General features: G+C 39.8%; 7 non-coding genes across 7 annotated transcripts; all 7 read left to right on the top strand.

Annotated features, from left to right (window-relative positions):
• Window positions 1-26225: 26225 nt before the first annotated feature.
• Window positions 26226-26297, top strand: TRNAC-GCA. Its single transcript has one exon. It is a non-coding gene; the product is annotated as a tRNA-Cys (tRNA).
• A 7931-nt stretch (window positions 26298-34228) lies between these two features.
• Window positions 34229-34300, top strand: TRNAC-GCA. Its single transcript has one exon. It is a non-coding gene; the product is annotated as a tRNA-Cys (tRNA).
• Window positions 34301-38368: 4068 nt separating this feature from the next.
• Window positions 38369-38440, top strand: TRNAC-GCA. The gene has a single exon. It is a non-coding gene; the product is annotated as a tRNA-Cys (tRNA).
• Window positions 38441-44560: 6120 nt separating this feature from the next.
• Window positions 44561-44632, top strand: TRNAC-GCA. Its single transcript has one exon. It is a non-coding gene; the product is annotated as a tRNA-Cys (tRNA).
• A 1435-nt stretch (window positions 44633-46067) lies between these two features.
• On the top strand, window positions 46068-46139 carry TRNAC-GCA. The gene has a single exon. It is a non-coding gene; the product is annotated as a tRNA-Cys (tRNA).
• A 14593-nt stretch (window positions 46140-60732) lies between these two features.
• TRNAF-GAA lies at window positions 60733-60805 on the top strand. Its single transcript has one exon. It is a non-coding gene; the product is annotated as a tRNA-Phe (tRNA).
• A 693-nt stretch (window positions 60806-61498) lies between these two features.
• On the top strand, window positions 61499-61570 carry TRNAC-GCA. Its single transcript has one exon. It is a non-coding gene; the product is annotated as a tRNA-Cys (tRNA).
• Window positions 61571-72089: the final 10519 nt, after the last annotated feature.

The following is a 72089-nucleotide window of genomic DNA, read 5'->3' as shown; positions in this document are numbered from 1 at the left end:
TGGCCCTCAGACTTTGTTTGCAAAATTAATAAAGAAAAACTTCTTTGGATTGATATTCAAGGCCTTCCATATCCTTTAACTTCCATTTCCAATTTTATGGTTCATTTTGCCCTGACATGTGTCATTCCATTCTGTTTCATAAGCAGGCATGAGAATTCCCACTCCTGTGCCTTTTTCCATACTCCTTCTCTTTCTCTTGCCCACCTAAAGCCTTCCTGTCTTTCCTAGACCAACTCGTGCCCTAATTCTTCCATGAAGTCTTTCCATTCCAGTGAAGCCTGTAATAAACTCTGCTTTGTTCAAACTCAAATAACTTTTAATAATGGTACCATTCATTTGGCACTTAGCTAAAGACTACAATACAAGGGAATAGACAGTGTCCTAATTCATTTCATAGATTATATGTTCATTGAGAGCAGCACTGTACCTTATTTTTCTTCTCTACCCTACAAAGTCCAATACAGGTTAAGTTTAGAGAACATAAAGTAACTACTCACTCAGTACAGATGTTAATTGATTACTGTACGTAGTGTGATGTATTACAGTCCCCAGATTTCATGGTTCTCCTTTGGTCCAATACCACTGTCAACCTGACCTTCTTCCTAACACCTCTTCACACATTCCTAGAAAAATCTAAGGGTAGGTATCATTGAGCACCTGCAACTTACCCAGAGGGAGTCCAGGAATTCTGGTGAATATGTGAGATAACATGTCAACCCAGAGAATTGGAGAGCCATGAAGAACTTGATTCAGACTAGGTAGATGTAGGGGTTCTGACCTGTGAGCTCCTGTGGGGGTTTTCTTTGCTTGGATAGAACATAGCAGTATGGATGGGCCTCTATTCTTTCAGCTGTCCCCTGGGCCTGAGATTTTCTTTTGGAACCAGATAGCCTAAATGTTCAGGCTCAGGCCTTTAAGATAAGGCTGTGGTTTGTTTTTGCCTTTTACCAAATATTCCCAGTTGGCCTCTCTCGAGGAATAGGGTTGGGTTGCACTTCCTGACCCCTTGTGGTTGGTTTGGGCCATGTGACAAGTTCTGGCCGATGAGTTGTTCATGGAAGTGACATATGTCACTTCTGACTGAGCATTTAATTACAGACTGAAACCATGCAAAGATTTCTTCCCCTTTACTATGGTTACTGGCAATATTTGAGAAGGTGGCTGCTCTATTAGCCTGTAACCTGGAAAGAGGAGCAATGAATAGAACCTCCAAACAATCCATGATGAGCGTGTAGTATGAGCATGAAACAAAATAAGCCACAAGATTTGGGGGGAGAGGGTGTGTTTATTACCACAGCTTAATCTAGCCTCTTCTGACTGATACAAAGGCTTGTTGAAAGTTGGCCAGGCATTGGAGCAGTGCCCTGGAGGCCAAGGTAGTGTCTTCTCAAGCTTGACCTGTCACAAAAGGCTTTATCATATCCAAGTGAAAAGAAGGTACCGTCTAAAGACTCCCAAAAAGAATATTACCCTATATCTTTTCTGGACTACCTCAGGGAAAGTTGCAGAGAAGGGTGGTTTTCAGGGCCTTGGCTCTGAGGAGATACCTCCCTTCCAGTTCTCTGTTGGGAGCTGGGAGACTCTGCAAGCCTCTAGGATCTGACTGTGGACTAGTGCCTCACAAACATTCTACACCAAACAAAGACAGGGGAAAGTGAATGTGTATGTCCTGTGAGTCTAGACACTGCCTGAAACAGCCTGCAGCAAGGCAGATGTTACGCAGAATTGTCATTCTTCAGTTTAACAATCCATGTAAATCTTATTTTCTCTTTTATAGAACTTCCATGTTTCTTTAAATCTTATTTTCTCTTTTTCAGAACTTCCAAGTTTCTTTGAATTTTAAAAGATTGCTTTGCTTAATTGACCACTGAATAATGCTGAAGATTTGATGCTCCTAGACCCATCTTTTGCTCCCATATCTCTCATCACTGCAGGTCTACCTCCCAGGAGGATCCATGCCTCAATTTGAGAAGCACAGATCTAGGACATCGCAGAGTGTTGATGCATTTCCACAATAACGACATCACCCTCAGACAAACTGGAGGTAGGACCCTGAAGTGGCTGTAGAGAGCCATGGCCAGGTAGGGTTGCAGCAAATGTGTGGAGGAGGTTTCACTGCCCTGGCATCCCTGAATGTCCTTCAGGTTTACTGGAGACTTCTGTATCCTCAGTAATTCTTATGTGTTGATATCAAATGAGAGTTTCAGTGAATGACAACACCTTAGAGCATGTGGTGGAATAAACTGTGTACCCAGGTTGGATATGTTCTTCCTCTCGGTCCACATTCTTAGTCAACAAGGTCTCTTCAAGATGTTGAAGTGTTGCCCGACTAAGGTTGGCCCGTAATCCCAACAACTGGAGTCCTTCGTCAGTGGAGTGCAAGTCAGATGGAGAGAGGAAAGAGAAGCCAGGGGGAGCAACTAGAAGCTGGAAGTCAACAGAATCTGGAAGAGAAAGGAGAAGACATTGTCATGTGCACTGCCATGTGATGGAAAAGCCAGGGAACCCCAGAGACTGCTGGTCAGAAGATACCGACCCTGGAAGGAAGCAAGCCTTCTAGCCTCTGAAACTAGGAGCCAATAAATCCTTGTTGTTAAGTCGACCAATTATATGGTATTTGTTTTAGCAGCCAGGAATCTAAAATAGAGCATGACCCCTTCCAGGGCCTCTGCGCCCTCCCTGGGGTCAGAGCTTTGAACACCAAGGCAGTCTGAGCTCCCTCAGCAGAGGGGAAGGCTCTGGGCCCAACAAGGTGGAAGGAGGTCTCCTCACACCAGTAAAGGTGAGGAGTGCAGCTAAAGGATGGAGGGGAGCCTTACTTTAAGGAAAGTCCAAATATAGAAAAATCCAAACATATGAAACAGGTATTAGATTTCAGTTTTAGATTTATTTTAAGAATTCACTTGTAAATAACTCGAGTTCCCCACAGCTTTTGAAAATAGCATTCTAGTTACAAAAGTTAGATTTCTCACCATCCACATTTAGGAACACTTATGGCATAGAACAAGGTCCACCCCAGTGATGACATTATTAATTAGAATAGAAACAAGCTATTCTGACTAATATTTATGAGTGATTTTGAAGTTTTATAAGGCTGACCCTTGAGTCATCAATTTTTGTGACCTTGTAATGAATAGAAAACTGCCTTGTGGCTTTCAAAGATAGGGAAGCCTGTCACATCAAAGGCTAGTTAGAGAGAATTAGGAATATTTTTTAGGGACACTGAGTCCTTTATAGCTTGTCTAGGGACAAAATCTACTCAGTAGAAATCAGTCAACAAGCATGTACTGAAAACCTACTGAGTCCTCAGCCCTGTGTGGTTATAAAGGGTATATAATCAAGGTGACCATGTTTTCTAAACTAACAAACAAAATACAGGATTTTTACTATAACAAAGGATTTTTATGTCCCTTATCAGTGCTAAGAGATAGTTTGGGAAACATAATTTGGACCACAAATATAAAAAAATCTTTTATAATTTATAGGTTTATCTGGACAAAAGAGAACATCTGAAATTTTAACTCTCGTAAGGAAATGGGGATGCAAGAACATTTATTCAACAAAAACTGTTCAGGGTTAAGCACAATGGTGAATGATGCACTTCTTGCCCTCAAACTGTTCGCTGCCCAGTGGGATATGGATGTGTAAACAAGTAACAATAAGGGGATAGATGTGAAAACAAAATGCAGTAGAGAAGGAGTACTAAGTCTTGCCCAGGGGTCAGGGAAGGCTTCTTAAGGAGGGTAACTTCAACTGATCAGTAGGCATTTTCTAGGCAGACAAGACAAGGCAAGGAACATTCCAGAAAGGAAACAGAATGTCTGAAGCACAGGGAATGATAAACCATACAGAGACAATGACAAGAGGTTCACTATGGTTAGAATGGTGGGTGATCAGTGGGGTGGGATAAGTGGTGAGAGAGAAGACTGAGGCCATATCAGAAATGGTCCTGTATGCCATGTTCATAATTTAGGTGTTATGAACCAAGAGCTGTCAAATCATTTTAGCTATAAAACCCCTTCTTCAAATGAAAGCTTAAGAAGTACAATAGATGAAACAGACCAATGAGAAACTGCTCCGCAGGGTCAATCATTTGACCTCTTCTACATCTCCACAAGAGATCTCAGAAGAGTTTCCCTAGAATATACTTTAAAGTCCATTGATTTAGGAGTTGAAGGTAACTGGAGGATTCTGAGCAGGGACTACAAAATGAAACAGACATTTTGAGGCCAAACAAACAATTGCTTTAAAAGGAGGGCTCCGAATATCAGGAGGTAAGCACAAAAATCCAGGTGAGAGGCAGTGAGGGGACAAGTATTGGAGCTCAGAACTTCTAAGAAGAGAGGCTCTGATAAACATGCCAGGCCTTTAGTTTGGACTGTTGCAGAGCCAGACAGCTTCACAAATACTGAGTCTAATTTGGAATCAAATCATCCCCAGATTGGTGTATCATGATCTGCTCCTATTCTAACTGCCTGCCAGAAGGAAATGTAAATTCTCTCTGGAAGTAGGTAATATCTTGCAGAGCCTCAAATAGTTTTTCAAATATAGTGTCAGTCATTCAGTCAAAAACAACCAAGCATGTAAAACGATAAAACTGACTTAAAATCAAGAGAAAAACAGGTAATAGATAAAAATGCACAAGAAGGTCAGATAGTGAAGTGACCAGACATGGTCTTTAAACTAATGGTAATGGATAAGCTAAAATGTGATTATTAAAGGACAGGATGGGTAATTACAATAGTGAATTGAATACAGTAAAAAATAATCAAGTGGTAATTCTCTAATTTAAATAATTCCATAGGTGGATTTAATAGCAGAATGGACACAACTGCAGCAAGAATTAGTAAATTAGAAGAAAGCTAGGAAGAAAATATCCAGACTGATGCACAGAGAGACAGAAGAATGGAAAATAGAGAAAATCTAAAAGATAATATGGGACATGGTAAAGTGGCCTATCTTATGTGTAATTGGAATCCCAAAAAGAGAGAAGGAAAGAGAGGCAGAAGCAACATTTGAAAAGATAATGACCAACAAATTTTCAATGAAACAAAATTTGAAACAAAACAACACACAGATTCAAGAAGACTTTCAAATGCAATCAGAATAAATAAAAAGAAAACTATATAAAGATGGGTGAGATATACTAAGTTCTTGGAATGGAGGACTAAATATAGTAACAATATCAGTTCTGCCCCCATTTTTATCTATAGATATAGAGTAATCCCAACCAAGATCACATAATTTTCTTGTGGATATTGAAACACTGTTGGGCAGATATGCCCAACACAAGACATGTTCAAATCCTAACTCTGGCCTGTGGGTGTGAAGTCATTTATAAATAGTATCTTTAGAGATCCTGTTAAGATGAGGCCTGATAGAATCAGGGTGAGCCTTCATCCAATATGACTGGAGTCCTCATAAGGAGAGGAAATTTGGACATGGAAATAGGAGCCAGAGGTGGAGGCAGAAGTAGACAGAGCACCATGTGACAGAGGCAGAGATTGAGCCAGCACCAGAACACTACAGACTGGAGAAAGCATGGCCTGCTGACACCTTGATTTTAGGCATCTAGCCACCGAAACTGTGAGACAATAAATTCCTGTTGTGTATGCCAAACAGTCTGTGGTATTTGTTACAGCAGCCCTGGCAAACTGAGACACAAATGATTCTAAGTTTTATAGACACTGAAATACATATGGACACAGCAATACATTTGTGAAAAAGGAGAAGAAAGTTGGAGGAATTACATTACCAGATACCCTATATTTAATAATTAAGATGGTGTGATATTGGTGTAAGAATAAACATATAGGTCAGTGGAACAGAATAGAAAGTCCACACCTATATAAGCATTTGATTTATGAAAAAGTTGGTGTTACAGAGGAGTGGGGGAAATAATTATTTTTTCTTAAATAAGGCTGGGTTAGTTGTATAACTATATGGGAAAAAATTGAGACTCTGCCTCCAAACATCAAAATCAATTCCTGGTAGATTGTAGCTCTGAATGTAAAAGGTAAAATAATAAGCTTCTGGAAAAAAAAACAGAAGATTATCTTTGTGACTCAGTGAAAAAAGAAAGGCTTATTAGAGAAACCAAAAAGCACTAACAATAAAGGAAGGCATTGAAAAACCAGACCATTATAATTAAGAATTCTGTTCATCAAAGGACATCATTAAGAGAACAAAAGGTCAAGGAGAAGATATTTGAAATGCATATAGTTAACAAAGGACTTATATACAAGTATAGAAGTAATGCCTACAAACCAATGAGATAAAAACAGACTGCCTAATAGAAAAGTGGGATTGGAACAGGCAATTCCCATAAAAGGATATCCAAATGGCCAATAAATTGATACATACAAACAATTTAGAAAACTGTATGTCATTATTTACCAAAACGGAACAATTGCATGATATGAATCAACAATACTATTCCTAGGTATATGCCTAATAGAAATGTGCAAATGTGTTCATCAAAGACATGCATGACTATCTTCATAGCTTCTCATTCCTAATACTCCATACTGGAAACAACCCAAATGTCCTTCAACAGTAGGTTAGGTAAATAAATCACAATATATTCATACAGTAGAATAATATAAAGCAATAAAAATGAAAAAAAAATAAATTTTACATTCTGGATCTCAAAAACATAATATTGGAAGAAAGAATACATAAAGTAAAAAAAAAATAGGCCCAAAATGGTTGTTAGAAAGTAGGAAAGTGGTTAGTTTTGGAGACAGGGATCATGACTGGAAGGAAGAAAAAGGGTGGTTTCTGGGGTGCTGGCAATTTTTTTTTGTATTATTATTTTTAAATTAATCTAAAAAATTATTTTCTCCTAACTTTTTATTTTGAAAAATTTCAAACCTATAGAAAAATCATAAAAGTGATGCAATGAAAATCCTTACAGCCTTTGCCTGGATTCACCAATTATTAATCTTGCTACATTTCTCTTTCTCTCTCTCTCTCTCTCTCCATATACATATATACATATATATATATGTGTGTGTGTGTGTGTATTTTCCTGAATTAGTTGAAGACATTCTGGCACCCCAAATACTCAACATGTATCTCTAAGAACAAAGGCATTCTCCTACATAACCACAGTTACACTCAGAAAGTTTATCAGTGTTACAATACAATCATCTCTATCATGCAGTCCATATTCTATATTTCTCAATTGTCACAATAATGTCACAATAATGTCATTGAGAGTTGTCTTTTATTTCTAATCCAGGCTCATGATGCTCACCTATTGTATGTTATTATCATATGTTTTTAGATTGCTTTAATCTAGGATACATCTCCAAGTTCTTATTATCTTTCATGAAATTGACATTTTGCATAAAGTCCAAGTCAGCTGTTTTGGGAATGTCTCTACATTTAACATACATAGCATGGCTGGATCTCACCTCACACACATAATACTGGGAGAAAGAATACATAAAATTAAAAGGCCCAAAATGGTGTTAGTGGTTACTTTGGGAAGAGGGATTTGTCTGATTGTTCCCTCATTATCATATTAAAATTAAATATTTTGGCGAAATTACCACATAGGTGATGTTGTGTCCTTCTCAGTGCATCATATCAGGACACAATCATGTCAGTTTGTCCCTCTATTTGGTAAAGTTGAATTTGATTATTCAATTAAGGTGTGTCAGACAGATTTTTCTATATCCTGTTCCCCCAAAATTTTTCATCTAAGAAATTTATCATCTATCAATGATTCTTATCTGAATCAGTTATTACAATGATGGTTATAAAATGGTGATTGTATATTTCTATCATACCTTCTACATTTATTAGCTGACTTTTTTTTTTTTTGGTAAAGAAGAACTTTCCTTTTTTTGTCCACCTTATAATTTTTTAGAAAATGTAATAATATGGTTACACAGATTCTTTAATTTAATGAACCACAGTACAATCACATCTTTATTCATTTCAATGCTCAAATTGTCCTAAATTTAGCTAGTGGTGAACCCCTTTAAGTTGGCTCCTGTATTCTGTTGACATGTCCAGTTTTTGTTTTTAAATTTTAATTTTTGAGCTTTTTAGAATTTACAGAAAAATTACTCAGAAAGTACAGAGTTCCCATATACACCACCTCCCAGACAGTTTTCCCTATTTTTAACATTTTGCATTTAGTGTGATATATTTGTTACAGTTGATGAACCAATACTAGTATTAACTAATACTAGTATTAACTAAAGTCCATAGTTTACTTTAGAGTCCATTCTTTGTGTTGTATGGTTCTATGTAGTAAAAAAAAAAATTTTATTGTGGCAACATGTATATATACTATATATATACACATAATAAAATTTCCAATTTTAGTCACTTTCAACATACACATTGTAGTGGTAATTACATTTACAATGTTGTGCTACCATCATCACCATCTATTACCAAAACTTTTCCATTGCTCCATTAAGCAATAACTCCCAATTCCCCCTGCCCCACCCCTGCTCCTGGTTTCCTATAATCTACTTTCTGTCTCTATGAATTTGCATAATCTGGTTATTTCATATACGAGAGATCATACAATATTTGTCCTTTTGTGTCTGGCTTATTTCATTCAACATGATATCTTCAAGGTTCATCTGTGCGGTAGAACTTCATTCCTTTTTATGACTGAATAATATTCCATTGCATGGATATACACTTTTTGTTTATCCATTCATCCATTGATGAGCAGTTGGCTTGTTTCCACCTTTTGGTCACTGTGAATAATGATACTATGAAAATCAGTGTACAAATATCGGTTTGAGTCCCTGCTTTCAATTCTTTTGGGTATATACCAGGAAATAGGATTACAGAGTCATTGAGTAGTTTTGTGTTCTACTTTTTGAGTAAATGCCAAAGTGTTTTCCACAGTGGTGGCACCATTTTCCATTCCTACAAAAAATGCACAAGGGTTCTCTGCATTCTCATTGACACTGGTTATTTTGTTTTTGTTTTTGTTTTTTAATAATAGCCATTCTATTGGGTGTGAAATGGATCTCATTGTGGTTTTGATTTGCATTTCCCTAACAGGAAATGATGTTGAGCATCTTTTCATTTACTTTTGTATATCTTATATGGAAAAATGTCTCTTCAAGTTCTTTGCTCATTTTTAAATTAGGTTCTTTGTCCTTTTGTTGTTAAGTTGTAGGAGTTCTTTAGATATTCTGGATATTCAACCCTTATCAGATATATGGTTTTTAAGTATTTTCTCCCATTCTGTAAGTTGTCTTTTCAGTTTCTTGATATGTGCTTTGATGCACAAAAGTTTTTAATTTTGATGAAGTCCAATTTGTCTATTCTTTCTTGTTTCTTATGCTTTTGGCCTAAAGTCTAATGCTCCATTGCCTAATATAAGCTCCTGAAAGCATTTGTCTATGTTTTCTTCTAAGAGCTTTATGATTTTAGCTCTTATATTTAGACTGTTGTTCCATTTTGGGTTAATTTTTGTTTATGGTGTAAGATAGGGGTCCCAGCAGTCTGGGGGCACTATCTGCAAGAACATATTCATGTTCACCTTGTAGGTTTCCTGACCAGTCCTGGAATCAGGCATTTCACCAAGTGTTGTTGGTTCCTTCTAAAGGGGATTGGTATTTAATAACCAAGATCTGGGCATTAAGAATGGTCATTGCACGAGGTTGTTGTTGTTTCTAGCATCTTTCAGAAAGACCACCATGTTAAGAAGTATGTGTGTGTGTGTGTGTGTGTGTGTGTGTGTTCACACTGCTACTTATAATTCCAATCCAACTCTACAGGGTTCTACCATGCCTTTCTCCATTACATAATTACATTTCCTCTCTCCTACAGCCAGAACCTGGCTCTCCAAAATATCAATGTTTACTCATTTCCTCAAAATTAGGTTCTGTAAATTATACCAAAACAATCATCACCACCAAACCTACTAAGTAATGTTCAATATTTCTTTTGTAGTTCCTTTGTTTCCTAGAATATATTCTGCTGAGAGTTTTCTTCTTTGTGGTTGTGTTATCAATGTGATATACTTTTAGGTTTTTGTTTTTGTTTTTATTTATTTTTGTTTATTTCCTCATACTTATTGCTTTATTTATTGAAAATATAAAACATGAAAATAATTTAAAAGTCAAGAGTACAGAAAAATTTAGGAAGAGACTTTCCCTATTTCACCACTTCCATCTTATTTCCATCTGCCCTTAAATAATGTTCTACTTTTTGATCTGGGTAAATGCAAGTGTATTTATCTTTTATTATTCCTCAAGCTGCACACTTATGATTTGTGCATTTTGTGTGTGTTATAATTTAATAATAAGTTTAAAATATATCCAGTGAGATGTTATAATAAGCATTCCATCAGGGAAACAGAACCACTATAAATATTATGGAATAAGCATATTATAAAAACAAGACATTGCATGATTACATGATAAACTAGGAGAAATAATAGTCCAGGAGGAGGAGTTAGCATATCAAAGAACAGCCACAAACCAACCTTCCTAAAGCATGTCAAAGGTGGACAAGCCAGAGAATGCAGAGGAATCTGGGAAGCTAAGCAGATGCAGCTGCTGGAGTAGGACCATGAAAAGTATTCCTTCTATTTAACTACTGCTTTTGGAGGTACTCTGCCAAATATCTAGTGGTAGCATCGGGACTGCTGTTGATGGATAGGGCTGACAGTAGAGAAGAAAAGCTGGACACAGAGTGAGGGAGAGCCAGATAAGCTGGGATCTGTTGGTATCTGTAACTGTCTGCCACAACATCTAACCACACAACTATCAGAGAGTAACAGCTGCTACTTCATCCCACCTCCCAAACATTGCTCAAATTCTTCTTTAGATCAACTCTAACCTGGACCTATACTAGGAAACAATTCAGGGAAAGTAGTTCCTGTTATATCAAGTTCTCACAGCGTGATCTTCCACATGAGAGATGATGAGGGTCTTAGGGCAGTGAGTGTAGACATGGAGAAAAGGGGAATGATTAGTGAGATATGTATGCATTAGAATTGATTAGGTTAGTTAATTTATGTGAGGAGTGAGAGAAAGGGACATCTAAGTTGATTCTCAGGCTCTGACATAGATTCGTACGTAGATAACTGGGTGAATGAGGGTGCCATTCCTGAAGCAGAGACTCCACTTCTAGGAGAAAGAGATAATGGGGGCAGGGAAATAGGGCATTTAATGTTGTGGGACTTCCAAGTGGGGATATCCAGCTGGAGCCATAGGTATCACAATAGATTTAAAAAGACTTCTGCTTATGGCCAGGGTAGAGTAACAGGGACTGAATTTATCTGCCTACTTGCAACAACAAAATAATGAGTAAAATAAATGAAATAATGGGATTCAAGACACTGGACATCAGGCAACAAAGAACATCAAACCCTGAGAAATGGGAAACAAACAAGTTGAACCTTATGAGTGCCTGAACTTACTGCCTTAAGAAAGTTTGTAGGATGTGGCACAGGCAGGGGCACTCGAGGCTGAGGCTGGTGGACTCCAGGAGCTGAGGAAATGGAACTGTGAGTCTTTCGAGACAGAAGCAGCTAGAGTTTATAGGAGAGGATCCTGGAGAGTAGAGAGCTGCACAGTCAGAGGGAACCCTGGAGACCTGAAAGGAATTACCCTCAAGCGTTCAGCTGAGTACTGACTGGCACATGCGTGTGGGGAAACACTATGAGGCTGAGGAAAGAACCGTTTGAAAGGGTTAGCGGTAACAATGCCTAGCACTCATACAGAGCTGTAAACAGTGCCTGTTCTCACCAGCCATATTTGAAGACCTCATGACTCACAGGGCACTAGAAAGAATACACAGAAAAGTCTTGCCTTATTTCTAAGTGACTTACCTGCATCCCAGAACAAACCTCAAGAATATTTCTAGGAATACAAAAATATTCAGCACCAAATGAATTAAAATTCACAATATCTGGCAGGCAAAAATGATAAGGCATGCAAAGAAGCAGAAAAATACCATGATTATTAGGAGAAAAAAAATCAATCAATAGAAACTGACCCAAAACTGACACAGGTGTAAGAATTAGCAGAGAAGGACATTGAAACAGTTATAACTGCATTCCATATGTTTGAAAAGTTAAGTAGAGACATGGAAGCTATAAAAAAGACCCAAAGTAAAAATCTTGAGATGAAAACTACAATGTGTGAAGTGAAAAATACACTGGATGTGATTACCAAAGTTTAGACACTGTAGAAGAAAAAAAGACTAGTAAACTAAGAGTATAGCAGAACTATCCAAAGTGAAACATCAGGAGGAAAGAATATTAAAAGAAAAAGAGAATAGAGCACCAGTGAATTATGGGACAGATTCAGGCAGAAAGGAATTCCTGAAAGAGAGGGGAAGTGTGGAGACAGAAAAAATATCTGCAGAAACAATGGCTGACTAATTTCCAAACCTGATAAAGCTATAAACCTATAAAACTATAAAAATAAGAAATGCAATTAAAGCCAAGCATAAGACACATGAAGAAAAATGACACCAAAGTATATCACAGTCAAATTGTTCAAAACCAGTGGTAAAATCTTAAAAGCATCCACAGGTTCAAAGATACGGATAACAAAGGTATTTCACTGGAAACAATGCAAGCAAAGAGACAGTAGAGCAACATCTTTAAAGTACTGGAAAAAAAAAAAAAACCAAACCTGGCAAGCTAAAATTCTATAGTTAGTGAAAATATCTTTCCAAAACAAAGGGAAAAAACAAACATTTAAAGCATAAAAAATTGAAAGAACTCATTACCAGCAGATATACATTGAGCAAAATGTTAAAAGAAGTCCTTTCAGATAGAAGAAAATACCTGATGGAAATATGGATCTACACAAAGGAATAAAGAGCACTGGAAATGGTAATTATGTGGGTAAGTATATAACACTTTTCTTAAGTTTTAAATATCTTTTAAAATAATTGACTGTTTAAACAAAAATAATAATGTAGTGTGGGGTTTATAATATATTAAAATAAAATATACAAAAACAATAGCACAAAGGGAAAGAGAGAAACAGAAGTATACTATTTTAAAACCCTTATACTATTCACAAAATGGATAATATCACCAAAGACAGTCTGAGATAAGTTAAAGGTGTATACTATAAACCATAAAACAATGCAAAAATAGAACAACAGAGTTTTAGCTAACAGAACAACAAAGGAGATAAAATGAAATTATAAAAAGTTCAATTAATTCAAAAGAAGGCAGGAAAAGAGGGAGGGAAAGGAGAACAAAGGAAAGATGGGGCAAATAGAAAACAAATATCAAAGTGACAGATTTAAATCTAATCATATCATAAATCACATTAAATGTAAATGCTCTAAATACCTCAATTAAAAGACAGAGCTTGTCATATTAGATTAAAAAAAAGCAAGACCCAACCATATGTTGTCTGAAAGAGATGCACTCTAAATAAGAAAACAAAATAGGTTTTAAGACAAACCAGGAAAACACAGATCAGTACAAATCTGGATTTGCTATACCAACACCAGCAAAATTGATGGGTTTCTGAACAACAAATATTACCAGGGATAAAGAAGGTCATTTCATATTGATAAAGGGGTCAATTCATCAGGAGGACATAACAATCCTTAATAACAGAGCTTCAAAATACATGGAGCAAAAACTGATAGATCCACAATTCTAATACAATTTCAGTCACAGATTTCAACACCCTCACTCAACAATTGATATGGCAAGCAGAGAGAAAGTTGGTAAGAATATGGAAGACTTGGAACAAAAGTATCAATGAATTTGACCTAATTAGCATTTATAACACTCCACCTCAAATAGTATAATACACATTCTTTTCAAGTGCAAATGGAACATTTACCAAAATAGACCATATTCTGGGACATAAAACAGTCTTAAGAAGTTTAAAAGACATCATATTATACAAAATAGGTTATCTGACCACAAAGGAATTACATTAGAAATCAGTAACAGAAATATCTCCAGAAAATCCCATATATTTGGAAGCTAAAAACACACTTCCAAATAGCTATGGGTCAAAAAACAAATCAAAAAGGAAATTAGTAATTATTTGGAAGTGAATAAAAATAAAAACAACATATCAAAATGTATGGTATGTTACTAAAGCAGAACTGAGGAGAATTTTATAGCTCTAAAATGCCTGTACTAGAAAAGAAGGAAGGTCTCAAATCAAAGACTGAAGCTTCCACCTTAAGAATCTAGTAAAAGAGCAACTTGAACTTAAGCAGAAGGAAGGGAACAGCCTTAAGAATCTAGAAAAAGAACAAACTGAACCCAAATAGAAGGAAGGAAATAATACAGATCATTACCATGATAACAAAATTACACAAAGACTTTATGAGAAATGAATATTTCAGACTAATATACCTCATGAACATGGATTCAAAAATTATAAATAAAAGTTTAACAAATTAAATCCAACAATATATGAAAAGGGTAATACAATATAATCAATTTGGGTTTATCCTAAGAAAGCAAAGTTGGTTTAACATTAGAAAATCAATCCATGTAATTCACCACAACAATAGGCTAAAAAGTAAAAAACATATGATCATCTCAACAGTTGGAGAAAAAACATTTGAAAAAATCAAATGTACATTCCTGAAACTCTCAGAAAATTAAGAATAGAAGGCAATTTTGCCAACTTGATAAAGGTCATGTATGAACAGCCATCATACTTAATGGAGAAAGACTCAATGTCTTTAACCAAGATTAGGAACTTGACAGGGATGTCTGCTCTCACCATTTTTATTCAACATTGTTGAACACTGGTGCTAGTCTATGCAAATAGTCAAGGAAAAGAAACAAAAGTCATCCAGACTGAAAGGAAAAATTAAAACTGTCTTATTCACTGTTGACATGATCATCTATGTAAAAAATCCTATGACATCTACAAAAAGTTACGAGAACTAATAAGCGAGTTTAGCAAGTTTTCAGGTTACAAAGTCAATATACAAACGTCAATTGTATATCTATATACAAACAACGAATAATCATAAATTGAAATTAAAAAGAAATAACACTTAATAGAACATCAAAAATGAAAGACTTAGCGAAAATCAGATAAAAGATATGAAAGACTTGTATACTGAAAACTACAAAACTTTGCTTTATAGAAATCAAAGAACATAAAAAAATGGAGTGGTGTGCATGGGAAGACTCAATATTGTTAATATATTTATTCTCCCCAAATTGATCTTTAGATTCAGTACAATGCCATTAAAAACCAAGCAGTCTTCTTTTTCTTTTTTGTATAAATTAACAAACTTATGATAATGGGACTGATACAGCAGGGAGGAGAAAATTAATGATGCAAGAGGAAGAGGGTTACTGAAGAGATGTCTGTGACCAGGTGAGAAGAGCTAGGATCCAGAGCATAAGTGGAGGGGTTGACCTTGGCCAAGGGCACAGATAGTTCATCCATAGTGACTAGGCAGAAGGTAGAATTTATGGGCCAGATCTGGGAAGTGGGTAGATGTGTGGGTGGAAGCTCATGGATGGCCTCTCTTATTGCCTCTATTTTCTCAGTGAAGTAGAAACTGAGTTGAGGATAGGGGAGGAACTGTTGGGAGGTTTGAGGAGAGAACAGAATGCATGAAGTATTCACCTAGGCAAGTGGGAAAGTCAATGGACTAGAGATCAGTAGGCCCATCAGCAGAAAGCATTAAGAGCCCACTGGAGACAGCTGGTCATGAATCTGAAGTGAGAACAGTCAGCATGGTTATGTGTTTTTCTCCAGTCATATTCAGCTGGAAAGTGTAGGTGTGAAGTAAGTAGAGATTTTGATTAACCAGGGTTGATTTATTGCAGGACACATAAAACAAAGAAGAAGGGCAAGGGCACTGGGATTGATTGAATGATGGATAATGGCATCTGAGTTGGATAAAGAGGAATTGGAAAACATGAGCGGTGAGGGACAGCAGCCAGGTGATGGAACTGTAAATTTTTTTATTTTGAAATATAATATGTATACAGAAAAGTGATAACTTTCAAAGTACAATTTAACAAGTAGTTATGGAGAAAATTTCAAAGAATGTTATGGGTTACAGTTCCTCAATTTCATTTATTTCCTTATTGTGAAATGTAACATATATACAGAAAGATGATAACTTTCAAAATACAATTCAACAAGTAGCTATAGAGCAAATTTCAAAGAATGTTATGGGTTATAGTTCCACCATATCAGTTATTTCCTTCTAACTATTCTAATACCAAAGAAACAAATGAATTATATAAAGATTCAGTGTTTGTAATCCTTTGGTAAGTCCTATCTTGTCTGTTGCTATCCCTCCCTCTTGTCTGATCACCTTCTCAATCTTCAGGAATATCTGTCAGTGGACACCCTAACTTGTTCATATTGAAAAGGGGTGTTGACATTATGGGGAAAGAGGATGCATCTGGCTGATCTTCTTGAAGAGGCTGTTGCTTCTGGGTTTTAACTTATCTGGCACAGGAATACTCTGGAGGATTTAAGTTTCTGAAAAATAAACTTTAGTGAGTGAAACTTTTATAGAGTCTCACATAGAGACCTAGGTATTCTTTACTATTCTGTGGGACTACTGCTGATTAGGGCTTGGCTTACGGTGGCCATTTGGAATATCTAATTGGGGCATGCATTAGAGTAATCTCCAGGATAGCCTTTTGATTCTATAGCCACTGAAACCTTATTTTGTTACCTTTCTTTCCCCCCTTTTGGTCAAGAAGGCATTCTCAACCCCTCAATGCCAGGGCCAGGGTCATTCCTGGAAGTCATGTCCCACATTGCCAGGTAGATTCACTCCCCCGGGAGTCATGTCCCACATAGTGGGGAGGATGATGAGTTTATTTGCAGAGTTGGGCTTAGAGAGAGAAAGCCCACATCTGAGCAATGAAAGAGGTTTTCTGGAGGTGACTCTTAGGCACAATTGTAGGTAGGCTTAGCTTCTCCTTTACAGCCATAAGTTTCACATGAGCAAACCTCAAGATGGAGGGCCAGACTTGTTAAGTAGGGGATTCCTAATTTCACATAGCATACATTCTGTCCAAGATAAATAATCAGTGTCTCACACTATCTTCACTTAGTTGTCCAATCATCATCACTCTCAATTTTAAACAATTATCATAACCCAAAACACCCCAAAGTTCTTATCGGTCCCTAATTGTTTATCCCTAGTATTAGTGTGGTACTGGTAAGGTATTCCTATTAAATATAGTCTAAAATATGCAATAGATAGTTTTTCCCATATACCACTCTGTTGTTAACTCTTTGTACCAGTGTCATACCTTAGAAGTTGATTATGCAAGCACTTATTTATATTTGTAGTGCTAATTTGTGGGATACATGCCTTTAAACAATCCCTATCAATCATGTTTGCCTTCAATGAAGCACTGATATGTATAATCCCATTAACAAACTATCTTCACCCCTGTCCATTTCCATACCTCTAAGTTCACCCTCAACATGTTATGTACATATTAGGCAATTATTCCCCTTCACAAGCTTCTATCTCTAGGTCCCTATATTCTACATTATAAGACACTGATTTTATACTGTGGAACTGTAATTTGTAACAGAATTTCTTAATTAGAGCCATGAAGAGTTTATATGTATGCTGAGATCTTGATCCCCTTGTTCCTTGGGGTGACTGGTTGGGGTAGCTTGAGTCTTGGTTATTCACTCCCAGCCTTGAGCATCCTCAAGTATGTCATTTTTCTAAGTATGCCATGCTATGAGAAAGGTAAGAAAGCTTAATTTCAGATGAGCACTAGAAAAGCTGCTGTATTATATGTCACCTATTTTCTATTTTTGGACATTTATACATTTTCTGATTTTTCATTATTACAAACAATTTTGCAATGAGCATCCTTATACATTCATCATTGAATATTCATCTGATTGTGTTCTTAGGAAAATTCCCTAGAAATGGAATTGTGAATTAAAGGATATACACATTTTAAGCCCCCCCTTTTTGGATGTTAGCCTTTAGAAATTTTGCCTCAATTTACTTTCCCAAAGGTATGCTACTGGTGGATTTTTCTTCCTTTAAAGTTCTTATGTAAAATTACATATATACAAGAATATATGAAATGTTTATGCTTTTGAAAGCATAAAAATTAAATGAACACCTTTGTACTCATGACCCAGCTTAGGAAATAGAACATTATTGATAACATTAAAGCCCCATTGTGCTCCTGTCTTATGCATCCCGCTGTCTACTTCCAAAGTTATCTACTCTGCTGAATTTTGGTTTTTCATCCCCTAATCTTCTTCATAGTTTTATCCCATAGCCATGCACCCATAAACATTTTGCTTGTTTTTGAACTTCATATTAAAGTATATGTTATCTTACTTCTGCAACCTGCTTTTTTCTCTCAACATTGTTTCTAAGATTCATCTCTGATGATGTGTCTAGTAGTAGTTCATTTCATTTTCCTGATATATAGTTTTTCACTTTATGAATTTACTATAATTCACTTATCCTTTTACCTGTTGATGTACTGTATCAATCTGGGCCCACTCTGGAAAGAGAAACCTTGCAGTAATTTGAACAGAGAATAAATAAAAAAAAATACTAACTATAACATAGGATTGGAGTAATAAGGTCTTCATTAGTAAAAAGTAATTAGAACTCTAAAGAATACAGGAATAGTACATATAAGGAGCAGCCACTACCTCTAGGGCTGAGATAGAGCACACAAGAACTCACAACCCCAACCTGGCTGAGATCCAGATCTTATTGGAGAGGTCACGGTTGTGGCTCACAGGATAGTAAGTTACTTTGGTGTCAGGCTGGTGGAATTTGCTGGAAATCTGCCCTCCAGAGCAGGGAAAGCTGTTCACAGAGGGGTGTCTCCCTGGAAGCGCTCCACTATAAAACTGTCCAAGGAGAACTGCTAGGAGAAGCTGCTGGCCACTGTGCATTGCAGGAGCTGAACCCTGGAGAAGCCACCCACGCTGCAGACATTATCGAAGTTGAGCACTGCAGGAGCCTGCTGAGTGAACAAACCAGCACCAGAAAGCAAAACCCCCTTTTCCTGCAATGTTTCTCCAGTGCCTTCTACTGATAAATCTTCAGTGCTAGCTGGCAAAGCAAAAATATTTAAAGGATCCATATCTAATTCCACAGAGCAGGCAAAAAAGGAGAATTTGGAGCTTAGAGGCATAAATCAATAACTGACAGACATGTACCTTTTTATTTCCAATTTTTTTGCCATTTTCAAAGGGAAAAAGTTTAAACATCTATGTATTTATCTCCTGGTGCATATGTACAAGAGTTTATCTAGGGAATATACCCAGGAAATTAATTAGGGTATTTGTATGACCAGCTTTACTAAATAATGCCGAATCATTTCTCAAAGCGGTTATACCAATGTATACTCTTGCCAGTAGTGTATAAGAGTTCTCATTGGTCTATAACCTTGCCAACACTTTGTGATGTCAGACAATCTAATTTTCAGCATTTTGATGAGTGTAAATGATATATCATTTTAAATTGCATTTACCTGATGACCACTGAGGCTAAGTATTTTGCATGTTTAGTGGTCTTCCACATTTCTTTAGAGAAATGCTTGTCAAGTCCTTTGCTTAATTTTCTACTTACTGTTTGGTCATTTACTTATTGTTTTGAAGAGTTTTGTATATTTTCATTTCTTATTTGCCTGCTGGCTCCCTGTTAAGTTCTGCCAATAGAGGTCAGTAGATGGAGACTAGAAGACAGAAAGAGAAGAGAAAGGACTTGCTTGTTCCTGTCAGTGTGATCACAGGAATGATCCTTCTCACTGGGAGCATTGGTTCTAGTTCCCAGATGTCTTTTGACACTGCTAGATAGCCCCAGAGTTATCAGGCAGCAGCTGGGCAGTGTTCCACTTCAGCAAGATGTATCCTCTGAGCTCCCGAGCTACCAGCACCAGTAGCATGCAAGTCTGAGTCCTAACTCTTCAGGGCCCCTCCTCCAAGTTTGTACTTTCTAATAACTGCAACCTCCTCCCTTTTTTGTCTCAACTCTGAGAGTAAGAGCTGTTCCTGTATCATTACTTCAGTGCTCTCTTCTTACCTTTTTAAATATTCAACACTTGTTTAACCAAATCCCTATATTAAATTCTCTGTTGAAATGCTTAGGGTAGTTATTGTTTTCTGACTGTACCTTGACTGATTCAGTGATTGATAAGCCTCTTCTCCCAATCTGTGACATGCTTTCATTTTCCTTCTGGGGTATTTTAGTAAACAGAAGTTCTTAATTTCAATGAAGTAGAATGGGAAGTAGAATGCATCAATCTTTTTCATTATAGCTTGTATGTTGTATGCCTTAATTAAGAAAGCCTTCTCCTACTCAAAGATTGTAAAGGTTTTCTCATATCTTCTTTTTAAAATTTTAAAAATTTGTCTTTCACATTTCAATCTTGAATCCTCCTGGAATTTATTTTGTGTATGGATATCCATTTGTCCTTGCACTAGTTATTGGAACATTGATCCTTTCCCCACCGACATACAATGCCACCTTGCTCATGTATCAAGTTTCTGTATATGGATAGGTCCATTTCTGAGGTCTCTATTCTATTTTATTGGTCTTGTCTATCCTTATGCCAATACTACGTTGCCTTATAGCTTTATACTATCTTGATATCTAATATAGCTAGTTCCCTTGTCTTGTTCTTTTCCTTCAAGAATATTGTAGCTAGTCCCAGCTCTTTGCTTTTCCACATAACTTTTAGCATAAGTGTGCCAAGTACCATGAAAATCACTATTGGGATTTTGCTTGGAATTGCATTAATTATATAGATCAATTTGGGGGGCATTATCATCTTTGCAAAATTGTGTATTCCTATCCAAAAAACTGCATATCTCTCCATTTATTTAGGTCTCCTTTAATGTCTTTCAATGAAGCTTTATATTTATTCCTAGGAACTCTGTACTTTTGTTACTAATGTAAGTGGTATCTTTTAAAATTTTTTCATTTTCTAACTTTTCATTACTGTTATATAGAAATATACTTGATTTTCAATGAACTCATTTTATATATTACATTTTATTAAACTTAACAATTCAAATAATGTGTAGAATATTTTGTGTTTTCCACATAGACAATCATATCATCCATAAGTACTGGGTGTTTTGTTTCTTCTATTCCATTTTAAAATCTTTTCATTTTTTCTTTTTTTTTTCTCTCTTACTATACAGGCTGTAGCCTTAGGTACAATTTTAAATAGGAACAATGAAAACAGACATCTTGTCTTGTTTCTAGTTTCCAAGGGAATGTTTCTAACATTTCACCATTAAGTGTGATGATTGCTGGAGGTTTTTTGTAGACACTCCCCAATGGATTTTTTTAGTTTTTTTTTTTTGGGGGGGGGGAGACAAGAGGAATTTTAATAAGGGGATTTATGTAACTCCTTTCTTCCCTTTTTTCCCTTTTTCAATAAAAGAGTGGAAACATTGCTAAGGGAGACAGAAACTCAATAAGGGAGAGTAGTACCATGTAGCTGTGAATTTGCTCAACTCCCCTGGCAAGAAGGAGTAGAACCGAAACTTTGGGGAATGTAAATGTTTAAGTTTGGAAAACAACTCACCATGAAAACAACAACAATGTTCATTTAGTGGTGGTATGTGCCAGTTTGAAGCTATTTGGGATCCCAGAAAAACCATGATCTTTTAATCCAATCTTGCTGGATGGAAACTTTTGATTGAATGCTTCCATGGAGATGTGACCCACACAACTATGGATGAGATCTTTTGATTAGATTATTTCCATGGAGGTGTTACCCTGCCCATTCAGGGTGGGTCTTGATTAGTTCACTGGAGTACTTAAGAGAGCTCAAGAGCTGACTCAGAAAGTTGGAGATGCTTGGAGATGCAGACAGAAAGACATTTGGAGATGCTAATTTTAGAGATGAAGCTCAGAGTTTGCCCCAGAGAAGCTAAAAGAGGAGCCACAGAGGCTTAGAGAGAAACACCCTGGGAGAACAAGCAAGGATGCACAGGAGCTAAGAGAGAGAAGCTTAGTAGAGACAAAAGCCCAGAGACATTTTGGAGAAGGCCATTTTGAAATCAGAACCCAGGAGCAAAGGTCCAGGAGATGCCAGCTAACAGAGGTGTTCTGGATGCCATCAGCCTTTCCTCATTGACGGTATCCTCTTGTTGATGCCTTAGTTTGGACACTTTTATGGATATTTGTAACCTAATAAATCCCCTTTATAAAAGCCAATCCATTTCTTGTATTTTGCATAATGGCAGCTTTAACAAACTGGAACATGGTACTTCAGATAATTTATCTTTACTTTATACTTAAGTATCTTTGTTAATTTTCCTATCTTTTATTCCATTCAACAAATATTTATTGCATACCAACTTCTAGTTTTAATGTTGTGTTAGGCACTATAAAGAGATACAAAGGGATTGTATTTTTACTTTTCAACAATGAACATTTTATTATCTGTGCTGGACTAAATATAAAAAACCAAATTAAATTAACTGAATGATGAGGGAAAATTACTCTTGTTCTTATTTTCCTTTGCAAATCTCTGTGCATTCAGAGTTTTAGTCCCCACGACAGTTATCACAGGCACTTTCACTACTCTATATGCCCCTTTGGGTGGTTATGTTTTTTCTGTATTTTGTCCTCAGGAGTGGCCTCAATGTAGGAGTGTCGGCCAGGGGAAAGGTTCACTTCCTAGGGCCCATCGCGTTGTGCCTCAGGGCAGTGGTTTGGTCAGTAGAGGGAGGCTTCTCTGGTCCTTGTTCTGGAGCCCAATTCTTGCTGCTCCAACTGTGCTGATCTTCTTGTTTGAAGCCCTTTGGGAAAGCTGGGGCTGCTTCCACAAGCTGGGGATTGTGGCCTCCCAGGCCAAATGTCTCCCCTGCAGTCAGGCAAGGCCCTGCCAAAAGCCAAGAAGTAGCTATGGTGAAAGGAAAGAAGAGGAGAGAGGAGATGGGTGACAAAATCCCCAAGTCCATCCATTGGTGTAGGGGATGAGGATGGGAGAGGGAGGGATTGCAGAGGAGAAAGTTTAAAGCAGATGGAACAGATGGTGAGGAAAGGAAGGAAGAACAGAGTGGCCCAGCTTTTAGCAATGATTTTTCAAGTGGTGCCTTCAAACTTGAAGTGACCGTGAGCAGAGGCAGCTTTTGGGGACCAAAATATGGAGGGGGTCCATGTGGAAGTGTAACCAGCACCCTGCTGGCAACAGTGCCAGGCAGAACCCTGTTCCAGGTTTGGGACTTTCATGGCAGAAAGAATTCAGAGACGAGAGGGGCAGTAGGAATAATTAGTAAAGTCTGTTAAAGAAAGAGAGAAAGAATACACATTAAAGAGAATGCAGGCAAGTTCAAGGGAGAAGCACACACTGCGTGGCAGTAGATTAGCTTCTTTTATAGGAAGTTTTGCTGGTGTCAGGTTTCCATAGTGATCTTTGAACACTAGGGGCTTACAAGGGTTGTATTAACCATGGTTTGCATTAACTAGGTGTCTTCTTTGTTCTAGAGGGAGATAGCTATCAGGACTTGTGGCCTGCCATCACGTATACAAAATTTGTCCTGGCAGATGTTTAACAATATTTATGACCCCACGCTTTTTGTCATTAACTAAGGAATTTGCTTTGGGTCCATGATTTTATGGTTTGGGGACGCTTCAGAACTTTAGGGGAAATTTTGGCCTCATGAAGCCTGCAGTCAAAGCTTTACAGGTTTGCCTTAACTCTTTTGCAGCTGAATAGAAGACCAGGGACCACAGCCTTGATGCCCTATTCCAACCTGCCTCAGAAGAAGAGGGTCAAAAGGTGATAATTTGCTATAGGGCAAATTTTCCAGATTCCCAGAACTTAACTAAAAATTAATAGAATTCATTATATAAGTGTGAGTATTGCAGAACAGGTACAAAGGTGTATATTAGACACTTCTAATAGGCAAGTAGGTATAGTTCTGGGGTAGAGCATTTGACCACAGTTCAAGAGGTCCCTGGTTTAAATCCAGGTTTCCCCTGTGGGAAGATCAGTTTTAGTACCTGACACAGTTTAGCAATATATTCTAGCTATTCCAAATGGCACTTTCAGGTTGGCTCATCTCATCTGGCAGATTGAGGAGTGTAGTAGTTGGTGAGAGGGAAGCAGATGGAGAGGAGGTAGAAAGGAATCTAGGTCCTCTCTTGGGCTGGAATAATGTAAAGATCCTAGAACCAGAAATAGGGTTCTAGTCATGACCATGTTATAATTGTGTTGCGTGGGGATAGGCAGGTCTCTCATTATAGTCATTTGTCTTTTTCAGGTGTATATATGCATAGGCAGACAAAAAGTTAAGGTTTCCCAAACACGTTTGAACATCAGAATTACCTAGGGAGTGTGGTTAACAATACAAATTCCCTGGGTTCCATCTCCATAGATTCCAATTTGTTAAGTCTGAGTTGTTTTATTTTTCCATTTTCTTCTCATCCACCTGCATCACAGAAACACCAGATGATTCTCCTGGGCTGCCAAATTTAGCGACCACTGCACTTGATAATTCTAAAAGCCCTTCTAGTATAACTTTAATGACTTTCCAAGCTGATATATAAGTCACAAATTGAGGGGAGAAGAGGCTGCAGGGCTCTAGACAGCCAGGTGGGAGGAGGTAGTGGACTGTGGAAAGGAGAAAGTAAACAGGAATGTTTGAAGTGGAGTTGTTCTCATGGACTGAGCATAATGAGAGGTTGATGTGTTTGAGGACTAACCGTGGTTACGTAGGTGAAAAGATGCTTACTAGACAGAACAAGTGATGTGAGTATAACCCGAAGGTAGAACATTCCCCTCGGATCAAGTAGTCTCTGATTCAAATCCATGTGCTTCCTACCCCCCTTTTAGTTTTTCTCAACCTTGTGAATATGACGAATGCCATTGAGTTGTACACTTGAAAGAGGAAAATATGGGAAATTTCAAGTTGTATTTATGGTATCACAACAAGTCCAAAACAAAACAAAGCAAAACAGTTCCCTGCTTCACATCCAGAGGTCCCCTTTTAGCCCTTATGCTATGTTGCCTCAATGATGCTTCACAGACTACTATTCTCTGATCCAGGTTATGGACTGGGAAGTACTTGAACTCCTCCAGCCACCATCCTCATGTTTAATTGGACAGATCCTCAACACTGGAGACATGTGTGAAGATGTGACTCCTACATGTTTCTCAAAGGTGGTTGAGCAGGATCTCTTCCAATTGCTGTTCTGTCAATTATAACACGAAGGAAACAGACAAGTAAATCCTAAATTCCCTTCAAGATATAATTGTCAATTCTTCTCAGTTATGCTGCCATCACCACAGACCAAAGGAAAGTGAGGATGCATAAAGGAAAGCAGGGATTAGGGTTGGGGAAACCTGGAGAATAGGAAGGAGCCCCTCTGGCATGAGTTCATGGAAGTATTGGTTGCTGGTCATAACTGAGTTCTTGAAATAAAGGATTTCCAGTGTGGTTAATGGGTTGGGGCTAACAATTTATATACAGTGGCAAAAGTGCTTATTAGCCAACTATTATAGGTAAGGGGACATAGCTCAGGGGTCAAGCATTTGACTGCAGATCAAGAGGTCCCTGGTTTAAATCCAGGTGCCCCCTACCTCATTGGTTTTCTTGGTCAAAGAAGCAATTGCTAGTGTTTTGATGCAGACTTCTGCTTGCTTCTCCAGGGCAGACCAGTGGGCTGTACATATAGAACACTTGCCAGGAACACACAGTAACAAGTAACCCAAAGCTGTCACCCTCAACACCCTTCTTACCACCAAGACAGCTGGCACACTGGGGTGATGGACAGATAGATGGAGACATATTGCACCTTCAGGGTCTCATGTAGGGTAGGCCTTTTCCTTTGGTTACCTGGTTTCTCACACGCCATATCTCCCTCATACAGCTGCTTCAAACTCTAGGCCCAAACCCTGGCCTAGCTACTCTACCAGAAGAAACAAGGATTCAGCAGTTGGAACTCTTTAAAGCCATCTGATCTATAGCTTATTTCTATATTCACTGGGGGCGCCGGCAAGGAGTCCCTGAGTACTTTAAACCCATTGGCCAGCTATCAGGCCAAACCAAAAGGGCAAGGGCTAATAATGGGCTGAGGGTTCTTCTCTGTTATTGGCCCTACTGGGACCTCCCAGGGACTGAGGTCAGGAAAACAGCGGAACTGTGGGAAGATATCTTTTGAATAGTCATGCCTGGCAGGTTCCAAGAAGCCAGTTATGAATGGGAGCAATAATTAAATTTTATAGAGCTGAGTGTTGCAAGACATGTGAAAAGTAACAACTAAGTTAAACTAGTATGTCAGGGGGTATAGCTCAGGGGTAGAGCATTTGACTGCAGATCAAGAGGTCCCTGGTTCAAATCCAGGTGCCCCCTTATTTAACCACAATTTTGGTGGTGGAGGCTACCTACATCCTCCTTACAGGGGCCCTATACAAAGGCTTTCAAGATCTCCGCTGGTTGGAGCAGGTAGGAACACACCATTTGGTAGCTGGGGACATTCACGTACTCCTAAAGTGGGTTCTATGCAAAGGCCTCAGTGTTCTCCACTAATTGGGGTCCCTAGGATCAACCCCACAGAACCTCTCTCTTGGGCCTGCATAACATGGAGTTGCAGTGATGTTGCTTTCCTAAGGGTGGGGCTCATATCCTCAATATCACTGTGTGCCAATTTGGATGTATTATGTCCCCTAAATCGCCATTATCTTTGATGCAATGTTGTGGGTGCAGATGTATTTAGTCTTGAGTAGGCTGGAACCTTTGGGTTAGGTTGTTTCCAAGGAGATGTGACCCACCCAACTGTGAGGGACACCTTTGGTTAGGGTGTGACCTGTGATTGAATGTTTCCATGGAGGTGTGGCCACACCCATTCAGTGTGGGCCTTCATTAGTTCACTGGGGTCTTATAAAGGGGCTTACAAACAGAAGGACTTCAGAGCAACTGAGAGTGACATTCTGAAGAGGAGCTACAGCAATAGAGGACAAAATACCCCATGAACAACATTTTGGAGAGCACCATTTTGAAATGCAAACTGGATCAAGTGGATCCCAGCCACGTGCCTTTTGAGTTAAACGGTTTTCCAGATGCCAATGATAATCCTTCAGTGAAGGTACCCTATTGTTGATGCCTTCCCTTGGACATTTTATGGCCTTAAGACCATAACTTTGTAACCAAGTAAACCTCCTTTAAAAAGCCAATCTATTCTGGTATTTTGCATAATGGCAGTATTAGCAAACTGGAACAGATTTCGGTAGCAGAGAAGTGGGGTGCTGCTGAGTTTGCAAATACCAAACATGTTGGAATGGCTTTTTAAATGGGTAAGGGGAAGATTCTGGAAGAATTGTGAGGTACTTAATAGAAAAGGCCTAGACTACTTAGAAGAGACTGTGGAAATATGGACTCTAAAGATACTTCTGATAAGACCTTGAGCAGAAATGATGAATGTGTCATTGCCAACTGGAAGAAAGGTGATCCTTGTTTTAAAATGGCAGAGAATTTGGCAAAATTGAGTCCTGGTTGTGAATGGAAGGCAGAATTTGAAAGCAATGAGCTGGGATATTTAGCTGAGGAGATTTCAAAACTAAATATTGAAAGTGCAGCCTGGCTTCTACTTGCAGCTTATAGTAAAATGCAACAGGACAGAAAACAGAGATAAATTGAGAAAGGAATGCTTGGGTACAAAGCAACCCAAAATTGATGGCTTAGAAGATTCTGGGCTTCCAGAAAGTGTAACCCTAGAGGCTATAGCCCCGCATGAGGATTTAACCAAATATGGAAACTGACCATCATACCAGTACAAGCCAGGATTGGAGATGGAGTTATACAGAAAGGATTTGTGGAAACTACTGTTATCTGATGGCCTTGACCCATGTGTGCTTCTTGCCAAGCCAACCAGATATTTGCAAGATCTGTAAATATGGAGTCATTGACAGTCTGGACTGGAGGGGACACAGAAGGAACAAATTGAAGGAAAAATTTCTTCAAGGACAGAATCATGGAAATTGAGGTTTGGAGTAAAGAAATCTCTGGCAAGAAGAGCAGAGCAACCCAGGCACATGAAAAGGGTGAGTTTGCCCCAGAGGTAGAGGGCAGGCCTTCTGCCTGGATGTGCAGGAAGAGGGCTGCCACCCCAGGCCCCAGAAAGGGTTGAGAACATTCCCCCTGGGATTGGGGAGAGCCTGGCTGCCACCCCACTGTTCAGAGAGGGGATAGCCTTTGCCCCAGACAGAGTCTATGTGACACCCCGATGTTTGAGGTGGGTGGGGCCGAGAAGAAGGTGGTCTCCCCAACGTGTGGATATGTTGGAGCACTCACCCCAGTGTTTGCAGAGAAAAGGGCTTTCATGAAGGCCCTTGGAAAGGGATTGGACTCCCACTCTCTCAAGCCCCAAGGATAAACATGTCATTCTATAAATGACTCTCAGACTTTGAAATCTAATGAAGTTTGCCCTGCAGCTTTTAGGAACAGCTTTGGTCCTGTTAACCCAGTTTTCCTTTATGTTTCACCTTATGGCAATGGGAATGTTTATCCTATGACTGTCCCTCCTATGTATATTGGAAGCAGATAAATTTTTCTAAGTTTCACAGGTTCACAGCCAGAGGACAAATTTGCCTTAGGACAGACCATGCCTGTAACTGATTTTGATGGGATCTTGTACTTAACTATTTTTACTGTCATGACTTAAATTTTTGTGATATTGTGATGGGATGAATGTATTTTGTATATGGAAAGATCATGTCATTTTCGGTTCCAGGGGATGGAATGTCCCAGTTTAGATGTATTATTTCCCCCAAAACACCATTATCTTTGATGCAATGTTGTGGGGGCAGATGTATTTAGTCTTGATTAGATTGGAACCTTTGGATTAGGTTGTTTCCATGGGGATGTGACCCACTCAACTGTGAGTGACACCTTTGGTTAGGGTGTGACCTGTGATTGAATGTTTCTGTGGAGGTATGGCCCTGACTATTCAGTATGGGCCTTGATTAGTTCACTGGAGTCTTAAAAAGGGGCTCACAATCGGAAGGACTTCAGAGCAACTGAAAGTGACATTTTGAAGAGGAGCTGCAGCTAAGAGAGGACAAATTCCCCATGAGCAACATTTTGAAACACAACCTGGGAGCAAGCAGAGGCCAGCCACATGCCTTCTGAGTTAAGAGAGGTTATCTGGATGCCAATGGCCATTCTTCAGTGAAGGTACCCTATTGTTGATGCCTTATCTTGGACATTTTATGGCTTTAAGACTACAACTTTGTAACCAAATAAACTCCCTTTAAAAAGCCAATCCATTTCTGCTGTTTTGCATAATAGCAGCATTAGGAAACTGGAACACATTTTAATCCCTGAAAGCACATGCTGCCATGGAATCCTCCAGCCTCACACTGTCTAGAACAGAACACACATAGCATCTCTCAGAAACTAATCTGTGAAAGCAGGAATGTAGACAGACTGAGTTTTCCTTAGTATGGCTAAATGTTAAAAGAGGGCCCCAGCACGGAGATAACCTGCAAAGACGCAGATAAAAATTTTATTTATAAATCAAATAGCATTTAGTGGCATTCAATGACTAAGTATGGGCCAAGTCTTCAAGAATCAAGAACAAAGAGGAAAACGAATGAAGTTCAGATACATGAGACAACATAGATGAACCTTGAAGATGTGACATGGAGAAAAATAAGCCAAACACAAATGGGCAAATATGGTATGGTCTTGCTGATGTGAAAAATCAGAATATGCAAAATCATAGTGGAGAGCTAATGCTTAGTTGATATGGAATTGCTGTTTGGGTGATCAAAAAGGTTTGCGAAAGGACAGTGGTGGTGGTAGCACAACATTGTGAACATAACTAACACCAGTGAATTATATTTTGAATGTTACTAGAACCGAGATTGTAAAAGAAAAACCATAGGACTGTACAACCCAAACAGTGAACCCTTTGTAACATGTGTACTATAGTTAATAGTACAGTTGTAATAATATACTTTAATGAATTGTAACAGAGGTACCACACCAAGGCCTAGTGGGAATAATGGGGAGGGGGCTGTATGGGAGCTCTGTGTTTTCTGCATGATTCTTTTGTAAATTTATGACATCTCTCATAATAATTGTGAAAGGAAGCATCAAGAAAAGCAAATACTGGAGAGAATCTGATTTCCTGGGTCACAGAATTATAATATTTGTATACCCAGTTTTCAGGGAAACATCACAAGACAGCCAAAGAAAAGGAAAGTAGGGCCTCTTTGAAGGAAGAAAAGTAAAGTGACAGAAACCATCCCTGTGGAAACCCAGACACTGGACCCACTAGGGAAAGCCTTCAAACCAACTGTGGAAACAGGCTCAAGGAGCTGAAGGGAAACACAAACAGACAGCCCAGGGAATAAGGAAAACTACATTGAATAAAATAAGATTACAAAGAGACAGACACTATGAAAGGAGCCAAATAGAATTTCTGGAACTGAAAAGTAGAGCAACTGAAATAAAAAGACTCACTTGAGGCTTTCAACAACTGATTTAAACAGGCAGACGAAAGAACCAGCAAACTTGAATGCAGGATAACTGAAATTACCCAGTATGAGCAGCAGAAAGTCAAAGGAATGAAGAAATGTGAACTGACCCTGAGGGACCTGTGGAACACCCTCAAATAGACCAACATACATATTATGTGAACCCTAGAAGTCGAGGACAGAGAGAAAGAGACAGAAAGAATATTTGAAGAAATAAAGGCTGCAAACTTCCCAGATTGGATGAAAGACATGAATCTATACACTTAAGAGATCAACAAACTCCAAGCGGGATAAACACAAAGAGATCACACTGAGGCATATTCCAAAGTTAAATTGTGAAAAGCCAAAGACAAAGTGACTCTTGCAAACAGCAAGATAGAACCAACTCATCATAAACAAGGGATCCTCAATAAGATGAAAAACTGACTTTTCATTTGAAACCATGGAGATCAGTGCGCTGACATATATCACGGGCTGACAGAAAACAAACAAGCTTGTCAGCCAAATTTCTTTCAAGCATGGAGACATTAAGACAGGTCCGGGGAAAAAATACAGAGAAAACTGAGTAAGATCATTACCAGTAGACCTGCCCTACAAGGATGCCCTTGGGAGTCCTTCAGACTGAAATGAAGGAACACCACAGACTAAGTTGAAGCCATCCATAGACCTAAAGAACAATGGAGAACATAAGTACAAAGAGAAATATAAAAGCTGGTATTGTGCTTCTGCTTGGGAGCTCCTCTCTTTAACTATATGATTTAAAAGGCTAAGGTATGAAACAAAAAATTATAAATCTGTGTTAAAGCATCCATAAAGTTATAGATCTACTCAGTGAAGATAGCAGTGTAAAAGTGATGGACTGAGATATAGAGAGACAAGGTGGCTGTATGCCATTGAAACTATACAGGCATCACACAATCAAAGTTGATTTAAGTCTGAGAAGCTAATGTAATCGCCAGAACAGCCAAGGAGAAAAGAACCAAAAAACATGCAGGAAAAAAAAGAGAAAGGGGATAAAAATGGACAAATAAATGACATACAAATAAAGGAGGAAATGGAGGACTTGAGGGACAAAAATCATATAAGACATATGGAAAAACAATTTGCTAAATGGCAGAAGTAAGTCCTTCCTTATCAGCAGTTACTTCTCAAATGTCTTTGTATGCCTTCAGTGCTATGGTAGTGCGGCCCCTCATAATCAGTTAGCGAGTGTCCTCTGCTTCAGTTTTTCTAAGAGATACATAAGAATTAGTGTTAATTGGTCTTTACCAGAGAAGCCATTTAATCCTGGGCTTTTCTTTGATGGTATGTTTTGATTACTGATTCAATATCTTCACTTGTTACAGGTCTGTGCTAGGCTGATTTATGCATCCCAATGAACACATGTCCTTAGTGTCAATCTGCCTGTCTGTGTGTGTGAAACCATTGTAAATAGGATCTTTTGAAGATGTTCTTTTTAGTTGAGATGTAGCCCAAATGAATGAGGCTGGGTCTTAATCCAGAATACTGGAGGCTTTATAATCTGAACCAGGAACTGCCAGAAGCTAGAAGTGAGTGGACATTGCCTTGTTATGGGAGGAGAAATGCAAGACAAGGGACCCCCAACATGGCCAGCAGCAGGACTACCATTCTACCGTCTTTGCAGTAGTAAGCAACCTTTGCTGATGCCTTGATTTTGGACTTCTTCTAGCATCATGACCGTGAGCCAATTAATTCCCATTGTTTCAGCCCAAACCAGTTTGTTGTATTTGTAATAGCAGCTCAGGCTCACTGAGACAGCTCTATTCAGATGTTTTCTGTTTCTATTTGAATCAATTTTGCAATTTAGTGTTTCTTAGAAGTTGCCATTTCACCTACGTCATGGGATTTGTTGGCATACAGTTGGTCAAATTACGCTCTTATAACCATTTTGCGTTGGGCAGATTCAGTAGTAAAGGCTATCCTTTCATTTGTGATTTCTGAAGAAACTGTTCTCTCTCCTTCAAATAATCTCATCCCTCTGTTGAAAGATCATTTGGCCCTAGATGAGAGGGTTTATTTCTGTGCTCTCAATCCTATTTTGATGGTCTCTCTGACTACCCATAAGGGTAGTCAGAGAATTAAGAAACCAATTCCACTTGAAGTAGAATCAGGAAGAATAAAATTCTAAAGCGTAACTTTAACAAAGCAGGAGCAGGGTTTGTACATGGAAAACTACAAAACATTGCTGAAAGAGTTAAAGAGACATCAAGAGAAATAAAGACATACAGTGTGCATGGATTGGAAGACCCAATATTGTGAAGATGTCCCTAATACCTAAAATGATCCACAGATTCAGTGCAATCCTCACCGAGTCCTAATGGTGTTTACTGCATATAGAAAGAACCATCCTACAATTCAGAATGAATATGAAGGGACTGGGGATAGGTCAATTAGTCTTGAAAGGGAAGAGAAAAGTTAGAGGATTCACACTTCCTTTTAGAAAATCTACAATACATTCATAGCAATGAAAGCAAATGCCTTTTTGTGGTAGGAATACTGGGTATCCACATGGCTATTATACCCAAAACAGGAAATAGTCCTCACTTTGTATTCTTTGATATTTGATGAGGGTATAGGGAAATTGGCCACCATGGACACTGTTGGCAGGATTCTAAGATTTCCACTGTAGAAAAGAATTGGGTGGTCCTCAGACAGTTGATCTCAGAATTACCATAGGAAACACCAATTGTTCTTGTACGTTTATATGCCCCCAAAAATAGAAAGTGAGGACTTGAGCAGATACTTGGACACCAATGTTCATTGCAGAACTATTCATAAAACCAAAAGATGGATACAACTCAAGTGTCAGCAACAGAAGAATGGACAAACAAAAAGGGCTTTATAAAGACAATGGACTATTATGTATCCATAAGAAGTAATGAAGTGCTGATACACATTACAACATGCATGAACCTTGAAGAAACAACATTGAGGGAAAGAGGTCAGACCACAAAGGGCAAATACTGTATCATTTGACTGACATGAAATACTTAGAATAACCAAGTTCACAGAACAAAAATTAGATTACAGGTTACTGGGGATGGGAAGGAGGGATGGGAAAATAGTGCAGAGCTTTTTGAGGTGGTCAAATAATTTTGGTAATGGATGCTGGTGAGGGTAAGGCAACCTTGTGAATATAATTAATGCCACTGAATTGTACACTTGAAAGAGGACAACATGGGAAATTCTAAGTTGTATTTATAGTATAACAACAAATTGAAAACAAAACAAAGAAAAAGAGTTCCCTGGTTCAAATCCAGAGATCCCCTTTTAGTCCTCATGTTATGTTGACTCAATGATGCTTTGCACGACTACTATTCCCTGATCTACACCATGACAGAGAAGTACTTGAACTTCTGCAGCCTCCATCCTCATGTTTAAATGGACAGATCCACAGACTGGAGACGTGTGAGGATGTGGATCCCGCATGTGTCTCAAAGGCAGTTGAGCAGGATCTCTTCCAGTTGCTGTTTTGTCAATAATAACATGAGGAAAACAGACAAGGAAATCCTAAAGTCCCTTCCAGAAACAAGTGTCAATGCTTCTCCATGCTGCTGCTGTCACCACAGACCAAGGGAAACTGATGATGCAGAAATGAAAGCATGAAGTAGGGTTGGGGAACCCCAGAGAGAAGGAAGGATCCCCTTTGGAATGAGTTCATAGAATTGGTTGCTGATTGTACCTGCTTTCATGAAATAAGGGATTTCCAATGTGGTTAACTGGTCATGGGTAAGAATTTATATATAGTGGAAAAGGTGCTTATTAGCTACCTATTATAGGTAAGGGGGTATAGCTCAGGGGTAGAGCATTTGACTGCAGATCAAGAGGTCCCTGGTTCAAATCCAGGTGCCCCCTACCTCATTAGTTTTTCTGGTCAAAGAAGCAGTTGCTACCATTCTGATGCAGACTTCTGCTGGCTTTTCCAGGGCAGACCAATGGCCTGTTCATATAGAATATGTGCCATGAAAGAAAGACATTAATAGGCAACTCAAAGCCATCACCCTCAGCACCCTTCTTACCACCAAGACAGCTGGCACACTGGGGTGATGAACAGACAGAGGGAGACACATTGCCCCATCTGGGTCTCATGCAGGGTAGGCCTTTTCCTCTGGCTACCTGGTTTCTCGCATGCCACAGCTCCCTAATTCACTTGTTTCAAACTCTAGGCCCAAACCCTGGCCTAACTACTAGACCAGGACAAACAAGGATTCAGCATTTTGAATTCTGTAAAGCCATTTGACATATAGGCCATTTCTATCTTCACTGGGGACCCCAGCAAGGAGTCCCTGGCTACTTCTGGAAACATGTTGGCCAGCTCTGAGGCCAAACAAAGAGGCAATGGCTAATAATGGGCTGAGGGTCCATCTCTGTTACTGAGGACCCCCCAGGGACTGAGGTCAGGAAAACCGCAGTGCTGTGGGAAGGTGTCTTTTGAACAGTCATGCCTGGCAGCTTCTAAGAAGCCAGTCATGAATGGGAGCAATAATTAAATTTTATAGAGCTGACTGTTGTAAGACATGTGAAAGTAATAACTAAGCTAAACTAGTATGCCAGGGGGTGTAGTTCAGGGGTAGAGCATTTGACTGCAGATCAAGAGGTCCCTGGTTTAAACCCAGGTGCCCCCTTATTTAACCACAATTTTGGTAGTAGAGGCTACCCACATCCTCCTTACAGGGGTCCTACACAAAGGCTTACAAGATCTCCGCTGCTTGGAGTGGGTAGGAACACACCTTTTGGTAGCTGAGGACAGTCACATACTCAAGTGGATCCTACATGAAGGCCTAAGTGTTTTCCAATAATTGGGTCCTGTAGGAACAACTCCACAGAACCTTTCTCTTGGGCCTGCATAACATGGAGTCACAGTGATTTTGCTTTCCTAAGGGTGGGACTCATATCCTGAATACCACTGTCGTCCCTGAAAGCACATGCTGATTTGGAATCCTCCAGCCTCACAGTGTCTGGAATAGAGCACACATAGTGACTCCCAGAAACTAATCTGTGAAAGCAGGAATGCAGACAGACTGAGCTGTCCACAGCATGGCTAAATTTTAATGGAGGACCCCAGCATGGAGACAATCTACAAAGACTGGGAGAAAAGTTATTATTTATAAATCAAATAGCATTCAGTGGCATTCTATGAGTGAGTATGGGCAAAGTCTTCAAGAATCAAGAACAAAGAGGAAAATGAATGAAGTTCAGATACCTTGATACAACATGGATGAACCTTGAAGATGTCACATGGAGAAAAACAAGCAAAACACAAAAGGGCAAATATGGTATGGTCTCACTGGTGTGAAAAATTAGAATAAGCAAAGATATCAACAAACTCCAAGCAGGATGAACACAAAGAGACTATACAAATGTATATTCCAAGGTAAGTTGTGAAAAGCCAAGATAAAAGTGAGACTTTTGCAAGCAGCAACATATAACTAACTCATAATAAAAAAAACAGATCCTCAATAAGATGAAGAACTGCCTTTTCATGAGAAACTATGGAGGTCAGTGGGCTGACATAGGGTCATGGGCCACTAGAAAAGAACAAACTTGTTAACCAAATTTCTTTCAAGCATGAAGGAGACATTCAGACACTTCCAGAAAAAAAAAAAAAATACAGAGAGAGGCAGAAAGATGGCAGCATAGAGAGGAGTGGAAGTTAGTTAGTTCCCCTGGAACAACTAATGGCCAACCAGGAGCAACTAGCAAATAATCTGGAATAACTGCTGGGGGACAAACATGACCATCCACTCATCATACACCAACCTGAATTGGGAGGAATGCCCGAGATCACAGCATAAAATCTGTGGAAATGTGCTGGGAAGCCCCTCCCTCCAGGGCAGGCCAAATGGCAAAACCTCACTGAGGAAGAAAGCAGCATGCTCTGACAAAGTGAATATACCTCATTCCAGCTCCAACTGGGGTTTTAATTAACAAGTGTGAATTGCTGAATACAAGCTACAAATCACCAACAAGGAGACAGAGGCTTTTAGTCATGACTGACCTTGAAGAATCAGAAGACTCCACTGTCCTGGGAGTGGGAGACTCAAAGACCAGTTTTTACCTCTGGCAAATGTGTGAAATTGGGGGCCCATGGATTGGCTCTGAAAGGGGGCTTTATGTCCCTTTTTCTCTCTCCCAACCTGAGCAGCTCAGTGGAGAAAAGCTCAGCCATTTTTACTTTACAACACTCTGACCCAGATAAGGGTGGATATAGCAGAGTCAGAGAGACAAAAACCTATTTAAATGTTGATGATAACTCCCTAGGGGGTGTATCTTCCCTAAGAGGAAGGAAGTGGTGCAAACTCTACTACCAGCCTTCCACTGTGAACCAGACCCCAGAGCGAGGGGGAAAATAGCCAAAACAGAAACTAAAGGGGCCAAACCTCCTTACACCAGTCAGGAGCTACAGACTTACAGGTGCCACCTGCTGGGAAGTTTAGGAAAAGCACAGTGGCTAGAGGCTTCACAGGGTGTGTCAATATTCTAAGACACACCCTCAGGGAAACCTGATAATGAGTATTTCCCCCTTCTGAGACCTGAGCCCATTCTGGTCTGGGAAAACCTGATTGGGGTAACCAAAAACACCAGATGCCTAGACAACAGAAAACTACAACCTACACTAAGAAAAATGAAGATATGGCCCAGTCAAAGGAACAAACTTACACTTCAACTGAGATACAGGAATTGAAACATATAATGCTAAATCAATTCAACAAGTTAGGGAAGATATGGCAAAAGAGACAAAGGATATAATGAAAACAATGGGTGAACATAAGGTAGAAATCAAAAGATTCAAAAAACAGGCAGAATCTATGGAAATGAAAGACCCAACACAAGAGATGAAAGACACAATGGAGACATACAACAGCAGATCTCAAGAGGCAGAAGAAAACACTCAGGAACTGTCGAACAAAAAACCTGTAATCTTACACACAAAAGAACAGATAGGGAAAAGAATGGAGAAATATGAGCAATGTCTCAGGGAACTGAATGACAACATGAAACACATGAATGTACATGTCATTGGTGTCCCAGAAGGAGAAGAGAGGGGAAAAGTGGCAAAAGCAATAATAGAGGAAACGATCAATGAAAACTTCCCATCTCTTACGAAAGACATAAAATTACAGATCAAGAACTGCAGCATACCCCAAACAGAATAGATCTGAATAGGCCTATGCCAAGACACTTAATAATCAGATTATCAAATGGCAAAGACAAAGATATAGTCCTGAAAGCAGCAAGAGAAAAGTGATCCATCATATACAAAGGGTACAGCAACACAATGAATGTAATTAATGCCACTGAATTGTACACTTGAAAGAGGACAACATGGGAAATTCTGAGTTGTATTTATGGTATCACAACAAGTCCAAAACAAAGCTAAGCAAAGGAGTTCCCTGGTTCAAATCCAGAAGTCCCCTTTTAGTCCCATGCTATGTTGCCTCAATGATGCTTCACAGGACTACAATTCCCTGATCCAGGTCATGGACTGGGAAGCACTTGAACTCCTGCAGCCTCCATCCTCATGAAGTAATAGACAGATCCACAGACTGGAGACATGTGTGAAGATGTTGATCTCACATGTGTCTCAAAGGCAGTTGAGCAGGATCTCTTCCAATTGTTGTTTTGTCAATTATAACATGAGGAAAACAGACAAGGAAATCCTAAAGTCCCTTCCAGATATAAGTGTCAATGCTTCTCCATGTGGCTGCTGTCAATGCAGACCAAGGGAAAGTGAGAATGCAGAAATGAAACCAGGGAGTAGGATTGTGGAACCCTGGGGAAGAAGAAGGAGCCCCTCCTGTGTTAGTTCATTAAAGAATTGGTTGCTGCTTGCAGTAAGAGATTTCCAGTGTGGTTAACGGGTTGTGGGTAAGAATTTATATACAGTGGAAAAGGTGCTTATTAGCCACTTTTTATACATAAGGGGGTATAGCTCAGGGGTAGAGCATTTGACTGCAGATCAAGAGGTCCCTGGTTCAAATCCAGGTGCCCCCTACCCCATTGGTTTTCCTGGTCAAAGAAGCAGTTGCGTGGTACATATAGAACTCATGCCAGGAAAGAAAGACAGTAACAGGTAACCCAAAGCTGTGACTCTCAACATCCTTCGTAACACCAAGACAGCTGGCACACTGGGGTAACAGACAGACAGGGGGAAACACATTGTGCCATCAAAACCTCATGTAGGGCAGGCTTTTCCCTCTGGTTACCTGGTTTCTCACATGCCACAACTCCTTCATATACTTGCCTCAAGCCCTATGGCCAAACTGTGGCCTAGCTACTCTACCAGGACAAACAAGGATTCTGCAGTTGGAACTCTGTGAAACCACTTGAAATATAGCCCTTTCCTATCTTCACTGGGGGCCAGGAGAGGAGTTCCTGGGTACTTTTGGAAACTAGTGGCCAGCTCTCAGGCCAAAACAAAGAGGCAAGGTCTAATAATAGGCTTAGGGTCCATTTCTGTTACTGGCCCTACTGGGACCTCCAGGGACTGAGGGTGGGAAAACCACAGAGCTGTGGGAAGGTGTCTTTTGATCAATCATGCCTGGAAGCTTCCAAGAAGCCAGTCATGAATGGGAGCAATAATTTAATTTTATAGAGCTGAGTGTTGTGAGATATGTGAAAAGTAACAAGTAAGTTAAACCAGTATGTCAGGAGGTGTAGCTCAGGGATAGAGCATTTAACTGCAGATCAAGAGGCCCCTTGTTCAAATCCAGGTGACCCCTTATTTAAAAACAATTTTTGTAGCTCAGGCTATCCACATCCTCCTTTCAGGGGAGCTACCACAAAGGCTTTCAAGTGGGTAGGAACATACCATTTGGTAGCCAAGGACACTCACATACTCATCTTTTGGGTCCTACATGAAGGCCTAAGTGTTCTCCACTAATTGGTATCTGTGGGATCAAACCCACAGAACCTCTATCTTGGGCCAGCATAACATGGCATGACTGAGATGTTGCTTTCCTAAGGGTGGGGCTCATATCCTGAATACCATTGTAATCCCCAAAAGCACATTCTGATATGGAATCCTCCAGCCTCACAGTGACTGGAACAGAGCACACATTGTATCTCTCAGAAACTAATCTGTGAAAGCAGGAATGCAGACAGACTGAATTGTTCACAGCATGGCTAAATGTTAATGGAGAGCTCCAGCACAGAGATTAACTGTAAAGAATGGGTGAAAAGTTTTTATCTATAAATCAAATGGCATTCAATGCCATTCAATGACTGAGTATGGGCCAATCATCAAGAATCAAGAACCAAGAGGAAAAAGAATGAAGTTTGGATACATGAGACATAGATGAACCTTGAAAATGTCACATGGAGAAAAACAAGCCAAACACAAAAGGGCAAACACAGTATGGTCTCACTAATGTGAAAAATTAGAATAAGCAAAATCAGAGTCTGAAACCAGAAAAAAGGTACTGGGGCCAGGATAGGGGTATGGAATGGAGAGCTGATACTTACTTGGTATGGAGTTGCAGTTTGGGGCAATTGAGGTTTGCCAAAGGACAGTGGTGGTGGTAACACAACATTGTGAATATAACTAACACCAGTGAATTACAGATTTGAATGTTACTAGACCCAAGGTTGTAAAAAAAAAAAAAACCCATAGGACTGTACAACCCAAACAGTGAACCCTTTGTAACCAGTGTACTATAGTTAATAGCACAGTTGTAATAATATTCTTTAATCAATTGTAACAAAGTTACCACCCCAAGGACTACTGTGAATAAAGGGGAGGAAGGTTGATGAGAACTCTGTGATTTCTGCATGATTCTTTTTTATATTTACATCATCTTTCATAATAATTTTAAAAGGAAGCATCAACAACAGCAAATACTGGGGAAGGGGGAGAAATGAATTTCCTTGATCACAGAATTATAATATTTGAATGCCCAATTTTCAAGAAAACATCACAAGTCAGACAAAAAAACATAAAGTAGGGCCTCTTCTAAGGAATAAAACTAAAGTGACAGAAACCACCCCTGTGGAAACCCAGACACTGGTCCCACTTAAGAAAGACTTCAAACCAACCTTGGAAACAGGCTCAAGGAGCTGAAGGGAAAAACAAACAGAAAGTCCAGGGAATAAGGAAAACTACATGTGAACAAAATAAGACTATAAAAAAAAGAGACAGACATTTTGAAAAGGAACCAAATAGAATTTCTGGCACTGAAAAGCACAGTAACTGAAATAAAGAGACTCACCTGAGGCTTTCAACAGCCAATTTAAACATGCAGATGAAAGAATCAGCAAACTTGAATACAGGACAACTGAAATTACTCAGTGTGAGCAACAAAAAGTTAAGGGAATGAAGAAAAGTGAGCTGACCCTGAGGGATCTGTGGAACAACATTAAGCAGACCAACATACATATTGTGTGAGCCCTAGAGGTTGAGGACAGAGAGAAAGAGACAGAAAGAATATCTGAAGAAACAAAGGCCACAAACTTCCCAGACTGGATGAAAGACAAGAATCTATACACCCAAGAGATCAACAAACTCAAAGCAGGATAAATGCAAAGAGACCACACTGAAGCATATTCCAAAATTAAATTGTGAAAAGCCAAGACTAAGTGAGACTCTTGCAAGCAGCAAGATAGAACCAATTCATCATAACCAAGGGATCCACAATAAGATGAACAACGGATTTTTCATGAGAAGCCATGGAGGTCAGTGGGCTGACATATTTCACACACTGCTAGAAAACAAACTTGTCAACCAAATTTTGTTCAAGCATGAAGGAGACATCAAGAGACTTCCAGGTAAAAAAAAAAAACAGAGAAAACTGAGTAAGATCATTACCAGTAGACCTGTCCTACAAGAATGACCTTGTGAGACCTTCATACTGAAATGAAGGTACACCACACACTAAGCTGAAGCTATATGTAGACCTAAAGAACAATGGAGAACATAACTACAAAGAGAAATATAAAAGCCCATATTGTTATGCTTCAGCTTGAGAGCGCCTCTCTTTAACTATATGGTTTAAAAGGCTAAGGTATGAAACAAAAACTATAAATCTGTGTTTATGCACCCATGAAGTATATAGATGTACTCAGTGATGATAGCAATGTAAAAGGGGAGGGACTGAGATATAGAGAGACAGAGTGGCTGTATGCTATTGAAACTATGCTGGCATCACTTGAACAGGGTTGATTTATGTATAAGAAGCTAACGTAATCCCCAGGGTAGCCAATGAGAAAAGAATAACAACAACAAAAAAAAACCAGAACAAAAACAACAACAACAAAAAAAAACATACAGGACACAAAAAGATGAAGGGGATAAAAATGCACAGATAAATGACATGTGAATAAAGGAGGAAATGGAGAAATTGAGGGACAAAAATCACATGACATACAGTAAAACAAACTGCTAAATGGAAGAAGTTAGTCCTTCCTTATCAGCAATTACTTTAAATACATTTGTTCTGTACTTCTCTTTTCTCATATGTTTTTGTCTAGCCTCAGTGCTAGGGTAATGCTGGCCCCTCAGGACCAGTTAGCAAGTGTCCCCTCTGCTTCAGTTTTTCTAAGAGATACATAGGAAATGGTGTTATTTGTTCTTTACAGGTTTGGTAGAATCCTCCAGGGAGCCATCTAATCCTGGGCTTTTCTCTGATGGTACATTTTGATTACTAATTCAATGTCTTTAGTTTTTAAAGGTCTGTGCTAGGCTAATATATGTATCCCTACAAACAGATGTCCTTAATGTCAGTTTGACTGCCTGTGTGTGTGAACCCATTGTAAACAGGATCTTTCAAAGATGCTCTTTTTAGTTGAGATGTGGCCCAACTGAATGAGGCTAGGTCTTAATCCAGATTACAGTAGGCTTTATAATCTGAATCAGGAAGTGGGAGAAGGCAGAAATGAGTGGACATTGCCTTCTTATGGGAGGAGAAATCCAAGCCTAGGGACCCCCCATATGGGCTTCAGACATCATTAGAGAGCTACCATCTTTGCTGCAGAAAACAATCCTTGCCAACACATGGATTTTGGTCTTCTTCTAGCCTCATAACCGTGAGCCAATTAATTCCCATTGTTTCAGCCCAAACCAGTTTGTGGTATTTGCAATAGCAGCTCAGGCTCACTGAGACAGCTCTATTCAGATGTTTTCTATTTCTGTTTGAATCATTTTGGTAGTCTGGTGTTTCTTGGAAGTTGCCCATTTCATCTAGGTCATAGGATTTATTGGCATATAGTTGTTCAAATTATGCTCTTATAACCATTTTGGGTTGGGCAGAGTTGGTAGTAAAGTCTTCCTTCTTGTTTGTGATTTCTGAAGAGACTGTTTTTTCCCTTTTGAATGATCTCAGCCCCCTTGTGAAAGATCAATTGGCCCTAGATGAGAGGGTTTATTGCTGGGCTCTCAATCCTATTTTGATGGTCTCTGTCAGTACCTTTATGTCAGTAGAAAGAAAATTAAGAAACTGATTCCACTTGAAGTAGAATCAGAAGGAATAAAATTCTAAAGAATAACTTTAACCAAGCAGAAGCAAGATTTGCACACAGAAAATTATCAAACATTGCTGGAAGAGATAAAGACACATCAAGAGATATAAAGACACAGTGTGCATGGATTGGAAGACTCAATATTGTTGAGATGTCCCTACTACACAAAATGATCCACAGATTCAATGCAATCCTAGCTGGGTCCTAATGGTGTTTTCTGCAGATAGAAAGAACAGTCCTACAATCCATAATGAATTTGAAGGGACTCGGAATAGGTCAATCAGTCTTGAAAGGGAAGAGAAAAGTTAGAGGAGTCACACTTCCTTTTAGAATATTTATGACAAACCCATAGAAATAAAACCAAATGCCTTTTTTTTTGTGGTGAGAAAACAGGATATGCACATGGCTATTGTACCTGAAACAAGAAATGCTAAGTATTGATGAGGACACAGAGAAATTGGCTACCATACACACTGTTGGTGAGATTGTAAGATTTCCACTGTGGAAAAGAGTTGGGTGGGTCCTCCAACATTTGAACTCAGAATTACCATAGGGATCACCAATTCCACTTCTACGTTCATATGCTCCAAAGAATAGAAAGTGAGGACTCAACCAGATACTTGGACACCAATGTTCATGGCAGAACTATTCATAAAACCAAAAAAATGGATACAACTCAAGTGTCCATCAACAGAAGTATGGATAAACAAAATGGGCTTCATATTGACAATGGACTATTATGCATCCATAAGAAGTAATGAAGTGTTGATGCACAATTCAACATGCATGAACCTTGAAGACACCACATTGATTGAAAGAGGTCAGACCACAAAGGACAAGTACTGTATCATTTGACTTATATGAAATGCTAAGAATAACCAAGCTCACAGGAAAAAATTAGATTACATGTTACTGGGGGTGGGGAGTGATGGGAAAATAATGCAGAAGTTTCTTTTTTTTTGGTGATCAAATAATCTCAGGAATGGATGCTGGTGAGGGTAAGACAACATGGTGAATGTAATTAATGCCATTGAATTGTACACTTGAAAGAACAACATCGGAAATTTCAAGTTGTATTTATGGTATCACAAGTCCAAAACAAAAGAAAGCAAAGCAGTTCCCTGGTTCAAATCCAGAAGTCCCCTTTTAGTCCTCATGCTATGTTGCCTCAATGACATTTCAGAGGACTACAATGCCCTGATCCAGCTCATGGACTGGGAAGCACTTGAACTCCTGCAGCCTCCACCTTCATGAAATAATGTACAGATCCACAGACTGGAGACGTGTGAAATGTGGATCCCACATGTGTCTCAAAGGCAGTTGAGCAAGATCTCTTCCAATTGCTGTATTGTCAATTGTAACATGAGGAAAACAGACAAGGAAATACTAAAGTCCCTTCCAGATATCAGATTCAGTGCTTCTCCATGTTGCTGCTGTCACCACAGACCAACAGAAAGTGAGGATGCAGAAATGAAACCAGGGTGTAGGGTTGGGGATCCCCATGGAAGAGGAAGGAACTCCTCTGGCATGAGTTAATAGACGAATTAGTTGCTGGTCATACTTGCATTCTTGAAATAAAGGATTTCCAGTGTGGTTAACAGGTTGTGGGTAAGAATTTAGATATAGTGGAAAAGGTGCTTATTAGCCACTTGTTATATGTAAGGGGGTATAGCTCAGGGGTAGAGCATTTGACTGCAGATCAAGAGGTCCCTGGTTCAAATCCAGGTGCCCCCTATCTCATTGGTTTTCCTGGTCAAAGAAGTGGTTCAAAGAGTTGGTTTCCTAGCCAAAGAATTGGTTTCCAGGTCAAAGAAGTAGTTGCTCACATTCTCATGCAGACTTCTGCTGGCTTTTCTAGAGAAGACCAATGGGATGTATATATAGAACACTTGCCAGGAATAGACAGTAACCAGTAACCAAAAGCCATCACCCTCAGCACCCTTCTTACCACCAAGACAGCCGGCATGCTGGAGTGATGGACAGACAGAGGGAGACACAGTGCACCATCGGAGTCTTATGTAGGTTAGGCCTTTCCCTCTGGGTACCTCATTTCTCACATGCCACAGCTCCCTCCTACACGTGCCTCAAACTCTAGGCCCAAACCCTGGCCTAGTTATTCTACCAGGAAAAACAAGGATTCTGCAGTTGGAACTCTGTGAATCTATTTGAACTATAGCCCATTTCCGTCTTTGCTGGAGGCCCAGGGGAGGAGTCCCTGGGTACTTTTGGAAACTTGTTGGCCAGCTCTCAGGCCAAACCAGAAAGGCAAGTGCCAATAATTGGCTGAAGGTCCATCTCTGTTACTTGCTGTTCTGGTTTGCTAATGCTACAGGAATGCAAAACACTGGAAATGGATTGGCTTTTATAAAGGGGGTTTATTTGGTTACAAAGTTACAGTCTTAAGGCCATAAAGTATCCAAAGTAAAGTCATCAACAATTGGGTACCTTCACTGGAGGATGGCCAATGGTGTCTGGAAAACCTCTGTTAGCTGGGGAGGCACTTGGCTGGCGTCAGCTCCAAACTTCTAGTTTCAAAATGGTTTTCTCCCAGGACATTCCTCTCTAGGCTGCAATTCCTCAGAAATGTCACTCTTAGTTGCTCCTGGGGTGTTTGTCCTCTCTTATCTTCTCTGGAGCAAGAGTCTGATTTCAATGACTGTCTTCGAAGTGTCTCTCATCCGCAGCTACACTCTCAGCTCTGTGCATTCTTCAAAGTGTCCCTCTTGGCTGTAGCAAGTTTGCTTCTTCTGTCTGAGCTTATATAGTGCTCTAGTAAACTAATCAAGGCTGACACTGATTGGGCAGGGCCATGCCACCATGGAAATTATCTAATCAGAGTTATCAACTACAGTCAGGTGAGTCACATCTCCATGGAAACCCTCAAAGGATTCCAATCCAGTCAACACTAACACATCTGCCCACAAAAGATTACATCAAAGATAATGGCATTTTTGGTGGACATAATACATTCAAACTGGCACACTGGCCCTAGGGGGACCTCCCAGGGACTGAGGTTGGGAAAACCACAGAGCTGTGGGAAGGTGTCTTTTGATCAGTCATGCCTGGCAGCTTCCAAGAAGCCAGTCATGAATAGGAGCAATAATTTAATTTTATAGTTGCGTGTTACAGGACATGTGAAAAGTAACAACTAAGTTAAGCTGGTATGTCAGGGGGTGTAGCTCAGGGGTAGAGCATTTGACTGCAGATCAAGAGGTCCCTGGTTCAAATCCAGGTGCCCCCTTATTTACCCACAATTTTGGTAGTGGAGGCTACCCCCATCCTCCTTACAGGGGATCTACCACAAAGGCTTACAAGATATCCACTGGTTGGAGTGGGTAGCAACATACTGTTTGGTATATGAGAATACTCATGTACTCCTCATGTGGGTCCTACACAAAGGCCTAGGTGTCCTCCTCTAACTGGAGTCCATAGGATCAACCCAACAGAACCTCTCTCTTGGGCTTGCATAACACGACATGACTGTGTTGTTGCTTTCCTAAGGCTGGGGCTCATATCCTCAATACCACTGTAATCCCCGAAAGCACATGCTGACTTGGAATCCTCCAGCCTCACAGTGTCTAGAACAGAGCACACATAGCATCTCTCAGAAACTAATCTGTGAAAGCAGGAAGTCAGACAGACCAAGTGGTCCACAGCACAGCTAAATGTTAATGAAGGGCCCCAGCACAGAGGAAATCTGTAAAGACTGGGAAAAAAGTTTTCATTTATAAATCAAGTGGCATTCATGGCATTCAATGAGTGAGTATGGGCCAAGTCGTCAAATAATAAAGAGGATAACAAATGAAGTTTGGATCCATGAGACAACATGGATGAACCTTGAAGATATCACATGGAGAAAAACAAGCCAAACATAAATGGCAAATACAGGATGGTCTCTCTGATGTGAAAAATTAGAATAAGCAAAATCATAGAGTCTGAAGTGGTAACAGCAGTTACTGGGTCACAATGGGGTATGCAATGGAGATCTAATGCTTAGTCAGTATGGAATTGCTGTTTGGGATGATGGAAAAGGTTTGAGAAAGGACAGTGGTGGTAGTAGCACAACATTGTGAATATAACTAATATCAGTGAATTATATATTTGAATGTTACTAGAACCAAGATTGTAAAAGAAAAACCATAGGACTGTACAACCCAAACAGTGAGCCCTTTGTAACATGTGTACTATAGTTAATAGTACAGTTTTAATAATATTCTTTAATCAATTGTAACAGAGGTGCCACCCCAAGACCTGGTGTGAATAATGGGGAGGGGGCTGTATGGGAACTCTGTGTTTTCTGCATGATTCTTTTGTAAATTTACAACTTCTCTCATAATAATTTTAAAGCAAAATGTTATGAACAGCACATCCTCTGGAAGCAGGAGAATTTGACTTTGTGGGTCACGGAATTATGGTATTTGAATGACCAATATTTAAGAAAACATCACAAGTCAGACAAAGAAAATGAAAGTAGGGCCTGTTCAAAGGAACAAACATAAAGTGACAGAAAGCATCCCTGAAGAATCCCAACATTGAACCCACTAGAGAAAGACTTCAAATCAACCTTGGAAACAGGTTCAAGGAGTTGAAGGGAGACACAAACAGAAAGTCCAGGAATTAAGGCAACTATATATGAACAAAATAAGACTACAAACAGAAAGACATATTGAAAAGGAACCAAATAGAATTCCTGAACTCAAAAGTACAACTGAAACAGAGATTCACTTGAGGGTTTCAACAGTTGATTTAAACAGGCAGACCAAAGAACCAGCAAACTTGAATGTAGGACAACTGAAATTTCCCAGTTTGAGTAGCAGAAAGATAAAGGAATGAAGAAAAGTGAACTGACCCTGAGGGACTGGTGGAACATCATCAAGCAGACCAGCATACATATCATGCAAACCCCAGAAGTTAAGGACAGAGAAAGAGACAGAAAGAATATCTGAAGAAACAAAGGCCACAAACTTCCCAGATTGGATGAAAGACATGAATGTATACCCCTGAGAGATTAACAAACTCCAAGAGGGACAAATGCAAAGAGACTACACTGAGGCATATTCCAAAGTTTAATTGTGAAAAGCCAAAGGCAACGTGAGACTCTTGCAAACAGCAAGGTAGAACCAACTCATCATAAACAAGGGATCCTCAATAAGATGAACAAGTGACTTTTCATGAGAAACCATGGAGGTCAGTGCATTGACATATGTCATGGGCTGCTAGAAAATGAACAAACTTCTTAACCAAATTTCTTTCGATCTTGAAGGAGACATTAAGACACTTTCAGGTAAAAAAAAAAAAAATACAGAGAAAACCGTGTGAGATCTTTACCAGCAGACCTATCCTACAAGAATGCCCTCGGCAGTCTTTCAGACTGAAATGAAGGGACACCACACAGTAAGTTGAAGCCATATGTAGTCATAAAGACCAATAGAGAACATGACTACAAAGAAAAATATAAAAGCTAGTAATATGCTTCAGCTTTGAGCTCCTCTCTTTAACTATATGATTTAAGAGGCTAACATATGAAAACAAAAATTACAAATCTGTGTTAATGTGCCCATGAAGCATACAGATGTAATTAGTGATGATACTAATGTAAAAGGGGAGGGACCATGAGGTATAGAGACAGAGTGGCTGTATATAATTGAAACTATGCTGGTATCTCTTGAACTAGGTTCATTTAACTTTAAGAAGCTCAAAGCAGCCAATGAAAATAGAACCAAAAAATGTACAGGAAAAAAAAGAAGAGAAAGGGGATAAAAATGGAAAAATAAATGACATGAGTAAAGGAGGAAATGGAGGAATCAGGAGACAAAAAACATGTAAGACATATGGAAAAACAAATTGCTAAATGACAGACTTAAGTCCCTCCTTATCAGCATTACTTTAAATGTCGGTGTTCTGTACTTCTCATTTCTCATATGTCTTTGTCTGGCTTCAGTGCTAGGGTAATGCTGGCCCATCGGGATCAGTTATTAAGTGTCCCCTCTACTTCAGTTTTTCTAAGACATACATAAGAATTGCTGTTAATTGTTCTTTACAGGTATTCCAGTTTGCTAATGCTTCCAAAATGCAAAATACCAATCCAGAAATGGATTGGATTTTATAAAAGGGGTTTATTTGGTTACACAGTTACAGTCTTAAGGCCATAAAGTGTCTAAGATAAGGTACCAACAATTGGTACCTTCATGGAGGATGGCCAATGGTGTCTAGAAAACCTCTTTGCTCCCAGGTTGCATTTCAAAATGGTGTTCTACAAAATGTCAGTGATAGCTTCCAATGGTAGTCTTCTAAATGTGTCTCTCAGCAGCAGCTAGCTATGGTCTCCTTCTGTCTAAGGATTTATAGGCCTCTAGTGAACCAGTCAAGGTCCCTCCTGAATGGGCGGTTCCATACCTCCATGGAAATTATCTAATCAGAGTTATTACCTAAGTTGGGTGGTTCATATCTCAATAGAAACAACTTAATCCAATATTCCAACCTAATAAACACTAATACATCTGCCCCCACAAGATTGTATCAAAGAATATGACTTTTTCTGGGGGATATAATATATGCAAACCAGCACATTCCACCCCCTGGACCCCAGAAAAACATATTCTTTCTAAATACAAAACAGATTCATCCCATCACAATATCACAAAAACTTAAATCATTTCAGTAACAATAGGTTAAGTACCAGATCCCATCAAAATCAGTTACAGGCATGGTCTGTCCAAAGCAAAACTCCCCTCTGGCTGTGGACATGTGAAACATAGAACAAGTTACCTGCTTCCAATATACAAAGGAGGGACAATCATAGGATAAACATTCCCACTGTCATAAGGAGAAACAGGAAAACAGGGTTTAAGGGAACAAAATGGTTCCTAAACCCCACAGGGCAATTTCCATCAGATTTCAAAGTATGAGAGTCATTTATACAAGCATGTTTTATTCTTGGGGCTGGAGAGAGTGGGAGTCCAACCCTTTCCAAGGGCCTTCACAGTAGCCCTTTTCTCTCAATGCTGGGGTGAGTGCTCCAGCATATCCACACAATGGGGAGGCCACTGTCTCCTTGGTCCCACCCTCCTCAGACATTGGTGTGCCACCCAGAATCCACCTCTCTGGGACAAAGGCTCTCCCCTCTCTGCACAGTGGGGTGGCAGCCAGGCTCTTCCTAATCCCTGGGGAATGTGCTCCACCCTCTCTGAGGCCTGGAGTGGCAGCACTCTTCCTGAGCATCCAGGTGGAAGGCCTGTAGTCTGCCTCTGGGGCAAACTCGCCCTTTCCACATGTATGGGCTGCTCCATTCTCCCTGTCTGAGACCTCTTGACTCCAGACCTCAATCTCCATGGCTCTGTCTTAGAAGAAATTTTTCCTTCAATTTGTTCCTTTTCCATCTCTTCCAGTCCAGACTGGCAGTTGCTCCATTTATAGAGATTTTGCAAAATCTCATTGGCTTGGCATGAAGTTTATGGGGGTCAAAACCTTCAGACAAACGGACTTTCCACAAATCCTTTCTGGATATCTCCATCTCCAATCTTGGCTTGTATGGAAATGGTGGCTGGTTCCCATTTTTGGTTAAATCCTTACATGGGGCTGTAGCCTCTGGGGTCTCACTTTCTGGAAGCCCATAATCTTCCAAACCATCAGTTTCTCATTTCTATATACCCAAGAGTTCAGTTCTTAGCTTATCTCTCTCCACTCGCATTTTACTACAAGCTGCAAAGAGATGCCAGGCCACACTCTCAATATTTGGTGTCAAAATCTCTTCAGCTAAGTATCCCAGGTCATCGTTTTCAAATTCTGCCTTCCATCCGACACCAGCACTCAATTATGCCAAATTCTCTGCCACTTTAGTACAAGAATCGCCTTCCTACAAGTTGGCAATGACATATTCATCATTTCTGTCTAAAGCCTCATCAGAAGTATCTTTAGAGTCCATATTTCTACCAACAGTCTCTTCAAAGAAGTTGAAGCCTTTCCTATCAAGCTCCTCGCGATTCTACCAGATCTTTCCCTTATCCATTTAAAAAGCTGTTCCAACATGTTTGATATTTGCAAACTTAGTAGCACCCCACTTCTGTTCCAGTTTGCTAATGAGGCCAGAATCCAAAATACCAAAAATGGATTGGCTTTTATAAAGGGGGTTTATTTGGTTCCACAGTTACAGTCTTAAGGCCTTAAAGTGTCCAAGGTAAGGCATCAACAATCAGGCACTTTTACTAGAGGATGGCCAATGGCATCCAGAAAACCTCTGTTAGCTGGGAAGGCATGTGGCTGGCATCTGCTTGCTCCCAGGTTGTTACCAAATGGCGTACTCCAAAATGTCAGGGTTAGCTTCCAATGGCTGTCTTCAAAATGTGTCTCTCAGCTGCATGTAGCTATGAGCTCCTTCTGTCTAAGTGTTCATGTGGCTATAGTGAACTAACCAAGGTCTATGCTGAATGGGCAGTGTCAAACCTCCATGGAAATTATCTCATCAGAGTTATCACCGGCAGTTGGGAGGTTCACATCTCCATGGAAAAAACTTAATGCAATATTTCAATCTAATCAACATTAATACATCTGTCCCCACAAGATTTCATTAAAGATATGGCTTTTTCTGGGAGACATAATATATATAAACCAGCACAACAGGTTTGGTAGAAATCACCAGAGAAGCCATCTAATCCTGGGCTTTTCTTTGATGGTATGTTTTCATTACTGATTCAATATTTTCATTTGTTACATGTCTGTGCTAGGCTGATTTACAAATCCCAATGAACACATGTCCTTAGTGTCAACTGCCTGCCTGTGTATGTGAACCCATTGTAAATAGGATCTTTTGAAGATGTTCTTTTTAGTTGAGATGTAGCACAAATGAATGAGCCTGGGTGTTAATGGAGATTACTGGAGGCTTCATAATCTGAACCAGGAGTGCCAGAAGCTAGAAATGAGTGGACATTGCCTTGTAATGGGAGGAGAAATACAAGCCAAGGGACCCCAAGATGGCCAGCAGCCAGCACTATCATACTACCACCTTTGCAGTAGAAAGGAATCTTTGACAACACCTTGATTTTGGACTTTTTCTAACCTCATAACCAAGAGCCAATTAATTCCCATTTCTTCAGCCCAAAACCAGTTTGTAGTATTTGCAATAGCAGCTCAGTCTCACTGAGACAGCTCTATTCAGATGTTTTCTATTTCTGTTTGAATCAGTTTTGTAGTTTGCTGTTCCTTGTAAGTTCCCATTTCAGCTATGTCATGGGATTTGTTGGCATACAGTTGTTCAAATTATGCCCTTATAACTGTTTTGGGTTGGGCAGAGTTGATAGTAAAGTCTCCCATTTTGTTTAAGATTTCTGAAGAGACTGTTCTCTCTCCTTTGAATGATCTCAGCCCCCTGGTGAAAGATCAATTGGTCCTAGATAAAAGGGTTCATTTCTGGGCTCTCAATCCTATTTTGATGGTCTCTGTGACTACCCTTATGTCAGTAGAAAGAAAATTAAGAAACCAATTCCACTTGAAGTAGAATCAGAAAGAATAAAATTCTAAAGAATAACTTTAACCATGCAGGGTTAAGATCTGTACATGGAAAACTACAAAACATTGCTGAAAGAGATAATGAGACATCAGGAGATATGAAGATACACAGTGTGCATGGATTGGAAGACTCAATATTGTTAAGATGTCCCTACCACCCAAAATGATCCACAGATTCAATGCAATCCTATCTGAGTCCTATGGTGTTTTCTGCAGATAAAAAGAACCATCCCACAATTCACAAAGAATTTGAAGAGACTCGGAATAGGTAAATCAGTCTTGAGAGGGAAGAGAAAAGATAGAGGACTCACGCTTCCTTTTAGAAATCTATGACAAATCCACAGCAATGAAAGGAAATGCACTGTTTTGTGGTGGGAAAAGTGGATATCCACATGACTAGTATACCCAAAACAGGAAATACCAAGTACTGATGAGGGCAGATAGAAATTAGCCACCATGCACACTGTTGGTGGGATAGTAAGATTTTCACTGTAGATGAGTTGTGTGGTCCTCAGACAGTTGAACTCAGAAGTACCACAGGAGTTACCAAATCTACTCCTAGGTGTATATATATATGCCCCAAAGGATAGAAAGTGAGGACTTGAATAGATAGTTGGACACCAAAGTTCATGGCAGAACTATTCATAAAATGAAAAGATAGATAACACTCAAGCATCCAACAACAGAATGGATAAACAAAATGCGCTTTATACAGACAATGGACTATTATGCATCCATAAGAAGTAATGAAGTGCTGATACACACTATAACATGCATGAACCTTGAAGACACCATGTTGAGTGAAAGAGGTCAGACCACAAAGGACAAGTACTGTTTCATTTGACTTATATGAAATAGTTAGAATAACCAAGTTTACAGAACAAAAATTAGATTACAGGTTACTGGGGTGGGGAGGAGGGATGGGAACATAGTTCAGAGCTTTTTTTGCTGGCCAAATAATTTTGGTAATGGATGCTGGTGAGGGTTAGGCAACGCTGTGAATGTAATTGATGCTATTGAATTATACACTCGAAAGAGGACAATATGGAAATTTCAAGTTGCATTTATGGCATCACAAGTCCAAAACAAAGCAAAGCCAAACACTTCCCTGGTTCAAATCCAGAGGCCTCCTTTTAGTGCTCATGCTATGTTGCCTCAAGGATGTTTCACAAGACTACATTCTCATGTTAAAATGGAAAGAGCCACAGAGTGGAGACATGAAATGTGGATCACTTAGGCATCTCAAAGGTGGTTAAGCAGCATATCTTCCAATTGCTGTTTCTCAATTATAACACAAGGAAAACACACAAGTAAATCCTAAAGTCCCTTCTTTGATGGTTAGGTTCATATGTCAACTTGGCCAGGTGATGGTGTCCAGGTGTCTGGTCAATCAAGCACTGGCCTAACAGTTACTGGAAGGACATTTGTGGCTAGTTAATGAACCAGGAGGCTGGTTTATTAAATGGTAAGTCAATTGGCCTCAGCTGTGACTGATTCCATCAACAAAGGCTGTGTCTTCCACAATGAGAGAATACAATCAGCTGTATTTAATCCAATCAGTTGAAGACTTTTAAGCAAAACATATGGAGGATCTTCACTTCTTCTTTGGCCAACTAGCAAAGCATTTCCTGAGGAGTTCATCAAAGTTGCCAGTTCATTTCCTGATGAATTCATTAAAAACATTCATCAAAGATTCCAGTTCATTTCCTGAGGAGTTCATTTAACATGTTCATTTAAGTTGCCAGTTTGCTGCCTGCCCTACAGAATTTTGACTCATGCATATCCACAGTTGAGTGAGACACTTTTATAAAATCTTACATTCATAGATATTGCTTGTTGATTTGTTTCCCTAGAGAACACAAACTAATACAACTTGGTACTGGGAGTGGTTCTTGAGAAACAGAATCTTAAAATGGGGTTTTACAATTGGTTTTCTACTCTGATTAGATTCAAAGGCACTAATGATTCTGTTTCCAATAATCGAGATGGCACTGAGAGTCCATGTCATGAGTTGGCAATGGAGATATGCAAAATATCACTGTTCGTTTCTCCTAATCATACTCTTGTATGAAGCAAGGCTCTGGGTGACAGTGTTTTTGATACCTTAACAGAGTTTTGCAGAGTTAAGAGGTATAATGATGTTGGCTGGTTGCTCTTAGATATGCTGGATAAAGTTAAAAGACAAAGGGATGAGCTAAAGGCTTCCAATTTGAAACTTAAGCACCATATGACAAATGAAAAGATTTCTCTGTGTGCCCTGAAAGAAAATCTTATTTCCTGAGGCCACAGATTTGAGATCTCTGAAAACCAGGTGCAGAATCTCATTGTGCAAGTAGCATATTTACAATGTAAACTAAAATCTCAACCTTGCAGGGTGTCTGCTGTTAAACTAAAGGCAATGATTGGAAAAGAAAGAGATCCTGAAATGTAGCATTGGGACATATGCATTGATAATAATGGCAGTGAGGACACTGGAACCCTGGATTCTGCTGAGTCTTTATTAGATATACCTGTAGTGGTCTGTCTTGAGGAAAAAGCTTCCCAACCTCCAGTCAGCCCTGAGGAGCCTACTAGCCAACCTCCATCTAAAGAGAGTAACCCTTTAGTGTCTGCTACACCTGTAATCACCTGAGGAAGCAGCCCTCACTCCTCTGTCTGGAGAGATTAATCTTGTTTCATGAGATGACACGGCAACAGAATGTCCTGAGGTAAATGGCTTGAGGGATACTTCTAATCCTTTTCCTGACCCACTCCCACCACCAGTCTTTGCTTCAAGACCTATAACTCGACTAAGGTCCCAACAGACCCCTAAGGGTGATGTACAAAATGTAACCCATGAGGCAGTATGCTATACTCCCAAAGGACTGTATGAGTTTTCCAACTTATACGGACAGAAATCAGGGGAATATGTGTGGGAATGGATATTAAGGGTGAGGGATAATGGTGGAAGGAATATTAAGTTGGATCTGGCTGAATTTACTGATACGGGCCCACTAAGCAGAGATTCTGCATTCAATGTTGTAGCTCAAGGGGTTAGAAAGGGCGTTAACAGTTTGTGTGGGTGGTTGGCTGAAACATGGATCAAAAGGTGGCTAACATTACCTGAGGTCAAAATGCCAGAACTCCCCTGGTATTCTGTAGAGGAGAGGATTCAAAGGCTTAGAAAGACTGAAATGTTAGAGTGGATTTATCATGGAAGACCTGCTCACATACCCCTGGAATGTCCAGAGGACACACCTTTTACCAGGACTGTGAGTAATGAATTTGTGAGACTAGCTCCATCATCCCTGAAGAGCTCTGTAGTTGCCCTTCTCCATAGGTCAGATATTACTGTGGGAACTGCTGTCACTGAACTGGGATCCTTAAACACAATGGGAATAATCGGGTCCCGAGTCAGCAGAAGCCAAGTGGCTGCAGTTAATTACCACAGACAAGGTGGGCATGGCTACCATAATGAAAAACAGCCTCAAAACAGCAGTCAAACCAATGTGACTTGCAGAGACTTATGGTGTTGGCTAGTAGATCATGGAGCACCAAGTGGTAAAATAGATGGACTATCAACTAAATTCTTGCTTGAACTGTATAAGCAGAATTCTAGGTCAAGTGAACACAAGTCTCCCTTGAATTACAAAAACAGAGAGTCATCGCCTCTTAATCAATACCTGGACTTGAAACAATTTACAGATCCAGAGCCCCTTGAATGAGGGGAAGGTCAGGTATCCTTGGGGAAGGACCCTGTTACACTGCCAAAAATTTATACTGTTAGTCTTCCTCTCAGCCTTCCCCAGGAGGACCTACAGCCTTTTACCAGGGTAACTGCATTGAGTAAAAGGAAATGATCAGATATTTCAGGGATTATTAGACACTGCTTCAGAAGTGACAATAATTCCAGGAGGCCCAAAAGATCACTCTGGTCCACAAGTCAAAGGTGGGCCTTATGCAAGTCAGGTGATCATTGGAGTTTCAGCTCAAGTCCATCTCACAATGGGTCCAGTGTGTCTCTGGACCTGTTCTGTGGTTATTTCCCCAGTTCTGGAATGCATTATTGGAATAGACATGCTCTGCAACTGGCAGACTCCTCACATTAGTTCCCTGACTCCTGGAGTGTGGGCTATTATGGTGGGAAAGGCCAAGTGGAAGACACTAGAACTTCCCCTTGTCTAGCAAAATAGTAAACCAGAAGCAATACTGGATTCCTGGAGGGACTGCCACTCTTAATAAGAACTTGAAGGATGCAGGGGTGCTGATTTCCACCACATACCAATTCAACTCTCCTATTTGGCCTGTGCAGAAAACAGATGGGTCTTGGAGAATGACAGTGGATTATCATAAGCTTAACAAGATGGTGACTCCAAATGCAGCTGCTATTCCAGATGTGGTATCGTTGCTTGAGCAAATCAACACATCCCCTGGTACCTGGTATGCAGCTATTGAGCTGGCAAATGTTTTTTTTCTCAATAGCTGTTAGTAAGGACTACCAGAAACAGTTTGCATCAGTTGACAAGGCCAGCAGTATACATTCACTGTGCTATGCCTGGGGTATATCAACACTCCCACCCTAGGTCATAATATTGTCCACAGGGATCTTGATCATTTCTCCTTCCCACAAGACATCACACAGGTCCATTATATTGATGATATGTAGATTGGACCTACTGAGCAAGAAGTAGCAACTACTCAAGATTTGTTGGTAAGGTATTTGCATGGCAGAGGATGGGAGATAAATCCAACAAAAATACAGGGGCCTTCCTCCTCAGTAAAATTTCTAGGTGTCCAGTGGTGTGGTGGATGTTGAGATAACCCTTCTAAGGTGAAGGATAAGCTGTTGCATCTGGCCCCTCCTATTACCAAAAAAGAGGCACAACATTTAGTTGGTCTCTTTGGAATTTGGAGACAACATATTCCTCATTTGGGTGTGCTACTCTGGCCCATTTACTGAGTGACCAGAAAAGCTTCTAGTTTTGTGTGGGGACTGGAACAAGATAAGGCTCTGCAACAGGTCCAGGCTGCTGTGCAAGCTGATCTGCCACTTGGACTATATAATCCAGCTGACCTAATGGTGCTGGAGGTGTCAGTGGCAAATAGAGATGCTGTTTGGAGCGTTTGGCAGGCTCTTTTAGGAGAATCACAATGCAGGCCCTTAGGATTTTGGAGTACAGCTTTACCATTCTCTGCAGATAACTACTCTCCATTTGAGAAACAGCTGTTGGCCTGCTATTGGACCTTAGTAGAGACAGAATGCTTAACCATGGGCCACCAAGTCACCATAAGACCTGAGTTAATTATCATGAGCTGGGTGTTGTCCAACCCACCAAGCCATAAAGTTGGGCATGCACAGCAGCACTCCATCATAAAATGGAAATCATACACATGAGATAGAGCTCAAGGTGTTCCTGAAGGCACAAGTAAGTTACATGAGGAAGTAGCCCAAATGCACATGGCCCCCACTCCTGCCACCTTACCTTCTCTTTCCAAGTCCACAGCTATGGCATCTTGGGGACGTCCTTACAATCAGTTGATTGAGGAAGAGAAAACTCGGGTCTGGTTTACAGATGGTTCTGCACAATATGCAGGCACCATCTAAAAGTGGACAGCTGCAGCACTGCAGCCACTTTCTGGGATGTCCCTGAAGGACAGTGGTGAGGGAAATCCTCCCAGTGGGCAGAACTTTGAGCAGTGTACCTGGTTGTTCACTTTGCTTGGAAGGAGAAATGGCCCAAGGTGCATTTGTATACTGATTCATGAGCTGTTGCTAATGGTTTGGCTGGATGGTCAGGGACTTGGAAGGAACATGATTGGAAAATTCATGGCAAGGAAATCTGGGGAAAAGGTATGTGGATAGACCTTTCTGACTGGGCAAAAAACATGAAGATATTTGTGTCCCATGTGAGTGCTCACCAGAGGGTGACTTCAGTAGAGGAAGATTTTAATAATCAAGTGGATAAGATGACCCATTTGGCAGATACCAATCAGCCTCTTTCCCCAGCCACTTCTGTCATTGCTCAATGGGCTCATGAAAAAAGCGGTCTTGGTGGTAGGGATGGAGGTTAGGCATCAGCTCAGAAACATGGACTTCTACTCACCAAGGCCAATCTGGCCACAATCACTGATGAGTGACTAATCTGCCAGCAGCAGAGACCCACACTCAGTCCCCGATATGGCACCATAGCTCGAGTGATCAGCCTGTTACCTGGTAGCAGGTTGATTACATTGGACCACATCATGGAAGGGGCAGCGATTTGTTCCCACTGCAATAGACACAAACCCTGGATATGGGTTTGCCATCCCTGTATGCAATGCTTTGGCAAAAACTACCATGCATGGACTTATGGAATGCCCTATCCACCATCATGGTATTCTACCTAGCATTGCTTCTGACCAAGGAACCCACTTCACAGCAAATGAAGTGAGGTAATGGGCACATATTCATGGAATTCTCTGGTCTTACCATGTTTCCCATCATCCAGAGGCAGCTGGGTTGATAGAACGGTGGAATGGTGTGTTGAAGACTAAATTACAGCACCAACTAGGTGGCAATACCTTGCAGAGCTGGGGCAGTGTTCTCCAGGAGAATGTGTATGCTCTGAATTAGTGTGCACTCTATGGTGCTGTTTCTCCCATAGCCAGGATTCACGGGTCCAGGAATCAAGGGGTGGAAACAGGAGTGGCACCACTCATTATCACTCTCAGTGATCCACTAAAAAAATTTTTGCTCCCTTTCCCTGAAACCTTAAGTTCTGCTGGTCTACAAGTCTTACTTCCAAAAAGAGGAGTGCTTCCACCAGGAAACAGAACAATAATTCCATTCAACTGGAAGACTGCCACCTGGCCACTTTGGGCTTCTTATGCCTCTGAACCAGCAGGCAAGGAAGGGGATTACTGTACTGGCTGGGGTGATTGATCCTGACTATCAAGGGGAAATAGCACTGCAACTACACAATGGAAGTAAAGAAGAGTTTTCCTGGAATACAGGAGATCCCCTAGGGCATCTCTTAGTACTACCATGCCCCATGATTAAAGTCAATGGAAAACTGCAACAACCCAATCCAGGCAGGACTACCAATGGCCAAGAAACTTCAGGAATGAAGGTTTGGGTCACCCCACAAGGCAAAGAACCACAGCTAGCTGAAGTGCTTGCTGAGGGTAAAGGGAACATGGAATGGGTAGTGGAAGGAGGTAGTAAACTATGACCATGTGACCAGTTATAGAAATGAGGACTATGATGGCAAGAGTATTTCCTCCTTGCTTTGTAAAGAGTATGTTTATATTTGTCTGTACAGCAAATATCTTTATTTTCTCCTCTATCTTATCCCCTTATCATATGACATAAGCTAAATTATTAATTTTGCAGTATTTAAGTTAAAGGAAATCAATTTTAAGAGAGTTAATGACACCCAAGGACTTGCACCCTATTCTGGAGAGATTTAGTGCATTTCTGGTTGTATGCAGGACAGTGGAATATTGTTAGGCAAAATATATGTCTGTAATTGTTCTCTACTTAGAGATAAATTATGGTTTAAGGTGATGTGTATAACTGCCAAGTTGACAAGGGGTGGACTGTGATGGTTAGGGTCATGTGTCAGCTTGCCAGGTGATGATGTCCTGGTGTCTGGTCAAGCAAGCACTGGCCTAACCATTACTTCAAGGTCATTTCTGGCTGGTTAATGAACCAGAAGACTAGTTTATTAAATCATCAGTTAATTGGCCTCAGCTGTGACTGATTACACCAACAAAGGGCATTTCTTCCACATCGAGAAAATTCAATCAGCTGGATTTCATACAATAGGTTGAAGACTTTGAAGCGAGACAGATAGAGGATCGTCACTTCTTCTTTGGCTAACCAGCAAAGTAATTCCTGAGGAGTTAATCAAAGTTGCCAGTTTGTTTCCTGAGGAGTTCATCAAACACGTTCATTGAAGTTGCCAGTTCACTGCCTGAGGAGTTCATTCAACATGTTCATTGGAGTCGCCAGTTTGCTGCCTACCCTACAGAAGTTTTATAAAATATGATATTTATAGATATCTCGTGTTGATTCTGTTTCCCATGAGAACCTGAGCTAATACACTTCCAGATATAAGTATCAATGCTTCTTCATGCTGCTGCTGTCACCACAGACCAAGGGAAAGTGAGGATGCAGAAATGAAAGCATGGTGTAGGGTTGGGGAACCCTAGGGAAGAAGAAGGAGGCCCTCTGGTGTGGGTACATAGAACAACTGGTTGCTGGTCATACTTGCTTTCTTGATATAATGGATTTCCAGTGTGGTTAATGGGTTGTGGGTAAGAATTTATATACAGTGGAAAAGGTACATATTAGCCACCTGCTATAGGTAAGCGGGTATAGCTCAGGGGTAGAGCATTTGACTGAAGATCAAGAGGTCCCTGTTTCAAATCCAGGTGCCCCTTATTTTATTGGTTTTCCTGGTCAAAGAAGAAGTTGCTCACATTCTGATGCAGTTCTTCTGGCTTTTCCAGGGCAGACCAATGTGCTGTACATACAGAACACTTGCCAGGAACAGATAGTAACAAGTAACCCAAAGCTGTCATCCTCAGCACCCTTCTTACCACTGAGAGAGCTGGCACACTGTGGTCATGGACAGAGGGAGACACATTGCACCATCAAGGTCTCATGTAGGGTAGGCCTTTTCTTCTGGTTACCTGGTTTCTCACATGCCATAGTTCCCTCATTCACTTGCTTCAAACTCTAGGCCCAAACCCTGGCTTAACTATTCTACCAGGAAAAACAAGGATTCTTCATTTGGAACTCTATGAAGTCATTTGAACTATAGCCCATTTCTATCTTCACTGGGGACCCAAGTGAGGAGTCTCTGGGTACTTTACACCTGTTAGCCAGCCCTCAGGGCAAACCAAAAAAGCAAGGGCTAAGAGTGGGTGGGGGGTCCATCTCTGTTACATGCCCTGCTGGGATCTTCCAGGGACTGAGGTCGGGAAAACTGCAGAGCTGTGGGGAGGTATCTTTGATTAGTCATGCTTGGCCACTTCCAAGAAGCCAGTCATCAAAGAGAGCAATAATTTACTTTTATAGAGGTGAGTGTTGTGGGACATGAAAAGTAACAACTAAGTTAAATGACTATTGCAGGGGGTATAGCTCAGGGGTAGAGCATTTGACTGCAGATCAAGAGGTCCCTGGTTCAAATCCAGGTGCCCCCTTATTTAACCACAATTTTGGTAGCTGAGGCTATCCACATACTCCTACCATAAAGGCTTACACGATCTCCACTGGTTGGATTGGGTAGCAACACTCCCTCTGGTAGCCGAGGACACTCATATACTACTCATGTGGGTCCTATGGGAAAGCCTAAGTGTTTCCACTAATTGGTGCCCATAGGATCAACCCCACAGAACCTCTCTCCTGGGCCTGTATCACATGGAGTCACAGTGATGTTGCTTTCCTAAGGGTGGGAAACTCAATAAACTCAATACCATTGCAATCCCTGAAAGCACATGCTGACTTGGAATCTTCCAGCCTCACAGTGTCTAGAACAGAGCACACATAGTATCTTCAGAAACTAATCTGTGAAAGCAGGAATGAAGACAGACCAAGCTGTCCACAGCACGGCTAAGTGTTAACAGAGGGCCGCAGCATGGAGGCAACTTGCAAAGACTGGGAGAATAGTTTTTATTTATAAATCAAATGGCATTCAATGGCAATCAATGAGTGAGTATGGGCCAAGTCTTCACGAATCAAGAACAAAGAGGAAAATGAATGAAGTTTGGATCCATGAGACAACATGGATGAACCTTGAAGACATCACATGGAGAAAAACAAGCCAAACATAAAAGGGCAATATGGTACGTCTCACTGACGTGAAAAATTAGAATAAGCAAAATCATGGAGTCTGAAACTGGGACAAAGGTTTTTGGGGCCAGGATTGGAGTACAGAATGGAAAGTTAATGCTTAGTTAGTATTGAATTGCTGTTTGGGGTGATGGAAAAGGTTTGGGAAAGGACAGTGCTGGTGGTATATGCACATTGTGAATATAAATAAAACCAGTGAATTATATATTTGAATGTTACTAGAACTGAGGTTGTAAAAGAAAAACCATAGGAATATAAAACCCAAACAATGAACCCTTTATAACCAATGTACTATTGTTAATAGTACAGTTATAATGATATTTTTAATCAATTGTAACAGAGGTACGACCCCAAGGCCTAGTGTCAATAATTGGGAGGGGGCTCTATGAGAAATCTGTTTTCTGCATGATTATTTGTAAATTTACAATGTCTCTCATAATAACTTTAAAAGGAAGCTTTAAGAACAGCAAATTCTGGGGAAGACGGAAAATCAGATTTCCTGGGTCACAGAATTAAAATATTTAAATACCCAGTTTTCAAGAAAACATCTCAAGTCACAGAAAAAAAAGAAAGTAGCGCCTCTTTGAAGGAATAAAAGTAAAGTGAAATAAAATGATCCCTGTGGAACCCAGACATTGGACCCACTAGAGAAAGACTTCAAATCAACCTTGGAAACAGGCTCAAGGAGCTGAAGGGAAACACAAACAGAAAGCCCAGGGAATAAGGAAAACTATGCATGAAAAAAATAAGACTACAAATTAAGAGACAGACATTATGAAAGGGAACCAAATATTGATGGGCTGAGCCCTCTACCACAGGACTTGCCCTTGGGAAGACTGTTGCTGCAAAAGAGAGGCTAGGCCTCCCTATAATCGTGCCTATGAGCCCCCTCCCAAATGCCTCTTTGTTGCCCAGATGTGGCCCCCTCTCTTTAGCTAAGCCAACTTGGCAGGTGAAATCACTGCCCTCCCCACTACAACGGATCTGACACCCAGGGGAGTGAATCTCCCTGGCAATGTGGAATATGACTCCCGGGGAGGAATCTAGACCTGGCATCGTGGGATGGAGAACATCTTCTTGACCAAAAGGGGGATGTGAAAGGAAATGAAATAAGCTTCAGTGGCAGGAGCCAAGAGGTCACTCTGGTGGGCACTCTTATGTGCAATATAGACAACCCTTTTTAGGTTCTAATGAATTGGAATAGCTTGCAGTAAATACCTGAAACTATCAAACTACAACCCAGAACCCACGAATCTCAAAGATGATTGTATAAGAATGTAGCTTATGAGGGGTGACAATATGATTGGGAAAGCCATGTGGACCACACTCCCCTTTATCTAGTTTATGGATGGATGAGTAGAAAAATGGGAGGGGGGAGAAAAAAAAAGGGCACCCAGTGTTCTTTTTTGCTTTAATTGTTCTTTTTTCACTTTGATTTTTATTCTTATTATTCTTGTGTCTGTGGTGGTGAAAATGTTAAAGATTAATTTTGGTGATGAATGCACAACTATATAATGGTACTGTAAATAATTGAATGTATGCTTTGTTTTGTATGACTGCATTGTATGTGAATATATCTCAATAAAATGAATTAAAAAAAAGAGAGAGAGGGAACCAAACAGAATGTCTGGCAATGTAAAGTACAGTAACTGAAATAAAGAGACTCACTTAAGGCTTTCAACAGCCAATTTAAACAGGCAGATGAAAGAACCAGCAAACTTGAACAGGACAAGTAGGACAACTGAAATTTCCCAGTGTGAGCAGCAGAAAGGTAAACGAAAGGAGAAAAGTGAACTGATCCTCAGGAACTGGTGGAACACCGTGAAGTAGACCAACATACATATTAGGTGAGCCCTAGAAGTTGAGGACAGAGAGAAAGGGAGACAAAGAATATTTGAAGAAAGGAAGACCACAAACTTCCCAGACTGGATGAAAGACATGAATCTATACACCCAAGAGATCAACAAACTCAAAGCAGGATAAACACAAACAGACCACACCAAGGCATATTCCAAAGTTAAATTGTGAAAAGCCAAGACAAAGAGAGACCCTTACAAGCGGCAAGATAGAATCAACTCATCATAAACAAGGGATCCTCAATAAGATGAAAAACTGACTTTTCATGAAAAACCATGGAGTTCAGTGGACTGACATATTTCACATGCTGCTAGAAAACAAACAAACTTGTCAACCAAATTTTGTAAAGGCATGGAGGAGACATCAAGACACTTCCAGGTTAAAAAAAAATAAAATACAGAGAAAACTGAGTGAGATCATTACTACAAGAATGCCCCTGGGAGTCCTTCAGACTAAAATGTAGTGACATCACACACTAAGTTAAGCCATACATAGAACTAAAGAACAACGGAGAACATAACTACAAAGAGAAATATATAAGCTGGTGTTATTGTGATTCAGCTTGGGAGTTCCTCTCTTTAACTACATGATTTTAAAGGCTAACATATGAAAGAAAAATTATAAATCTGTGTTTATGAGCCCATGATCTATACAGATGTAATCAGTGATGATAGCAATGTAAAAGGGGAGGGACTGAGATAGAGACAGAGTTGGTGTATGCTATTGAAACTATGCTGGCATCACCCGAACTAGGTTGATTTAAGTCTAAGAAGCTAAAGTAATTGCAAAGGCAGCTAATGAGAAAAGAACTAAAAAAACATACTGAAGAAAAAGAGGAAAGGGATAAAAATGGACAAATAAATGATATATGAGTAAAGGAGGAAATGGAGGAATCAAGGGAAAAAATCATAAAAGACATATGGAAAAACAAATTGCTAAATGTCAGAAGTAAGTCCTTGCTTATCAGCAGTTACTGTAAATAGAGGTGTTCTGTAGTTCTCTTTTCTCAAATGTCTTTGTCTGGCATCAGTGTTAGGATAATGGGGCCCCTCAGGATCAGTTAGCAAGTGTCCCCTCTGCTTCATTTTTTCTAAGAGATACACAAGAATTGATGTTAATTGTTCTTTACAGATTTGGAAAAATCTACCAGGGAAGCCATCTAGTCCTGGGCTTTTCTTTGATGGTAAATTTTGATTATTGATTCAATGTCTTCATTTGTTATAGGTCTGTGCTAGGCTGATTTACACATCCCAATAAACACATATCCTTAGTGTCAATCTGCCTGCCTGCATATGTGAACTCATTCTAAATAGGATCTTTCAAAGATGTTCTTTTTAGTTGAGATGAAGCCCAAATGAATGAGCCTGGATCTTGATCCAGATTACTGGAGGCTTTATAATCTGAACCAGGAAGTGCCAGAAGCTAGAAGTGAGTGGACATTGCCTTGTTATGGGAAGAGAAATACAAGCCAAGGGACCCCCAAGATGGCCATCAGCCAGAACTAGCATGCCACCATCCTTGCAGTAGAAAGCAATCTTTGCTGACACCTTGATTTTGGACTTCTTCTAGCCTCATAACTGTGAGCCGAAGAGAAATACAAGCCAAGGGACCCCCAAGATGGCCATCAGCCAGAACTAGCATGCCACCATCCTTGCAGTAGAAAGCAATCTTTGCTGACACCTTGATTTTGGACTTCTTCTAGCCTCATAACTGTGAGCCAATTCATTCCCATTGTTTTAGCCCAAACCAGTCTGTGTTATTTGCAATAGCAGCTCAGGCTCACTGAGACAGCTCTATTCAGATGGTGTCTATTTCTGTTTGAATCAGTTTCATAGTTTGGTATTCCTTGTAATTTCCCCATTTATCCAGGTCATAGGATTTTTTGGCATACAGTTGTTCAAATTATGCTCTTATAACCATTTTTGGTTGGGCAGAGTCGGTAGTAAAGTCTCACCTTTCAGTTGTGATTTTTGAAGAGACTGTTCTTTCCCCTTCAAATAATCTCAGCCCCCTTATTAAAGATCAATTGGCCCTAGATGAGTGGGTTTATTTCTAGGGTCTCAATCCTATTTTGATGGTCTCTGTGACTACCCTTACATCATTAGGAAGAAAATTAAGAAACCAATTCCACTTGAAGTGGCATCAGAAAGAACAAAATTCTAAAGAATAACTTTAACCAAGCAGGAGGAGATTTGTACATGGAAAACTATAAAACATTGCTGAAAGAGATAAAGAGACATCAGGATAGCATTGCAACATTCTTTTTTTTTTTTTTTTTTTGAAATAAATTCAAAGTTATAGGAAGTTGCAAAGTTATAGGAACAGTTGCAAAAACAATACTAACCCCATACACAGAATTCCATTCTACCCTGACCCCCCTCCCACGATAGCCCGATCCACCAACTTTAACATGCTGTCACATCGCTATTTCTTTCCCTCCCTCCCTCCCTCCCTGTCTACCATCCATCATCTATTGCTCTGTCTTCTGAACATATGAGAGCTACTTGCTCACACCCTTGAACAAACACTATAATTCACATATACACTTCCCATGAATAAGAACATTGTTTTATGCAATCCCATTAAGCACAGCTAAGAAGTACAAGAGATTCAACAATGATACAAAGCTTACATTCTATATTTCCTTTTCCTTATGTCTCTACTATGACCCTTTGAGCCTCCTATCCTCCATCCTCCAATCCCATCCAGGTTCATCCTTGGCATTCAATTGTCATCTATTTAGACTGTCTTTTTTTTTTTTTTCAATTGTGGAAACATATATACAGCCTAAATCTTCTCATTCCACCCCCTCCCTAGCCTTCCATTAGTGGGATTAATCACATTTAGAATGTTGTAATGCTCCTTCCCACCATCCATTACTAGAAATTTCCCTTCACCTCAAACAGCAACCCTACACTCCTTTCTTAACTCCCCATTGCCCCTTCCCCCATTTCTCTTAACCCATACTCCATTTTTCATCTCTATGGTTATATTCTCTAACAATTTGTATTTACTGTGGGGCTTAAAATTAACCTCTTAAATCCATAACAGTCTTGTTTTTCTTTGATACCACATAAACTATGTTCCTATACTCCTCCATTCCCCCACCTTTATATACTTGTCTAAAATTACATATTTTACATTGAGTTCAAAACCACTGATTTCTCATTAGAGTTTGTGTATTTTATATCATGTAGGAAGTAAATAGTGGAGTTACAGTTCAAAAATTATTGACTTCTATTTGTATTCCACTGTGTTTGGAGAATGTGCTTTGAGTACATTCAATTTTTTTTTTTTTAATTTCTTGATGCTTGTTTTATGTCCCAGCTTATGGTCCCTTCTGGAGAAAGATCCATGATCACTAGAGAAAAATGAGTGTCCTGCTGATTTGGGATGTAAGGTACTATATATGTCTGCTAAAATTCTCTATATCTCATTCTCCTTTCTTTGTTTCTCTGTTGGTAGGGCTCCCTTTATTTTTATTTTTTTTTAAATCTTCATTTTATTGAGATATATTCACATACCACGCAGTCATACAAAACAAATCGTACATTCAATTGTTCACAGTACCATTACATAGCTGTACATTCATCACTTAAATCAATCCCTGATACCTTCATTAGCACACACACACAAAAAACAATAATAATAATTAAAGAGAAAAAGAGCAATTGAAGTAAAAAGGAACACTGGGTACCTTTGTCTGTTTGTTTGCTTGTTTCCTTCCCCTATTTTTCTACTCATCCATCCATAAACTAGACAAAGGGGAGTGTGGTCCTTATGGCTTTCCTAATCCCATTGTCACCCCTCATAAGCTCCATTTTTATACAATTGTCTTTGAGATTCATGGGTTCTGGGTTGTAGTTTGATAGCTTCAGGCATCCACTACCAGCTACCCCAATTCTTTAGAACCTAAAAAGGGTTGTCTAAACTGTGCGTAAGAGTGCCCACCAGAGTGACCTCTCGGCTCCTTTTGGAATCTCTCTGCCACTGAAGCTTATTTCATTTCCTTTCACATCCCCCTTTTGGTCAAGAAGATGTTCTCCATCCCACAATGCCAGGTCTACATTCCTCCCCGGGAGTCATATTCCACGTTGCCAGGGAGATTCACTCCCCTGGGTGTCTGATCCCACGTAGGGGGGAGGGCAGTGATTTCACCTTTCAAGTTGGCTTAGCCAGAGAGAGAGGGCCACATCTGAGCAACAAAGAGGCATTCGGGAGGAGGCTCTTAGGCACTATTTATAGGGAGGCCTAGCCTCTCCTTTGCAGCAACCGTCTTCCCAAGGGTAAATCCTATGGTAGAGGGCTCAACCCATCAAACCACCAGTCCCCTATGTCTGTGGTCATATTAGCAACCATTGAGGTGGGGTAGGCCAATACCCCTACATTCTCCACAGGCTCCTCAAGGGGGCTCTACATATTTTTTTCCTTTTTTTTTTTTTTTTTAACTTTTTTTTTCTTAAATCAACTGTATGAAAAATAAAAAAAAAATTAAAAAAAAAACATACAATTAAAGAACATTTCAAAGAGACCATAACAGGGGAGTAGGAAAAAGACAACTAACCTAAGATAACTGCTTTACTTCCAACATGTTCCTACTTTAACCCAGGAAAGTTACCTAATATAGCAACATTTCTGTGAACTTGTTCCTACTATATCCATCAGAAATTAACAGACCATAGTCATTCCTGGGCATCCCCAGAACATTAAATATCTTATCTGTTCTTCTTGGATTATTGTTCCCCCTTCCTTAATTGCTCTCTGTTGCTAGTTCCCCTACATTCTACATTATAAACCATTTGTTTTATATTTTTCAAAGTTCACATTAGTGGTAGCATATAATATTTCTCTTTTTGTGCCTGGCTTATTTCACTCAGCATTATGTCTTCAAGGTTCATCCATGTTGTCATATGTTTCACAACATCGTTCCTTCTTACTGCCGCGTAGTATTCCATCGTGTGTATATACCACATTTTCTTTATCCACTCATCTGTTGAAGGACATTTGGGTTGTTTCCATCTCTTGGCAATTGTGAATAATGCTGCTATGAACATTGGCGTGCAGGTATCTGTTCGTGTCACTGCTTTCCAATCTTCCGGGTATATACCGAGAAGTGCAATCGCTGGATCGAACGGTAACTCTATATCTAGTTTTCTAAGGAACTGCCAGACTGACTTCCAGAGTGGCTGAACCATTATACAGTCCCACCAACAATGAATAAGAGTTCCAATTTCTCCACAGCCCCTCCAGCATTTGTAGTTTCCTGTTTGTTTAATGGCAGCCATTCTAATCGGTGTTAGATGGTATCTCATTGTGGTTTTAATTTGCATCCCTCTAATAGCTAGTGAAGCTGAACATTTTTTCATGTGTTCTTGGCCATTTGTATTTCCTCTTCAGAGAACTGTCTTTTCATATCTTTTGCCCATTTTACAATTGGGCTGTCTGTACTATTGTCATTGAGTTGTAGGATTTCTTTATATATGCAAGATATCAGTCTTTTGTCAGATACATGGTTTCCAAAAATTTTTTCCCATTGAGTTGCCTGCCTCTTTACCTTTCTGACAAATTCCTTTGAGGTACAGAGACTTCTAAGCTTGAGGAGTTCCCATTTATCTATTTTTTCTTTTGTTGCTTGTGCTTTGGGTGTAAAGTCTAGGAAGTGGCCGCCTAATACAAGGTCTTGAAGATGTTTTCCTACATTATCTTCTAGGAGTTTTATGGTACTTTCTTTTATATTGAGATCTTTGATCCATTTTGAGTCAATTTTTGTGTAGGGTGTGAGGTGTGGGTTCTCCTTCATTCTTTTGGATATGGATATCCAACTCTCCCAGCCCCATTTGTTGAAAAGACCATTATGACCCAGTTCAGTGACTTTGGGGCCCTTATCAAAGATCAGTCGGCCATAGATCTGGGGGTCTATCTCCGAATTCTCAACTCGATTCCATTGATCTGTATGTCTATCTTTGTGCCAGTACCATGCTGTTTTCACAACTGTGGCTTCATAATAAGCTTCAAGGTCAGGGAGTGTAAGTCCTCCCACTTCGTTTTTCTTTTTTAGAGTGTCTTTAGCAATTCGAGGCATCTTCCCTTTCCAAATAAATTTGATAACTAGCTTTTCCAAGTCTGCAAATTAGGTTGTTGGAATTTTGATTGGGATTGCATTGAATCTGTAGAAGAGTTTGGGTAGAATTGACATCTTAATGACATTTAGCCTTTCTATCCATGAACATGGAATATTTTTCCATCTTTTAAGGTCCCCTTCTATTTCTTTTAGTAGAGTTATGTAGTTTTCTTTGTATAGGTCTTTTACATCTTTGGTTAAGTTTATTCCTAGGTACTTGATTTTTTTAGTTGCTATTGAAAATGGTACTTTTTTCTTGAGTGTCTCTTCAGTTTGTTCATTTCTAGCATATAGAAACATTATTGACTTATGTGCACTAATCTTGTATCCCGCTACTTTGCCAAATTTGTTTATTAGCTCTAGTAGCTGTATCGTCGATTTCTCAGGGTTTTCCAGATATAAGATCATATCATCTGCAAACAATGACAGTTTTACTTCTTCTTTTCCAATTTGGATGCCTCTTATTTCTTTGTCTTCCCGGATTGCCCTGGCTAGCACTTCCAGCACAATGTTGAATAACAGTGGTGACAGCGGGCATCCTTGTCTTGTTCCTGGTCTTAGAGGAAAGGCTTTCAGTCTCTCACATTGAGTACTATGCTGGCTGTGGGTTTTTCATATATGCTCTTTATCATGTTGAGGAAGTTTCCTTCAATTCCTACCTTTTGAAGTGTTTTTATCAAAAACGGATGTTGGATTTTGTCAAATGCTTTTTCAGCATCTATTGAGATGAACATTTGATTTTTCCCTTTTGAATTTTTAATGTGTTGTAATACATTGATTGATTTTCTTAAGTTGAACCATCCTTGCATGCCTGGAATGAACCCCACTTGGTCATGGTGTATGATTTTTTTAATGTGTCTTTGGATTCGATTTGCAAGTATTTTGTTGAGGATTTTTGCCTCTATATTCATTAGGGAGATTGGCCGGTAGTTTTCCTTTTTTGTAGCATCTTTGCCTGGTTTTGGTATTAGATTGATGTTAGCTTCATAAAATGAGTTAGGTAGTGTTCCATTTTCTTCAATGCTTACAAAGAGTTTGAGTAAGATTGGTGTCAGTTCTTTCTGGAAAGTTTGGTAGAATTCCCCTGTGAAGCCATCTGGCCCTGGGCATTTATTTGTGGGAAGATTTTTGATGACTGATTGGATCTCTTTGCTTGTGATGGGTTGGTTGAGGTCGTCTATTTCTTCTCTGGTCAGTCTAGGTTGTTCATATGTTTCCAGGAAATTGTCCATTTCCTCTACATTATCCAGTTTGTTGCCATACAGTTGTTCATAGTATCCTCTTATGATTTTTTTAATTTCTTCAGGATCTGCAGTTATGTCACCTTTTTCATTCATTATTTTGTTTATATGGGTCTTCTCTCTTTTTGATTTTGTCAGTCTAGCTAGGGGCTTATCAGTCTTATTGATTCTTCTCAATGAACCAACTTTTGGTGATATTTATCCTCTCTATTGTTTTTTTGTTCTCTATGTCATTTATTTCTGCTTTCATCCTTGTTATTTCTTTTCTTCTACTTGGTTTAGGATTGGTTTGCTGCTCATTTTCTAGCGTCTTCAGTTGATCCATTAGTTCTTTGATTTTGGCTCTTTCTTCCTTTTTAATATATGCTTTTAGTGCTATAAATTTCCCCCTCAGTATTGCTTTTGCCGCATCCCATAGGTTTTGGTATGTTGTGTTCTCATTTTCATTCGTCTCTATATATTTAGCAATTTCTCTTGCTATTTCTTCTTTAACCCACTGATTGTTTAGGAGTGTGTTGTTTAACCTCCAGGTATTTGTGAATTTTCTAAGTCTCTGATGGTTATTGACTTCTAATTGTATTGCACTGTGGTCAGAGAATGTGCTTTGAATAATTTCAATCTTTTTAAATTTATTGAGCCTTGTTTTATGTC

This window comes from Choloepus didactylus, chromosome 5 (assembly GCF_015220235.1).
Source record: "Choloepus didactylus isolate mChoDid1 chromosome 5, mChoDid1.pri, whole genome shotgun sequence".
Taxonomy (NCBI): Eukaryota; Metazoa; Chordata; class Mammalia; order Pilosa; family Megalonychidae; genus Choloepus; species Choloepus didactylus.
This window is presented reverse-complemented; position numbering and strand designations above follow the sequence as displayed.